This window comes from Talpa occidentalis, unplaced genomic scaffold, assembly GCF_014898055.3.
Source record: "Talpa occidentalis isolate TD23 unplaced genomic scaffold, MPIMG_talOcc4v2.1 talOcc4.7, whole genome shotgun sequence".
Taxonomy (NCBI): Eukaryota; Metazoa; Chordata; class Mammalia; order Eulipotyphla; family Talpidae; genus Talpa; species Talpa occidentalis.
The window spans coordinates 9,572,215-9,644,303 of NW_023605083.1; the positions used below are offsets into that span (position 1 = coordinate 9,572,215).

A 72,089-nucleotide genomic window follows, 5' to 3' on the forward strand; every position below is an offset into this window, starting at 1 on the left:
TACTGGCTTCATATGAGAAAGAAAGAAAAAGAGAGAAAGCAGAAGATGGAGAAACATAGTAATTTAAAGAACAATTCTAACTTGGCAAGTATACTATAATTTATTTCAGCTGCTTCTGACAATTTACGTGGTTTTCCCCAAACTGTTCTGAGTTATATAACAATGACCAGCAGATGGCAGTGTGTTCCCCGGGGCTGAGCACAGAACAAAACTTTGGGGAGAAATAAAAGCGTATAGGGGACATGAAATCTTTATTTCAAAGACTAAAAGCCAGCATGAAATAAAGAATTAAACCTTGTAGGTCTTACATGTCTTGATGAAAGGAAAGTAGAATTTTAACCACAGGGACATTGTTCATTTTGAAGCAAGGTGATAACTAAAATGTTTTAAATGTCAAGTTAGAGCCACACAAAAAGTGAGCTGTAATTGATGGCGACCATTTGGATTTTACTGCGTACTTTTAGAATGTTCTTTTATCAGATTTTTCCATGATCAATTCACAGATGTAAGCCAAGAGAAACACACTTGGGCACAGACACAATGCTTTTAGATTACTGATTAATAATGACTAAGTGACTTCCTGCGTTGTCCTTGGCTACATTATTTAAATGTCAACAGAGTACCTCAAAGTCCCTTACTTATTATCAGGTTGTCACCTTTTCTAAACATTTAATTACTTGAGTTGAATTTCATAGTCAGTTTAAAAATAAGAATGATGCCTACAGTTAGAGTACTTGAACTGCAAAGGAAATTGTATTTTTTAAATTTGTGTTTTTTAACATGCAATTTGCAGCAACATGGATGGCGCTGGAAGGGACCATGCTCAGCGAAATAAGCCAGAAAGAAAAAGAAAAATACCGGATGGTCTCACTCATAGCAGGAATCTAGAAAACTTAAATAAGGGACCAGGAAAATGAATAACTATAAGAAAGTGAAAATCAAAATCAACAAAAAACTATGAACCAGAGACACTATATGGGGGGGTGGGGGGCGGGGAGGGGAGGGATTGGGGTCAAAATAAGGGGGTTGCAATTGTATGGGGAATATAAAAATAAAATTTATTTTTAAAAATTGTGTTTTTTAATTGTATTTTTTAAAAAATCGAGGTAACACTAGCTTCCAACACTCCATGTAATATAGGGGTATAGGTTCCCACTAGCTTTTGAGAGTGACAGGCTTGCCCCTAAACTTTTAACAGGCCTGTGAAACATTTACTTGGATGAAGGCACGGAAGCTGGTCTAGCTCTTACTTTCTTGTGAGATCTTCCATTCCTTAGCCATTTAGATAAATAACTGCTTGAATGGGAATAAAAAGCATTTTGTTGCATTTCTGCATGGAATGAAAAGTCCCTCTGTCTTTAGTTCTTTGATTTCCCACATGAAGCCCAACTTGGATTTTACTAAAATAACAAAGAGCACCAGAAAAAACAGAAGGGCATATTTGCTTAAATTGCTGTTTGCACCAAAAGAAACTCCCTAATGGGGTTATCACTGGGTCAGGCTGCACTCACTTTTCACTGATGCTGAATCTAGGGGACAGTTGAATTCAGAAGGCTCAGTGAGTTTAGATTTTTGCCCACTATTTTAGTAAAGTTTTGCCTTTTTTGGCAAAACCATCTCTGAGCCCTTGTATGTGATTAGAAACTGAGACATATATAAGGATGGGATTTAAAGTACTGAAGGATGGAGGCTTCCCTGATGGTGCAAGGTGTTAAGTCTCAGCACTATGAAGCTATCTGAAGCCTCTGCTGCACTAGTTTGATCCCCAGCCAGGGAGCTACCCATATGGCACAGCAGACCTCTCCTGTCTCACCCACTGCTCCCCTCAGCAGTGTATTTCAGTCATTCCTCCTGTTCTGTTCCCTGCTCTGTCTCTGGTAAACCCTCTCAAATCGCACCCCCCTCAGCCCCCAACACACACACCTCTGTCCCTGTTCGCATATGCATAAGTAAATAAATCTTAAAAAAAAAAAGTGCTGAAGGATGGCCAACTACTAGGAAATGACCCGTAGATTTCACTGAACACTGCTTGACTTGGGAGGGAAAACAGTCTTAGAGGCATGGTCTCTGCTGCAGATAATTTGGTGTTGAATCTTGTAATACTCTGTGCTTCAGTTTCCTGCCCTCAACAGTGAGGAGGATAAAACAGGGTTGGTGTGAGAGACTGAGATATTTGGAAAGAGAATGTGGTAAGCACTACAGGCATTAATGATGAGGATGCTGAATTAGGCATTGTACTAGGTGCTGGGAAGGCAGAGGTTGATAACACACTGTCCTTGTCTTTGGGGAGCTTAGCATCTCCTAGAGGGTCAGGTAATTAAAAAAAGAGGGAAACACTACAGGTGTAATAGGAAGTTATTTAGAATTCAGGGAGAGGTGTCTGGGCAGAGTGGAGGGGATGGTGTGGGTAGGGGTGAGGGACGCCTCCAAGAAGGATCCTTGAGCTGAATCATGAAATATGACCTTGTGTTTGCAGGTAAGATAAGGGGGCAGCAAAAATAGATGACTGGATCAAGATGTGGTACATATACACCATGGAATATTACTCAGCATTCAAAAAAGATAAACACATGCAATTTGCAGCAACATGGATGGCACTGGAAGGGATCATGCTCAGCAAAATAAGCCAGAAAGAAAAAGAAAAATACCGGATGGTCTCACTCATAGCAGGAATCTAGAAAACCTTAATAGGGACCAGGAAAAAGAATAACTATAAGAAAGAAAAAACCAAAATCAACAAACAACTATGAACCAGAGACACACTATGGGGCGTGGGGGGCAGAAAAAGGAGGGATTGGGATCAAAATAAGGGGGTTGCAATTGTATGGGGAAATATAAAAATAGAAAAAAAAAAAAAAGAAATGGGGCCAGGAAGGGGTTTGTGAACATGTAACAGAAGGCAGGGTGGGGGTGTGGGCAGGACTTGTGACTAGAGGCACCAAAATGAGAACCAGCAGTGCCTTTATACAGCTCGCCCTGTCAGACTAGGATCTGAGCACAGACTGCGTGAGCAGCAGGGAGTGCTGAAGTCCTGCGGGTGCACAAGAGTCCAATATTACAAATGGACCTGTGGGCTGTGTTTAGAAATTAGATGGGTGTTGTTTGGCTTATTCAGTGTTTGGAAAAAAAAAGTGTCAGCATTTACATTTTAGGATCATTTACATGGAAAAGTCTGGATTTTCAGACTTCCTAGACTATTTAGAGGGTCTGGCAATTCTGTTGGAATTTGAGCGCAGCACCAGTGGATGACACAGCTTGTCCCAGCTCTCTCCCCTCTGGTTCAGTCATTAACCTTGCCTCCAGCGCATCTGAGTCTCTAATGGTTTAATAACACAGAAAGGAGGCATTCTGATTGTATTCTATAGGGCACACGGAGCACTGATGTGCTTTAAGTAGGAGATTCAATCGTGACTTAATTTGTAATTTGGTGTGGAGGATGGATTGAAAAGCAAGATATTAGATTGTTTTCCATTTTTTAATGGAAGTTTTATCATAGGAAGCGACGGGAGGGCAATGGAGTATCATTGGTTTTTACATTTAGATTTTATTAGAAGATAAATCCATTCTTTGAAAATTGTGCCCTTTAATCTTCTTAAAGAGGAGTGATCAATCTTCCAAGTCACTTCTGCGTTGTTTTTATTTTTAAAGGTGTGCAAGCTATGGTTTTAAGAGGAGAACTCGATCTAGTTTGGCAGCAACTCTGAGGATCAATAGATGGTCCCCTTGGAATTGAGAGTGAAGAAATAAAACCAGATCTTAACACATCTAGAAAGGGCTAAAGGAAATGCTTACATTTCAACAGGGGAGGGGCCTGGGAACGGAACAGTGGTTGCTGAGGGGCAGCAAAATACTTCTGGTGGAGTGGGCTTTGCTATCTATAATCTGCCCTCACCGGGAGGGAAGGAGGCATCATGGTCTGTGGTGGTGGAGTATGGGTGAGTTGGTGGTGGACGCACTGCGATGGTAATACCTGGTGGGGATCCCTCAATGTTAGCTCAGTTAAAAATAAATTAATAAATTTAAAAAATAAAGAAAAAGGGTCCTCCTTGGTGGCGCAAGGGGTTAAGACACAGCACTATGAAGCTATCTGCAGCCGCTGCAGCACGAGTTCAATCCCCAGCCAGGGAGGTGATCCACGTGGTGCAGCAGACCTCTCCTGTCTTGCCTGCTGCTCCCCTCAGCAGTGTATTTCTGCCTGTTCTGCTCCATACTCTGTCTCTGGTGAATCCTCTCACCCCCGCATCTCTGACCTGCACCCTAGCTCTTGTATGCATAAATAAATCAATCTTTAAAAAAAAAATTGGCTCTCACTCCTCTTAAAGATTGATTTACTTATGCATACAAGAGCTGGGGTACAGGCCAGAGATATGGAGGGTGAGAGGATTCACCAGAGACTGTGGGAAAAGAACAGGCAGATTGACAGAAGTACACTGCTGAGGGGAGCAGCGGGCGAGTCCGGAGAGGTCTGCTGTGCTATATGGGCTGCTCCCCTGTGGGCCGGGGGATCAAACTCATGCTGTAGTGGCTGAGGATAGCTTCACAGGCTGCGTCCCAGCCCCTGGTGCCACCAGGGAAGCTCTCTTTGCTTTTCCATTGCTACTGTACATTCCTGGAGGAAGGATGCAGATATAAGCAGATACCTGGGGAGGCAATCGCTGTGATAGCCACGTCCCTTGGAGGGAAACGAGTCTGGTGTCAGATGTGTGACCTTGGGCAAATTTCCATCCTTCAACAAGTTCATCACTCATTGTTCGGTCTATTTTATAAAGATCTATAATTCTCTGAATCTTATTATGTTTACCTATAAAATCAGCATAATAACTGCCCCAGAATTAAGTGGAATAAAACATGTAAACTTTTCTATTATATTACAAATTACCAATAACTACTGTTCTCCCTATCACAATCCTTTTTTAAAAAAGATTTATTTTATTTATTTATGCATGCAAGAGCTGGGGTGCAGGCCAGAGGTGCAGAGGTGGGGGGTGAGAGGATTCACCAGAGACAGAGTGGGGAGCAGAACAGTCAGATCCACTGAAATACACTGCTGAGGGGAGCAGCTGGCAAGTCAGGAGAGGTCTGCTGCACCATTTGGGTTAGCTCCCTGGCAGGGAATTGAACTTGTGCTGCAGTGGCTGCTGATAGCGTCATAATGCTGAAACTTAACCCCTTGCACCACCAGGGAGACTCTTCCTGTCACACTTGTAAGTGAAGTGGGATGTCAGACACTATGGCTCTCAGAGGGACGTGGCGCCAGGCATGAGCTCTGCCCATCCAGTGGCAGCCTGGCCAACAGACTGTAGGAGGCAGGTCTATAGTGCAGATGGTACCTCAAATATCTATGATTTGGTGAAAAAGAGGTGCTCTACCTGAAGTCTACAGTTATAGAATCAATATAGAATTAGAGAATGAATCCTCTCTCTTTCATTCTCTTATACCATATTCTTCATTTATTGTTTTGAGTCATGAATTTTAAGCAACATTCTTAAATTCCAAAGTTCAGCTTAGGGTGTTTACAGTAAAATAGTCACCAGGTTCTGATATTAGATAAGTGAAAAATGCATGCACTTCAGTATATACTTTGATAACTTTTCTGAATTGTGTTGTTCAAAACCAGGAAACTGAAACAGCAGAAGTTCCTCTTAGCTCACATGCGGGAAGTGACAGGCTATTATTTGTCAATAGCCGCCCATTACCAAATTGTGGGTTGGTCTGATTTCATATCATTTTTTCTCTCATCATGTCTCAGAACACATACGTGTTCTGCAGGATACCTGTATTAAGTCTATAAGTGTCTCAATGAAAAGAAAAAGATTATGGTTTGTTGGTGACTTATAAAAATTTTAAAAGGCCCCCAGAAGTCTGCTCAGTATGGTGGGTGAGGGATAGAAAGGGGTTCACGTAAGTGAGCTGACTCCTTGAAAGGTGAATTTAGTATTCTCCCCAACGAGCTAGTTCAGATGGATCATTCATTTATTTAAGTTGACTATAAATTGCTAGCTAATAGTACCTGCACATATTGTCACTAAAAATTCCTGGTGGTAGATAACAGTAGGAGGTCTGAGGCTGAGAGTTCTATAACTTGGTTGGAGGTTGGGTGAGTCAAACCAGGTCCTACCTCGAAGTAGAGCTCCAACTGTCCGCAGAGAAAGCAGTGATGAAACTGAACGGGCCGAAGTCACGACTGGAAAACAATAGTAAAGGGATTATTCTGTGTGCCTACGATTAGCTCAGCTGTCATAATTGTGGGTACAGATCACACAAAAGAATATAGTGCATCCCAGTCTCACTGGAACCATGCCAACCTGGGGGCCAGTCTCAAACCAGGCCAAAAGAATTCAGCTCAAGGTGACCAAGGTTGCATAAGTGCCTGGCTAGCATCCAAGGGAAACAAAGACTTCACAATGAGTTACTCAGGGAAGGAATTTAGAAAAGTCAGAAAGAGGTAAAGAGAGAGGTGCATTTAGGGATAAGCTAAAAAACGACTCCCCCCACCCCCATCCCATCATATTTATTAAGGTAATGTTGGTTTACAACACTGTATTTATTTTAGGGCTTATAGGTTCAAACATGCCCACCACCAAAGCCCCCCAAATCCTCTACCTTGCTCCATTGGGCCTCCTTCCTCACCACTTTTCCCTTTTGGCTGCCTTAGTTTTGCAGTCAGATGTTAAGGATTTGTTATTAGTTTGCTTTTATCTGACCCTGTGTTTTGTTTCCCTATATTCCACATATAAGCGATACCATTCAATATTAGTCTTTTTCCTTCTGACTCATTTCACTTAGCATAATCCTCTCCTGTTCCATCTATGTTACCACAAATGACAAGAGTTCATATTTTTTAAAAAAGATTTATTTATTTATGCATACATGAGCTGGGGTGTAGGCCAGAGGTGCAGGGGTGAGAGGATTCACCAGAGACAGAGTGGGGAGAGGATTCACCTGAGAACAGGTGGATTGACTGAAATACACTGCTGAGGGAGCAGCCTACAAGACAGGAGAGGTCTGCTGCGCCATGTGGGTAGCTCCCTGGCCGGGGATGGAACTTGTGCTGCAGTGACTGGCGATAGCTTTATAGTGCTGAGACTTAATCCCTTGTGCCATCAGGAAGGCCCTGTCTTTGTATTATTTTTCATTGAAGTAATGTTGTTTTATAATACTGTCTCTGATTCAGAGGTACAGACTCACAGCTCTTCGGGTGTATATTGCCATACTATATACCCACCACTATCTACAATCCTGATTTTTTTTGGTTTAAATGAATTTATTTTTTCTTACATAAGAATGTATGATAAAATCCACATGATAAAAAAAAAAAGTATGATAAAATCCACAGATCCTAATGAGCAATTCCAGAGCAAAGCAGAAAGAAAAGCTAAGAATTGCACATAAAGATCCTATTGGAAAGGAAAGAAGATTCGAAAGACAAGTAAAAAATGGGGAGAAAATTCAGATTTGTCTCAGTGAAGGATTTAATAAACTTCTTTCCCGAACCCTTCCTAGATAGACTCACATGATCCTAAGATAAATACATCTCATAAACTCTCTTATTTAATTCTCAAAGTAGCATGAGTGGACAGTCCTATCATGCCCATGAGCAAACCATGTTGTAGAGAAGATAAGCAGCGACCTTGAGGTCCATGAGGTCAACAAGGGGGCTGCTGTGAGAATCTGGTTGGGACCTAGTGCCTGTGATGCCAGAATTTATTCTTGTACTTACCATGTGCTCCAAAGCCAGTCCAGCTTTATATTTAGTGTCTTGGGTATTAATTTATTTTTACTTTTAAAAATTCTATTATTTTTTATTGCAGTGTAATGTTGATTTACAACATTATGTATGTTTGAAGAGTATATAGGTTCACAGGACTTCAGATATATGCTCCCACACCATGCCTACCACCAAAGCATCCTTCATCCTCCATCCATAGCCCATTGGGTCCTCTCCCTCCTTTACTACCCACTTCTACCTTCCCCTTCTGGCAACCTCACTTACCTTTTTCACTTTTAAAATTGTCCTGAACTGGATAATAAACTACATGGCCCCCTAGCTACAGGGTAGTCTTGAATGAATAAGACACAGGATTTGACTGTCAAGGAGTTTATAACATAGTGGAAGAAATCAACTTGCAATCAAACAAACAACTAATTCAAAGCACAGTGACAAGAGAGTAAATTTAGGGGACAGAGTGGGGTGATCACAAGCCAGAATGGCTTCAAACTCAGTCTTTGGAAAGAAGGAAATGAGAGTATATTTTTTCCCAAAATTTTCTGTGAGAATGCTCTAGAAATAAATCCTGAAAAAGAGACAATAATAGAACCTTATAGCTAAGTGGTATCAGCTAGAGGTGAATATATTCCAGCCATTCAATTCACACAGAAACTATATCCCAGCAAACTTTCTAGAGCTTTAAAGAAGTAAATTCCTTTTCCCAGGCAGCTCACTTGGCCATTTCACTTCATGATCACTTCAAGGGAAATCAAAAACACTGAAAAAAAAAAATCTCAATAACAGTATAGGAAAACTTCACAAAGAAGAATAATTCATAGTTCAATGATCATGAAGCCAGATTTCCAGGGTTTCAATTCTGATTGTGCCTGTTTGTAGTTAAGAGACTTTGAATAACGTTATGAAGGCTTTTATTTATTTATTTTTACAAATTTTTGTTTATATGAATCTTTTCCTTTGAATCTTTTCTTTTACTACTTCTGTATTGTATCTAGATAGGACTAGCCTGTACTTCTATTTTTCTTCTTTTTCTCACTCATCAGTAAATTCTTAACTTTGGGGTTTATTTTGATTTACTGCATTAGAGAAACTAAACAAAATATTCTAGCAACCACCACATTCCTTTAGTTTTTAGCCTTTTGAGGTATGTAGTTATCAATAAGGGGAAAATATGACAGAATTCTACCAGAGGCTGACAGCAGATGGCAGATTCTTAGAGTCTGCTTTGTGCTAGATTGCACCTATTCCAAATACCACTCTCCAAAGAAAGGGGAAAACCCTATACTCCCGAAGAACAAAAAATTTAGTACTAAAGACAATTTGCAGGCCTCTTGTTTCTTTGTGTCAGCTGACCTAATTTATCTTTCCTTTTCATGAAATTAATTTTAAGCATATACACTGTTCATACTCTTGAATTGAAGGATGCCTATGCACTCAGTGCAAGCTGGAAATATTGATTTCTTAATGTAATTCTTAAACACATATATCATGGTTTCAATTCCTGGCAGAAACTATTTTAATTCTTTAAATGAGTAAAAAATAAAAGTGCTGTTTGTGGTTAGAAATGGAAGTGCCCTAGTAATAGGCCCAGCTTGGTAAGGTTACAATATAGAAATTCTAGCAAAATATTATGCCTCACTTGATTACTTCACTCTAGCACAACAAAACCATGCCTTTGACATTTTCAGCATTTCCTTTCAGTATATCATTAATTAAGCACCTCCTATATACCAGGGACTAAGCTAAGTGCTGGGGATAAAAAGATAAATAAGAAAAAGAATTTGCTGGGAAGGACCAGCCGCTGCAGCATGAGTTAGATCCCCAGCCAGGGAGCAGCCCACATGGTGTAGCAGACCTCTCCTGCCTTACCACTGCTCCCCTCAGCAGTGTATTTCAGTTGATTTGCCTGTTCTGTTCCCCACTCTGTCTCTGGTGCATCCTCTTACCCCCCACACATCTGGCCTGTACCCCAGTTCTTGTATTCATAAATAAATAAATCTTTAAAAAATTAATTTCCAATTTTTCCCTAAGAGTCCCTCGGGTTAATCATGTTTTTACTCTCATTGGTCTTAGTCACCATGGGAAGTCCAAGCTTCTCATAGCAACACAGGATACAGACTCTCATCTCATTGCTGCATCCCTCCTCTGACTCCCTCTACCATCCCTTCCAAATCTGTAGTCCTTTTCAGTGTGGCTAGCGGAACACAGAGCTTGAACAACTTAATCTCTTCTGCCTTCAAACTCTTAAATTAGCTTCTCCTTCTTGTTCTGCTGGTACTCCCCTTGCATCCTGCTGACCAACAGCCTTTTAAAAGGTTCTTGCTTTGATAGCCTACATTTCCAGGTCCTGGAGGTGAGGATAGGAAAATAAGCATTCTTCTTATTTTTCATTATTGCTTCTCTTTCAGAAACCCATTTCCTCAAGGTCATATTAAACTGCTTTCATTTCCTCTCCTAGTTGCTACACTTTAAGCAGGATTTCAGCAACTTGCCCACTGCCTTTCCCTCCACCTTGCATGTACCCTCATCTCTTCATCTTTATCTCCATTGTGCTTCTCTGGCAAAACCCAAACCCTGTTTACATTCAACTCTGCCTACTCCACATCTGCTTTCGAGCAGCTGAACAGGGTGGGAAGGAAGCACAACTGCTTCACATGTATGGCCACAAATCCCAAGAGGGTTTCCAGCACTAGAGGACAATTCTCGCGAGAATTCCCTGGTCAGTTTCTCACCCACTTTTGTTGCTGTTGTTGAGGTAACGTTGGTTTACAACACTGTATATGATTCAGGGAAACAGGATGACACCATTTCAGATGTATGTTAACCACACACACTTACCACCAAAGCACACACAGTCCTTCATTGTAGAACCTTAGGCCTCATCGCCCCCTCTAGAAGCCTTGATTTTATAGTCATATTTCTAGGGTTGTTTTGGTTTAAGTTTATCATTTCCTTTGTTTAGTTTCGCTACATTCCACATGAATGAAATCATCCAGTATTTGTTTTTCTCCTTTGGACTTATTTCCAGTTCCATTCACATTGTTACAAATAGCAAGAATTCACCATTTTTTAACAGCTGAGTAGTATTCCATTATGCATATATATGTACATATATACCCTATCTTCTTAATCCACTCATGTGTCATTGAGTACCTAGGTTATTACCATGCTTGGGTGTTATAAATAGTGCTGCAATGAACGTAAGGCAAGGACCCACTATGATTTAATGCACTTTTGAAAACATATCTATACTTTTATATTACTTGTGCATTGTATTCAAAACTACATGAATAAAATATTATATACACTTGTGTATTACATATATATTTATATCAAGTAACAGATTATAATAGATACACTATAGCTATACCCACACACTTGTGTGCACAGACATGCACACAACTTCATAGATTAGTGAATTCCTTGGCAAACCCTGAACTACTATTTCAGTGCAAATTCTGAAGTGTGATTTTTTGATAATCCTTTTAAATGATTGCCCCAAACTTACTTTTTATGCTAAAAAAATACAATAAACATAAATAAGTCAAAGTGTAATTACATCAATTGTTTCCAATTGGCCTGGGAGTAACCCACATGGCACAGCAGACTTCTCCTGCCTTGCCCACTGCTCCCTCAGCAATGTATTTCAGTGGCTCTGCCTGTCTGCTCCCCACTCTCTCTGGTGAATCCTCTCACCCCCCTCAACTCTGGCTTACACTCCAGTTCTTGTATGCATAAATACATGAATCTTAAAAAAGGTCAAACTGTGAAATGAGAGCTTCATTTTAACACTATTATTCATTTTATAAATTCAGATATGTCCCTTGTTAGATTATAATATCTCCTCTTTAACCCTTAAATGCTATACGCATAGTATAAAATTGTATAAAGTATAAAACTGAACTATTACATAATACATTTCAAAGTAATTTATTATAATTCAAATCTTTAGATCTAGGACAGGTAGTTATTTGAAACAGTAGCTTATGAGAGAGTAAAAATGCCTTTTGAGTTAAGAAATAGTGAGCTTAGTTTGTATTTAATTAAGAAGTCCTTCAGTTTGTATAAAATCCAGGTTTAGTCATTAATTCTTTTACTTATTTGACAATTAAAGAGAAGCTGCTGTGTCAAGTGGTTAAAAAAGGATACAGTGGTTAAAAAAGAGAGATGAACCCTACCTTCTTGAAATAGACTATGTTAGTAATTGATGATACAACTTTTCACAAGAACTATAAATATGCTACCTTTTAGGAAATTGAAATAGGGTCAAACATTAACTTTGAGGTGGAGTATAGGGACTCAAAGGATCCTGTCCTATAAAGGAGTGCTTGAAACTTCTAAGTCCTGCTGACCTAAAGCACCCTGGCAGGGGCGGAATCTGCTTTTCTCTGTAGCCTAGTTAGAAATTGATTGTACAATTAGATGCTCACATGCTTGAAATTCCATACTTTTCCCTTCTTATGATATACCCCAGGAATGAGAGCAGAGCCAGGGACTTGCTGACCATGAGAAAGTGCTCCATTGTATATATGTACCACATCTTCTTGATCCAGTCATCTATTTTTGGGCATTTGGGTTGTTTCCAAAGCTTAGCTATTGTAAATAGTGCTGCTATAAACATAGGCGCGCAGGTGCTCTTTGGAATTAATGTTTCTGTGTCCTTTGGGTAAATACCTAGGAGTGGAATTGCTGGATCATATGAAAGCTCTATCTTTAGTAGGTTGAGGAATCTCCACACAGCTTTCCATAGTGGTTGGACCAGTTTGCACTCCCACCAGCAGTGCAGGAGAGTTCCTTTTTCTCTACGTCCTCACCAACATTTGCTGTTGCTAGTTTTTTTAATATGTGCCATTCTCACTGGTGTGAGATGGTATCTCATTGTAGTTTTGATTTGCATTTACAATGGAATATTACTCAGCAATCAAAAAAGATAAACACATGCAATTTGCAGCAACATGGATGGCACTGGAAGGGATCATGCTCAGCAAAATAAGCCAGAAAGAAAAAGAAAAATACCGGATGGTCTCACTCATAGCAGGAATCTAGAAAACCTAAATAAGGGACCAGGAAAAAGAATAACTATAAGAAAGAAAATATCAAAATCAACAAACAACTATGAACCAGAGACACTCTATGGGGGCTGAGGGGCGGGAAAAGGAGGGCTTGGGTCAAAATAAGGGGGTTGTAATTGTATGGGGAATATAAAAATAAAATTAAAAAAAAAAAGAAAGTGCTCCAGATGATGTGCTCCTGATATCTCCCAATGCCCGGCCCTATTATTTGTCCCCCAACAAATGGCTAAAATGTACAAATGATCATGGACATTTCTGTGCAAATTTCTGTGCTGGGTTTTTGGGTAAAGTACAAACAGCAGGATAGAGAGCCCATGGGTAATCCTTACAGGAATTTGGAATTATCACAATTTACCCATGAGGAAACTTACAGGAAGAAGTGTGGGAGGACTTACTCAGGGTCAATTTGCAAATACTCAGAAGATCTGTGATTCAAATTCAGGTCTTTCAAATTCCAGAGCTGGTATTATTTTATATACGTCAGTGCAGGTAGCAGAATATCTGCATGGAATGTGTGTGTATGTGGGGGAGATGGGAAAGGAATTGTGGCATAAAGTGTGGCTATATTATTATTATGCTAAAAATGCAAGGATTAAGGTGTTAGCAAATAAAACCATCTAGTGTTATCAAAACCTATAATTGCCTAGGGCCTCCCCGGTGGCACAGTGGTTGAGCGCTGGATTGCAAAGCTGCCCGCAGCCTCTGCAGTGCCGGTTGGATCCCTGGCCACCGGGTGAGGGTCCCACATGGCGCGATAGACCTCTCCTGCTGCCCACTGCTCCCCTCAGCAGTGTACTTCATCAGCCTGCCTGCTCTGCTCTCCCCTCTGGCTCTGGTGAATTCTCTCACCCTCCCGTGCTTCTGACTGTACCCAGTGCTTGTATAAATAAATAAATAAATCTAAAAAATAAAAATAAAAAAAAAACCAAAACCTATAATTGCCTAATCTGATATATTGCTAGGAACTCATAGCTATTTGAATGGTAAGCTTACTTTTTTTTTTTAAACCTCTCCTCTACACAGCTCCTGCCAGGAATTGGTTTACCAGGAAACTCAACATATATATGCACATGGGCCATTGCGGTAGATTGAATTTTGGATTTCAATTCTTCATTCTCCCATGACAGATTTAAATCATTCTCTCCTTTGCCTTGTTCTCATGTGAATGAAGCACTTCCTCCTACTCTGACTTTGGGCTTGGCCGTGTAACTTTCTTTGGTAACAGGATGTGGGCGATGCAAGCAGAGATCAGAAACATGTCTGATTGGTCCTGCTCTCCTGCTCCATGAACAGCACATGCCTGGGTAGCTGCTTCCCTATCAGCCTCATCCCAAAACTTAGACACTTGGAACAGACTTGAACTGAACTTGCAGCCAGGAACCAAGGCTAGCCAACCCAGAGCATGGATTAGCAAACCAGATCACGTATAGCCACAAGCGTGAGAATACATTTTGAGTGATGTAAGCTACTGAGTTTTAGGGATCATTTGTTACATAGCAATATTATGCCTCTAGGTGACTAATAAAATCATGATGTTCACATAAAATTACTGTACATGCATAAGAAGAAAAATATTCTTCCTGATCTTTAGTTTTTCTGAGTCATCCAAGATAGAAAGCCAGAAATGAAGGGCCACGGCTGAGACTTAAATGTGAACAGGGCCTGAGCACATGTGAGAACAGTTCCTGAGAGTTTATTTGCGTGACCAGGGAGAGCTTGAGGGTGAGGGGTGGAGAAGAGTTCTTCTCCAGCAAGACTCCTAAGCTTAGCCTTAGGAGCCAACCAAATGCTGCCTGTCAGTGGGTGGAAATAGGATAAGGAACAAAGGATTAAAGTCATTGTTGTCTTGGCTCTCTGCTCTGCAGCCTTACAAGTGAAATTAATAAATTGCTAAACATAGTTTTTATGTTACTAGCTGACTTCATAATAGTAACCACATTTCATTTCCCTAGAGAATGATATTTTAAGCCAAAAAGAGCTTAGGCCTCATTAGATAGTATTGGTGTATACTTTACTCATGAAGTGAGCTATAGATTAAAGTCACTGGAACAAAGTACTAAAAATGAAGGTGCCTGAGGCAATTTTAGTCTCTGTAGATCATTGCCCAGTGAAGGATTTACCACAGAAATATATTATTCAGAGTTTTGCAGGTGAGGATTTACTGTAATATTAATAAAAACACATATGAAGCTTACCATGAAATGGGCTCATGTGATGTGTTTGACACCCCTAAAGAATTTGGCACAAATACTAAAGCTGTTAGATGATGACAAAGACACTAATATGAGGTGGTTTACTTCAAGAGATACAACTATTTGATTTATATAGTAGAAAATGGCACTTTAGCTCAGTTAAAAAATCCACATGCCAGTCCCAATTGTAAGCCATTATGTGATAGATTTAAAGCATTTTCTGAGAGATTTCTATGCTTGGCTAACTTCCTTCTTTGATTTTTTTTTTTTTTTTTTTTTTTTTTTTTTTTTTTTTTAGTTCTTGAATGTCTTACCTGGAAAATCATAGTAGAACTGAGAGGATCCTTGGCCACTTGAGTTATGTGAAATTTTCGTAATTGTAAGATTGTAAGGTGAAGAATTTTTCCCCCCAAAGTACCTTTACTCTATGTAGGTGAGTTTTCTAACTTTTAAAGTCAAATGCTATGTGGCTATAAGTGGAGTCAGTGCTTCACCTTGATGTTGAAAGAAGGGGTGACAGAATGAATAATGTCCTTAGACAGAACAAACAGAGAATTCACCATCATCATAGTCCAAACTGTGAGACTGTCAAATAACAGAATGTTTGTTTAGTGAGGTAGCTAATGCTCCTTAGTCACCGACATAAAATTTCTCATCTGGAACTCAGAGGCATAATAGTATCTCCTGTATTACTTTCCTGTGGCTACTGTAACAAATGACCACAAAATTAGAGGCTAGAAATAACACTCTTTTATCAGGTTATAGGTATGAAGTCTGATGTGGGTCTCACTGGACTAAAAAATCAGGATATGGCCCAGGGCTGCGTCCTTCTGGAAACCCTAAGGGAGACAATCTATTTGTTGCCTTTTCTAGTCTCGAGGGGCTTACCACATTCTTTGGCCCATGATCTGCTTCCACATTCAAAGGCAGCATTGGCCATTAAGTTTTTCTCATATTACATCACTCTAACACTGACCCTTCTGCCTTGTTCTTCCACATTGAAGAGCTCCTGTGTTTACTTTGGACCCACTCTGATAAGTCATTATATTCTTCCTACTTTAAGGTCAGCAGCCTGAATTGCATCGGCTATCTTACTTCATTCTTGCATTGTAATATAACCTATCCACAGGTTTCAGAGTTTAAGATGTGGATATCTTTTGGAGACCATTATTCACATTCTTTGTGTGGTTGTTGTGAGGATTAAGTGAAATAATACGTATGTAAATCTGGCCCATAGCAACTACTCAATAAATGTTAGTTAATACTGTAATCTTATAAAAATAAAGTTTAAAGTGTGTTACCTTAGATTGAATGCTAACCAATCACAACTACTACCAGCCTTCATATTTATATACATACTTATGAGGATTGGATTTTGGAAATTCCTGAATCTTAAGCAGACCCTATTATTAGGCCTTTGGGCTCCAATATCTGCCTGGTGCATAAAGGGTGGAATCAGGCTCTGCGGAAATGTTATGATTTTCTGGCATGACTTTCGATGACAGGACAATCATAATAGATGTGAATAAAGGCACACTTTCCAGTGCCCCTCACACCAAAAAGTAAACTGGGTTTGTGTTTGATAACCATGGTAGACAGAATATGTTTTCAAGTCTTTGGTACAGCTCCACATATATTGTTTGGTGCAGGGTCCTGGCCAGTGGATAAAAAGGGTAGGGTCTACTCAAACTGAAAGGTATATTCATGACTAGGCTCCAGTCAAGAGTAGCCCCAGACAAAAATGGGCAAATGGAATATACAATAGAAAACTAAAGTACAAGTTCAGCCCTCAACCATAGATGTAACAGGCTAGATATGGAGGGAAAAAAAAAAAGGTTGTTGGAATCACCTTAGTACACTAACTACTCAGAGAAACAAGACTAATTCTAGATTGAATCATTGGATGAGTCTAAAGCTGTAAATAAATAGCTGCTTTGGTCTGGTTTGGCTCAGGGTGTGAGCAGGACTTTCTTCACTGGCTACAGGAAACAGCCGAGCTAACCTGGGGGATGGTGGTGAGCGACATGTCACTAGAATCATATAATATATTGCTTAACTTTAGCCATTCAATTAGCAAATAGTTATTGAAGCCTATGCTTGTATGTGTGTATATTGAAGGAGGCCTGAGCAAAAAGTGGTGACGAGTACAGGTTTCATTTACAGACAAAATTATATTTAAATTCTGCTTCTAAAGGATACAAGGATGATGACCTGGAGCAAGTTACAAGCTTCTGCGAACCTGACATTCTTCATCTGTAAAATCACAGTCGGTGGTGTGGGTTAAATGACATGACATATGAAAACACCCAAATGGCCTAGCACAAGGCAGAAGCGCGAAAAATGATAAATGTATACCCATATGGCAACTGAAGATAAAGTTCTTTTTTTAACTTTCCCAACTACTGTAACCAGGAGCCAAGGCCGCTGTCCTCAGGGAGAGAAGAACACTCTTTGTAGAGATATAGAGCAGCTCTGTGCAGTGAGCCTCCAACTTTGAGGGCTTCCTGCACTTTTCTCAAATATAACATTTATATTTATCCTGTTTGGAAGTCATTGAGCTTCCTGGATCTGTGACTTATATTTTTTTAATCAAATTTAGAAAAGTTAATAAGCCTGTATGCATATAGACATACATTTCTTTTTTTTGACAAATTGTCTCTTTTGCCTCCTGGAATTCAAATTACACATGCCAGACTTCTTGACTGTCCTTTAGATCACTGAAGCTTTTTTCTCGTTTGAGCTTACATTTGAGCAGTTTTTTATTAAGCAATCTTCAAGCTCACTACCCCTTTTTTCTGTTGTCTGGACCTACTGATAATGCCATCTAATTAATTTTCAAATCTCTCCTAGAATTTCTCCTCCTTAGCCTATGGAAAACATATTTCACATATTTATTGTGATTATTTTAACTTTTTTTTAATGGCCTAATAGTGTGGGTCTATTTCTATTATTGGAATTTTCTCTTGAATTTGGCATGCATTTGCCTCTTTTTTTAGACACTACTAATAATTTTTAATGGCATATGGAACATAATGAGAGTCACTGTATAGAAACTCTGGATTGTGCTATGTTCTTTTCTTTCATAAAGGGAATGAAAAATAAATATTTTCATACTACCCTAGTAAGTAGTGCAATCTCTATGGAAGACATTTTATCAATATCAAAATTTTAAATATTTTACATTTTGACCTAGATTCCTATTCTAGAAGTTTTTTTTTTCTGTGAATACATTTCCAAAATGCTATATGTGCATCATCAAGAGATATATTAATAACAATAAGCAAAAGTTGGAAACTAAATATTTCCTTTTAAAGATCTGACTAAGTTGGGCCTCCCCGGTGGCGCAGCTGTTGAGCGCTGGGTTGTGAAGCTGCCCGCAGCCTCTGCAGCGCCGGTTCGATCCCTGGCTACTCCCTGGCTACTCCCCGGCTGCTCCCCGGCCACCGGGCGAGGGTCCCGCATGGCGCGCAGACCTCTCCTGCCACCCACTGCTCCCCTCAGCAGTGTACTTCGGTCCTTCTGCCTGCTCTGCTCCCTGCTCTGGCTCTGGTGAATTCTCTCACCCTCCCGCGCTTCTGACTGTACCCAGTGTTGTATAAATAAATAAATAAATCTTAAAAAAAAAAATAAAGATCTGACTAAGTTAAGCTACATCCATGTAGAGATATAAAGCAATAGGTTTTCTAAGCAATAGATGAAAACAATGATTTGAATGTGTTAGTATGGAAAAATAGGAAGCATCTACTATTAAATGTTAAGAAACAAGTTGAGGGCCTCCCCTGGTGGCACAGGTGGTTGAGTGCAGCTCTGTGAAGCTGTCCGCAGCCTCTGCAGTGCCAGTTCGATCCCGGCTGGCCGGCGAGAGTCCCACATGGCGCAGCAGACCTCTCCTGTCTCGCCAGCTGCTCCTCTCAGCAGTGTATTTCAGTCAGTCTGCCTGTTCGTTCCCCACTCTGCCTCTGGTGAATTCTCTCACCCTCCCGCGCACCTGGCCTGTACCTCAGTTTTTCTATAAAATAAATAAAATAAATCTTAAAAAAAAAGTTGAAAATAGTATATGCTATAATTATATTTCATAATCCATTTTTAGAGGTGTGCGTAAATATATGGATATAGGAGATCCTGTTGACACTAGTAAAGCGGGGAGTGGAAATGGAGACATGGACAGTTTTATTTTTTACTTTCTTTAGTACAGTTGGAATGTTTAAGCATCTCTTGTACAAATACTAAATTATGCTCTGTGTCTACGGAAACAATCTGGAAATGGAAAATTGTTTTTGTAAAGAAACAGTAATAGGCAATTTAAGCTTTGTGGGCCACCCATAGTTTTTGCTTCTTTTCTCTCATCTTTTCTTACTTCTGCTGCCTCCTCATCTTTAGCCCTTTTAGAATGTAAAATCATCCTTATCTTAGGGTCATTGGAGGTAAGCTATAGGCTACAGCTTGCTACCCCTCACTCTAATTAGAGTTAAGTTTCCTTCTAGCAGACACTTAAATTAGAGGTAAGTTGTATTCAACTGGAGGAGGAGGGTTTGGTTGTACAATTTTCCAAATAAGACCACTTGTAGTTCGTCCTTAGTCCCACAGAAAAGTCCTTCAGTCCTGGAATATAGTCTGTATTTTCAACATGTGCCATTTCTGGAATTCCAATGGAAAACCTCAAATGTTTACCGAGTTCTTCTAACTTGGTTGGACTTCTTACTCTAAACTCTTTCTGTGTAGCAGGTAGCAGATTTGTTAATACAGACTTCTAGTTCTTTTCCTTCTGGCTTTCTGGGAGTCTCTTCTCTATACCCATGTAGTTGAAGACATAGCCAGGGAGGGGATATTTATAGGTAATTTCTGAGGTTTGTCTTTCTGTAATTTCATCTTTTCTGGGTGGGAAAACCTTAATTTGAGTCCTCAGACCAATAAGACTGCAGATTTTTTTTTTTTTTTGAGTTCTATATTTCAAACACTACAGAGATCAGAAAGAGTCTTGGGAAAAACTATACACACTGTCTGATTTCCAAATTTCAGGGGTCAAATCATCTCTGACTTCTGCCTGTTTTTGGTCACTCTCCGATGCCTTTAAATTATCTTTAAGGTATTTATGTGCAGTTTATAATTGTTTTCACAAGAAGCATTAGTCTGATGCAAGATGTTGTTCTGTCATTATGACTCGAAGTCTCTGAGGCCATAACATTGAAATTCCATTAAAAGCTTTCAAAGAAGAAATAAAAGCTATATCCTAAAAGGAGTGGTGGAAAGGTGGTGAGGGAATTTAGACAGTGTGTGACCTCATCTTATCTATGGATCTCTCTGGTTGGATCCGGATGACGGATTTGAAAGAAAAGAGAGAACTTGATGTAGGGAACATAGTTAGAAGAATACTGCAATAACTCAGGTGACAGATATGAAAGGTGAGAGGTTTTGAGAACAAAACATGATTTGAGCCACATTTAGGAAGTTCACTTGACTGAAATCAGAAACAGAATCGAGAGTAGGGATGAGGTCTTGCATGCTTTCCAGATTTTTATTTTTTTGCAGAGGAGCAAAAACAAACTAGCTCTAAGATAGGGCACATACAAGGATGAACAGATTTGGGGCAGAAGAGGCAAGGAATTTATCTTTGTCACTATACCCATGCAGGGTAGGCTTCCAAATCCTCCACTCATACTAGGTTTGCCATGGACTTTTTTAAAGAAAAAATTATATTAAAATGGTATCTTGATTAGTAAGATTTCAAAGTTATTATGTTCCCTTCTTGTAATGTTGGTTTTTTCAAATATATTCTTGGCATGTTGATATTGAGCAGGGTAGATTTCTAATATATATTTTTAGTATTTTTATTTCCCATAAAAATACTTACTTCATCTTACCTCTAGTAGGAAATGTTGATATGTGAAAATTTTCTAGTGTCTTTTGCTCATCAATAATTTAGCATATATATGGCCTCCCTGGTGGCGCAAGGGGTTAAGATGCAACCTATGAAGCAATCTGCAGCCACTGCAGCACAAGTTCGATCCCCAGCCAGGAAGATGCCCACATGGTTCAGCAGACCTCTCCTGACTCGCCCGCTGCTCCCCTCAGCAGTATATTTTGGTCAGTCTGCCTGTTCTGTTCCCCACTCTGTCTCTGGTGAATCCTCTCACTCCACACACCTCCGGCCTGTACCCCAGTTCTTGCATGCATAATAAATAAGTCTTTAAAAAATTAGCATACATAATATATATTTCATAAAGAATCTTATATAAATACTGAAAATTCTCCATGCTATGAATAGATTAATATTCTTTATTCTTTCAGTAAATCATTTCAGATGGTATCTAATTATGGCAACCCATTAGGCAACCCATTTTTGTTTGCTTAATTATTTCTGTCTAAAGAATGGGTTAATTCTTCATATCACTAAAAGAATTTATAATGTTACATAGAAAAGATACTTTTTGATTTATAGTTTAAGCTACTTTGCATCAAACTTTTCCCAATCTGTACATTCTCAAATTATGCTAAGCAGATGAGTATTTACAAACAGATATTTTATAGTGTTAGAAGTGTGAACATTGGATTTCTTCCTTACATGTGGGGGAGGCTAACTGAAGTCTGAATGAAGATGGCTGTTTCACAGAGAGTACTGTGAATTTTATTTAGAGCTAGAGATGACTTGAAAAATTAAATTGCCTCTTAGCTCTGAATGACTAGGAGATAGTTATAGAACCATTAACTAGAAAGACTGAATCACTTATACTATTTTTTAGTCTTTGATGAAAACAGAGCACTATGCTTAAATTCCTAGAATCATATTTTTGAGCTCAGTAATAACCTCACTTTCCAGCTATCATCGTGCTTCTTCCTTATTCATTTGCCATCTTCCTTTGTCCTTCCTTTCACTGCCCTTTTAGTCAACTTATTTGATTTTCTAAAATCTCCAACTCAATTCATTTCTCTCTATTCCTGCTGCCGCTCTCCTAGGCCAAGCAACCATTACCTGTCACAGTGTCTTCACTGCTCTTCTACATCCTAATTTGCCCCTAATATTTTGGTCATATTGTGGTCAGTGATGTTTTCTAAACTAAGAATAACTTCAATGCTTTCAGATATTCCTTACAGCAGAAAAAAAAAAATCCTTAATATGGCTTGCAATTTTCTCTTCAATCTCATCCTTGGATTTCAACTTCATTTCTTTCCATTCCACCCTCTCCCTTTGAAATCTAGTCATTTTGAATTTCTTTTCCTTCCATGATTTCACTGTGCTTTCATTTGTACAGACAAATAAATGCTTTGGAGATTGCTTCAAACACCCTTGTACCTCTCTACGTTTCCTGACTAATTCTGACTCACCTACTTCAGGTATCTTTTAGGAAGCACTTCATCCAGAAAGTCTTTCATTGACTTTTCCTTGACACTAGAGCACCCTAAATTTCCTCTGTCATAACACACATCAAATATTGTCATTAACTTACTGCTTAGTTAGCTGCCTTTCTTCTATACCTCAAGGTCCCCAGGAACTAGGACAGTGTCTTGCTGGTCCTAGTTGTCCAGTGGTTAATAGAGTCTCAATAAATATTTATATAAAAATTATCTTGTCTTTTCTAAAGGCTCTTAAAGAAGAAGACAAACTATTTATTATTCTTCTCGATTTAAAACTGTAAAGTCAGGAATTAGATGCTTAGGATTAGCTTGCATCCATTTGTGTTAGTCTCATACTCTTCTGAATCATCCCTAGTTTTTGAGGAAAAAGAAAAATGTCCTGACAGCCCACTGCCAGGTTGTCTTTTTTTTTTTTTTTAAAGATTTTTTTTTTTTATTTATACAAGAACTGGGGTACAGGTCAGAGGCGTGGGAGGGCGAGAGAATTCACCAGAGACAGAGTGGGGAACAGAACAGGCAGATTGACTGAAATACACTGCTGAGGGGAGCAGCAGGAGAGACAGGAGAGGTCTGCCACACCATGTGGGTTTCTCCCTGACTGGCCAGGAATCAAATTCGCACTGCGGATGCTGAGGACAGCTTCACAGCACTGCACTCAACCCACTTCACCACCAGGAGAGGCCCTGCCATTGTCTGTTTTAATCTTATCTAAAGGGCTTAGAAACGTGGGAAAGTTTGTTGAGTACATTGAAGCATGAAGAGTATTTTCCTCATTGAATAGCTAATCAACATCCTTCAAATGCTCTTTGAAGTCTATGAACAGGTTAAAAAGCCATGGCATGACAGAGTAGTTTGAGATCCACATCAAGAATAGGTCTTGTAGAGCTTCCCTTGGTAGCGCAGTGCTTGAGTGCTGAACTGCGAGGCTGCCCGGCTGCCGGCAGCCTCTGCAGCGCTGGTTCATTCCCCGGCCACCAGCAAGGGTCCCACAAAAAAAAAAATATATATATATATGTCTTGTAGGCTGCTGCCTGGCACCTGTAAAAAAGCCTGTGGTGAAGGGGAGCAAAAAAATTGCAGGTTCTGAAGTTCACCCTGCGCTACACCTGCTGTGTAAACGATGGAATTACAAATGTGCCAATTTTGAGTAGTTTCTTCAGGACAGAACCAATGTGAGCAGGAAGATGGGAATCTTGGTGGAGGTGCTGTGGCCATTCAGTGGAGCAAGAGCAAGATGGCTGTAATTTCTGAGGTGACTTTCTCAAAAGGTATTTAAAATATCTCACCAAAAATATATTTGAAGAGGTATAATCTATGTGATTGATTGCACATAGTTGCTAGTAGCAAAGAGAGTTATGAATTAGGTTACTTCCATATTAACCAAGATGAAGAGGAGGAGGCAGATGAGGATTTAAGTTTGTTTATCTGGAATATTTTGTGAGAATTCTTGACTAGGACTTGGGAACCAACAAAAAAAAAAAAAAGAAAAGGAAAAAGAAAACAAGGGCATGTCTTGCAATGCTATGTGCTAATTATACCTCAATAAAGTTGGGGGAATAAAGAATGTGTCTTCATGATGAGAAAATAATCCCACTCAGAATTCAATGCTAAGGGCAACTTTATGGATAGCAGTTAACTAAGAATAAGGTTTATTCATTCTAAAACCACAATGGTGCCCCACCAATTCCATTCATGCTGACTCAGGCAAGAAGACTAGAGCATTTGACATTAGTCACATAAAAGTGTCAACTCTACTTCTTGAAACAGGGACTAAGAGATGAGCCATTCAGAACAGAAATAGTGATAGTAATAGCAAGAGCAACAGAAATATGGCTGATGATGCTTGCATGACTAAAATGGAAAGCACATTTATAGCCCTGAATTTACAATTGTGAAGTACACAAAAACTCTCCAACTTTAGTATATCATCCTGTAACCAGGAAGAGTAAGGTAAAATTTTAGGGATTTTTTTTTTAAAAAAGATTTATTTATTTATGCATACAAGAGCTGGGGTACAGGCCAGAGATGAGGGGGGTGAGAGGATTCACCAGAGACAGAGCTGGGAGCAGAACAGGCAGATTGAAATACACACACTGCTGAGGGGAGCAGCGGGCGAGACAGGAGAGGGCTGCTGAGCCATGTGGGTTGCTCCCTGGCCGGCTGGGGACCGAACTCGTGCTGCAGAGGCTGCGGGTCTGCTTCATAGTGTGGTGCCCAACCTTTTTGCGCCACCAGGGAGGCCCAAAATTTTAGGGATTTTTAAGGATATTTTTTGTTTCATTCACAATCTTCCCATCATTCAAGAAAATTAAATGCTCAAACAATTAAGTTAAAGCAATGTGCTACAATTTTTCCAACTGATATACAAAATTCAGTCCTTAGGGAGGAAGGAGGAATAAAAGGTCTAAAAGTCTTGTGAAGGCGCTCCATAATTTATGTAAAGAAGTCATTTGTCCCACTTCTAAAAATATGTTTGTTTTCTCTAATACCTGGGCATAATCCTGCTCTACCCAGGAAAATACTAGCAATACCAGCATATGTAGTTCTTTCTTATGGAACATCCTCTAGACAGTGAAAAAGGTAGCTGCTTGGGAAAATGCAGTATTTAGGAAGTGGTGATTCCTTTTCTGGTGTTGTATATTCTTGTCTGAGCAAGCTTTGTCATGGTATAGCAATGGTGATGGCTGACAGGACAACTGGATCAGAGGCAATTATCCCTCTAACCCTGTCTGGAGGTGACAATCCAATCTTAATTTCCTTGAGTACAATCAAGTTTCTTCCAGAGTTCAAGACTAGTACAAAGGGAGTCCTGAGCAAGAAATGATTGTATTCTGCCAGCTTGTTAATTTAACCTGTGTTTGTTTTACTTTATTGTTTCTGCAGATTGCCTTTTACCACAGAGTCTGTTTATATTGTTAGAGAATGGCTGAAAGCATGTGAATGAATGGGAGAAGAATTATGCACCTGGATGTTCAAGTGAGCTTTTTATTTTATTATTTAAATTTTTTAAAAAAAGATCTAACTAGTTTTATTAAATAATTCAAACAAGTAGAAATGTGCTCCAAAAAATTAGTCAAAAGGGAAGACTCCTATAGGCAGAAAAATTAAAAATTTATTTGTTGTTTTAAAAATTATTTTTGGTAGATAAAATTTTAATAGATTTAAGGTATACAATGTGATATTTTAATATATGTATACATTACAAAAGATTATCACAATCAAATTAATATATCTATTACTTCCTATAGTTGCTTTTGTGTTTGTGTGGCGAACACACGAGATCGACACTCTTAAGCAAATTTCAAGTATTCAATGTATTATCATTAATTATAGTCACTATGCTGTATATGTGGTCTCCAGAACTTATTTATTTTTTAACTGAAAATTTATACCTTTTGATAAGTATCTCCTTTTTTTCTATCACCCCAGCCTTTGGAAACTATCATTTTAGACTGTTACTACGACTTTGACTTCAACCCCACGGGAGAGAGACATTGGCCTCCAACCTTTACCCTCTTTTCCTTTCTCATATAGCATCTCACTGAGCCATTTTTACTAATAGGAACATGTCAGATCCCAGAGGTGCTAAAGTACAAAGAAGGTTAAGGGACTTTGAATTAAGAGGATATATAAATTGCAATGGGACACTGAGGGTTTCCCAAGGGACTCCATTGAGAAGGTAATATTTTGCTACATTTGAAAGGAAAAGAAATTTGTCATTTCATATTCCAGCAAAAAATACAATGTGCAAAGACATGGAAACAGGAAACAAGGGAATGTTTTCTATTTAGGAAATAGCAAGGATTTGTACTAATGCAGCATAGAGGATGTGTATATGGTGTGTGTGTGTGTGTGTGTGTGTGTGTGAATGGGCTGAACTTGGTTGATTATATAGTTTAGGACAATTTTTCAATGAGTGGTAGACTGGAAAGTTGTCAACCTGCTGTTTAGAAAATGAGCATTCATTGCCTCTATAGCCAGTACAGTTTCCATACTCAAATTAGGATTTCAGGAATAACTTGGATTATTTGGCCTCTCCTCTGCCCCATACACAACTAAGCTTGCAGATTTGATATGAACCAGTGGCTAAAAAAAACCCCCTCTGTCAACTAGTTTATCTTGTTATTGACATGAACAATCAAATTCTATTGGATTAAACAAGCTGTAACATACTGTCAAAAGCCATTAGCAGTATAAGAGCCTCCAGCCTTAAAGAACTCTTTTTGTATATCTTAGAGTTTTCCTCATGAAAGGAAAAACTCAAACTAAAGGAAACAATGTGTTTCATTTATAAGCTTGTGTCCTCCAGGGTCTTCTCATCAGCTCTGTGGTTTGATTTTTTTTCTTTCATTTTTTTCTGGAAATCAGGAGCAGAGCTGTCTTCTTAATAATCTCACATGTATAATGATTTCTTGGCAGTGATAAAAACCTGGATATATCAAAGTTTGCACATTATCCAGATTTCAAAAGGAAAAAAATGAGGGGATATAATCAAAACCAAGGCAGGGGAACCTGATATGCCTTCTGCCTTTTGAGAGATTCCTTTTACCCACTTCCTGGAGTGCTGCTGTATTTTCGCTGGCCCAGTGGCACCATACATCTCCTGAATTCTCATGCTTGCCAATTCCCTGTAGATACTCAGGTAGAGAAGTTGGCTTCCCTGACAAGACACCAGTGACTCATGGGGCTATTAAAAATGGAAAACATTGGCAGAGCTACATAGAAACTTAAATGAGCTACAAATGGACCCTCATTAAATAATCCTAGAGCCGCTTTCAAATGATCACTTTCCTTTAAAGGCAAAAGCAATATCTGATATCTTCTCTTAATAACGTTATTAAAATGCCAAGAGAGTAGAGATTGCTTTTGCCTGCCTGATGCATTTTTGAATACACATACTGTCCCGACTGAAAACTTTATTAAGCCAGATACACACGATGAATATAAACCTACACCACATTTTCCCTTCTCTTTCGGACCGGATCATCTCAGTCACATGACAATCTTCAGCCAAAGTAGATAAAATGAAAACAGAAGGAAAAAATGGAATGAGTTTTAATGCTTCTTATGGGTTCATTTTCACAAAATGCTAGAGGACAATGTTATAAATAACATTTATGCAGCAGGCACCCTTGCTCCCCAGTTCCTCAGATAGATTTTATTTTTTTGTGGGGAACTATTGATAGCTCCAATCCTGAATGAAAACTCTTGTATTAGATGTTTAGCTAAATTCTGCAAACTCGATTTTGACCTTTGCTTAGAACATAAATGGTTGATCTCCAATGGCAAGCTCTGAGATTTTTGTTTGCACAGAGAATTGTTAAGAAACCTTAAACACTGCTTGTATATTTCTTGTGAGAAAATGCCTTAAAGCACTTTTTGAAGTACAGGGGAAGCAGAAGGATGACTAGCCACCTTATTCCAAGCTGTGTTGTGGAAGCAGCCCTAGACTGCTATGTGGGCTCTTTTTATCTTCCCTACCCTACTGGGCACCAGATTTTTAATTACAATGATAAGTTGGGATTGCCCTGACCTGGTTTCCCACCTCTGTATATCTAGTGGGATCTTCTAGCTCCAGATTTTACAAAAGAATAAAGGAATAGTTGAAATAATTGAAACTACAGTTTGGAAAGGAAACTATAGAGTTTAGAGTACATTATAAACAACTATGATTACTTATTTTTAGTTCTAAATAAAATTTGTAGATTTATGCTAATTTAAAACATTTTTCCTTTTCCAAATTTAAGCCAAGCATGTGTTGGCTAATTGTCCCTGGTTTGGTCTTTGAATTTTTTTCTTTTGTTGTCAAAGAGATTCCTCTTACTCTAATATATAGGACGCTTGCTGTCCCCAGCTGACTTTCACAAAAACAGTCATTTCTTTGTAAGTCATTGTTTGTTAGTAATAGCAAAAATTTTTGGTCATCAAATTACTTCATTTATGGTCTTTATTGAGTGTGTTCTTTAAAAAGTGACATTTCTCCACACTTCTGGCCACTATGTACCCCTCTGAATGAATTATCTTTCTGTTTGTCTGAACCTACTATTTTCTGTCACTCTTGAACACTGTCTGATCTCTATGTCATCCAGTCTGCTCCTTCTACATTCTCCTTAAACTGTGGAACCGAAGAGACTGTTAAATTTAACAGTCAGAAAGAAGAATAACTTTCAGACTTTTCACTGAAAAGTGAATCTTCCCTTGGGAAGAATGATGGATGCTATGACATTTCTTATGTAAACATTATTGAATTTCCCCATTGGCTGCAGAGTTTCAGGGATATTAGTCTTAAAAATCATTCTCAGTCATGTGATATTTCACAGTGACACAAATGGATTTAATGAAGCTCCTGAAATACTTCTGAAATGCTCTTAAAAAATGTGATAGCCATCTTCTGATACACTTTAGGAAGCAATGGCTCATGAAAGTGAGCAAACTTCAATAACCAATCAGCAAACAAACATTTACTGAACACCTGTATCACACTTCTGTTGGATTGTTTATATTCTATTAGCAAAGATGGATTATATACAAAGCATACTAAAGCTATTTCTGCTGTATGTGATATCACTGACATATGGTAACTCTCATGCAATTATAAAACACACTTTAGCAATGCTTATTGTATAGATTCTGTCAAGAAAACATGCCATATGAAGAGGAAACATCATAAACACTGATGGCATTACCTATATATTGAAGATAAATTATGAGCAAGTGTGTATGGATGTACTCATACTGACCAAGATGGTTTTATGTTTCCCTCAGGGAGATTAATATTTATTATACCTGGGCATCTTTCTGAATCTAGACTTTGCCCTTCCTCAGAGCATTTACATAAGAAAACTTGTAATTGTACATTCTTTCACAGACCCTTTGAGTTGTCAACTTTTAAAAAGTCTCTTGTCAGATATCTAACTAGGTTATGTCTTTCTTAGGCTGTGAAAGCCATCACTTTAAATGTATCCATCAAAGAAGGTAGCACCCCTAATGTCCCAGTCTCTGAGAAAGTTGGGAGTCTACAGGCACCGATGGCCTGACCATGGACAGAAAGATCTGAATATTCACTGTGCTCCACACACCCCATTGATCAACCCTTCCCCATGCCCCAGGTTCCTCCAGGACTTTTCCAATAGCCCATCTCAGCCCCTTGAGTCCTTTCAGTAGAGCTGACTTCAGTCTGAGTCTAGTCTCTTTCCCCTGGTATAACAGTCTTGGAAAAAGTTTTCCTTGCCTGTTTAACTTTGTTTGATTAAATTTTGCTTTGGTCACTCACAGGAAAAAGAAAAAAGGGGGCCTCCCCGGTGGCACAGTGGATTGAGTGCAGCGCTATGAAGCTGTCTGCAGCCCTCGCAGCATGGGTTTGATTCCCGGCCGGTCCGGGAGACACCCACATGGCACAGCAGACCTCTCCTGTCTCTCCTGCTGCTCCCCTCAGCAGTGTATTTCAGTCAGTCTGCCTGTTCTGCTCCCCACTCTGTCTCGGGTGAACCCTCTCGCCCTTCTGTACCTCTGACCTGTACCCCAGTTCTTGTATAAATAAAAATAAATCTTTAAAAAGACAAAAAGAAAAAAGGACCTTATTCTCTCTTTATTACAATTTCTAAAGGGTTTGAGTTTATGTATACATTCTGAGGTATTTCTCTTTTCAGTAAGAAACCACACACTGCTATTTTAATAGTGTTTAAAATAGTGCTATTGGGCCTCCCTGGTGGCGTAGGGGTTAAGTCTCAGTGCTATCATGCTATCACCACTGCAGCCTGAGTTCAATTCCTGGCTGCAGCCTGAGTCCAACCCCCAGCCAGGCAATTAACCCCCACATATGTGACAGCAGACCTCTCTTGTCTCTCCTGCTGCTCCCCTCAGCAGTATATTTCAGTTGATCCACCTATTCTGCTCCCCTCTCTGGTGAATCCTCACACCACACCTCTGGCTTACACCCCATTTCTTCTATGCATAAATAAATAACTCTTTAAAAAATAGCACTATTAAAATAGTTTAAAATAATTCTTATATTGATTTTCTAGCCTTCTTCTTGGTTTTATTTTTCTCCAGAGTATTTATCACTACCAGACATGCTATATATTTCACCCATGGATTTATTATTATTTGTCTTCTTTGCCTAGAATGAAGATCCATGAGGGCCTGTTTTTTATGTTTTGTTTGCTGCTCTTTCTTTAGCGTCTGGCTCATGGAATAATTGCTCAACTCTCTGTTAAAGAAAATAATGAATAAGCTACTAATATTTTTGTGATTGTTATTATTATTATTATCCCCTGTTTTCATCTAGGAACTGTAAAAGCTAGCCCAGGATTGAGCCAGAATGCCTCAGACTGCATCAAATGGGCTCTTCCCAGAAATACTTTATACAGCCTTATTCTGAGGTGCTGTCATTAGCTTATACTGAGGGAAAATATATGCATTGTTAGAATATTGTTGAGGATAGTATTCATCACTTCTGTAATGTCAATTAGTTAAATTTTCTATTTTTCTGATTGTGAATCTACTAACTGATGACCTTTCCTTCTTTAGGTTGGCTGCAAGAAAACATAGGATAAAAAGTGTGCTCCACCATGGGCAAAAGTGGCATTTATGTCACATATAGGTCTAATCCCTAGGTCTGCTTCTTTGGCAATTTTTATTTTCCCTTTGCTCTAATTTTGCTGATTATTTTAAATTTGTGTTATGCTGATATATTCTATTATCTTCAAAAGTCTATGTAAGCCCCCTTCTTTGAGGTATAAAAATTTGGTATAAATTTTCATAATATTTAGTAAGTCCTTGATTAATACAGTTACTCTTACTGAAATAGTAATAATATTTTAGTATTTAGAAATGTAATCATAGATATGACTTATTCAGTTCTTACAAAAGTCATGTGAAACAGACAGGTTAAGAATTATGTATTCATATTATAGCTAGGAAAATAGGCATGGAGTAATCAAGAAACTTATCCAAATTTAAATAGCTAACTAAACTATTTTAATTAGGAAGCCAGAAAGAATCCAGGTCTCTTAATTATTCCTCCAAGGTCTCTGGTTGATCTTCTTTCAGTTGATTCAAATTTTCTAATTAGGTAAACATTTCTCATGTACATCTGACTCAGAAGTATTCCCTTGGAAGATGTGTGGCAGGTGTATTGCCTGTAGAATGGAATCATATATACATCATATATATGACTTATTACATATGATTTATCATATTTATATATGATTTATATATAGCACATATATATGATTTATTTATCTTGGGGACAGACTTCAGAACCAAACTAAACTGCAGATATAATAAGGTCCTTATTTCTAAAGTTAGTGTTCAAATTACAGATCTATCTGTTAATAGCTATTACTAGAATCTTGGGAAAGATGCTTAACATCTGTGCCAGTTTCTCACCTATACAACAGAAATGACAGCAATAGGATTCCACTGTCTCTGAGTCATTTTGAAAATCCAAAGAGAATAACATTTAAAGCCCCTGGTACAGTGCTAAACACTGAGTAATCAATTTTTCATAGATTCTGAACCCAGGTTCCAGGAAAATGAGCTTGAAGATAACATGAGCAGATTCAGAAAGTATTTTTCTCTATCTGATAAGGATATCTATAAAATACTACATATAACATCATTCTTGGTAAAATACAATATTCTGCCTTTCAGAAAAAGTCCATGGATATCATTCTCACCATTTCTGTTCAACATTATAAACTGCATATTCTGGATATTGATTTCAGGCAAGGAAAATAAATAAAAAGTACTTATTTGGGAATGAAAAAGTAACTCTTGGTCCAAGTTCACATGTGGGACATTAACTCTCCTGCACTGCCAGGAACCCTGTATCCTCTGACATGGGGCTTCATCTGAGTTCAGAATCTGGGGAGCCAGAGTTCCTGTGGGTCTGGCTGAATGGGGTGAGAATCAGAGTCACAGTCTTCGCTGCCCTGGTGGGTGCAATGGAGATCAAATGCGCATCCAGCCCTCATATCAAGCAAGCCTAGAGAGATGGCTGTGGTAAGAGATGAGGAAATCTTGTGTGGCTGACATCCAGGGACAGGTGGGCACTAAGCAAATATAAATGGTGTCCGCTATAGACCAAATGTTTGCGTTTCTCCCAAATTTCTACCTAATATCCCCAATGTAATGGCATTTGGAGATGAGTAAGTCATGAAAGTAGAGTCCACGAGTATGGAATTTGTGCCCTTTGTGTAAGAGGCAGCTATAGCTATGGCTATGTGCTTCCAGGATGATTCTGACTGGTAATTAATCAGAGCAGGGTCCAAACAGCAAACTCTTTCCACCAGTTCATGTTGATGCTAATGAACAAATCTTCATCTAGAGCTCTCCTCTGGCCTGGCAGAGGCCTTGTCTGAAGGTCAGCAGGTCTGAAGGTTACCCCTGCCCAAAGAGGCTTCTTTTATTTTACTCCCCAGTAAGTATTTCACATTCCTTTCAGGGACTGCTTTCCAGGGAAACCAACCCCAACATTTCTCCCAAAACAAACACATATATTAATAGATATTAAAGTTATAAGGGCTACATGTTAAAACAGAAAGGAGTACATGCTGCCAGCAAGCAGAAGCTCCCCATGAAATTTCCCACGCAAATAAAGAGACAGTCATCAAAGGCTTTTCGCTATGCAAAGAGGTCAACTGCAGTCCCTTTCAAATATCAAGAATGTATTCAAAATTATTTTATGCCAAAAATTATTAATCTAAAAAAATTTAGAAAATATGATCACTCAGAACATTTAAATTTCCTCTACTATGATTTATATAATAACAAGAAGAGATGTCTCTTTGGGGCCTCCCTGGTGGCACAGTGGGTTAAGAGGCAACCTATAAAGCTATCCGTGGCCTCTGCAGCACGAGTTCGATCCCCGGCTAGCCAGGGAGCAACCCACATGGTGCAGCGGACCTCTCTTGACTCGCCCGCTGCTGCCCTCAGCAGTGTATTTCAGTCATTCTGCCTGTTCTCTGCTCCATTCTGTCTCTGGTGAATCCTCTCACACCCTACAACTCTGGCCTGTACCCCAGATCTTGTATGCATAAATAAATAATAAAAATCTTAAAAAAAGATGTCTCTTTTTTTGAGTACTGACTATGTGCGAGGTATTACAACTATGACTTTACATATTTATTTTTTCCTTTTTTTTGGTCAGTATGTATTCTCTCCCCTCCCCCCCAGTTTCATTGAGATAGAATTATCATGTTTAATCTTTACAATAATTATGTTATTGTCCCTCTTGATAGATGAGAAACAATCTAACAAGGTTTAAAAACTGAAAGACCCCACAGAGGCAGGATTCAGACACAGGTGGGAGCAGAAGGAGGCTGGGGTGTTCTGGCTCTTGGACAAAATAGCAGCTCACAGATGCTAGTCTGAATCTGTCACATGCTTTATTTCACCTAATCCTCCCAACAGCCCCTTAAGGCAAGTATTGTTATCTACACTTTAAGATAAAATAATTGAGGCCAGTGAGTGTGTGTGATTCAGGAAGGTCAAATCATATATAGACAGAAGATTCGGGAGTTAGAAACATGACAATCTGATTTCAGGTTATCGCTATGCTGTGAGGCACTAGCTGTCCATTTACACATGGTTTGTCCTTGACCTGCTTCAATCCGATTTACATAGATCCACAGAAGAGCATGGCCAGTTCCATCCAAGTTAAAGTCATCACAGGAAATTGGAGGGCTAAGTAGTGTCAGTTTTGCTGAAGGACATACAGTACATCTTAAGCTTTGGTGTCTACTTAGCGTTGACATGGCAGGAGCCTATTAATCAACATTATTTGCCTATGCAAACTGTCCCCTGTTTTTATAGAACTTGAAGTTGAATATGTGGTAAGCCCCAGAAAGCAGTTTATACTTTGATGTGTTTAGAGACCTTCCAGGTGTTCGAATGAAGAATGACTGACTGGTTTTAACTTTCTACTGAAATGTTTTATCAGAAAAGTCTCTGGGTCTGAGCCTTTCCTCTTTAGATATGAGAGAGAAGAGAGCAGATGAAATATCCGACTAGTAGCCATGCCCCCAACCACCACTTTCAGGTCTCTGAGCCATTCCACAAGCTGTTCCCTCCAACTGGAATTCCCTTAACTTCTACCGCTATCTGCCCAAATCCTTTTAATTTTTTAAGATCTGATTGAAAAATCACTTTTTCATGACTATATCCCTGCCCTTTTCCTCTGCACAAATACCAAAAATATTTGAGAGAATGTATGATTTGTGCATTCCCACTTTTTTATACCTCTTCTTTTTTATACCTATGCACATCCTAGATTGTTAGTTCTTTCAAGGCAAAGACTATACGTTTTGATTATCCTTGAATATGCTATGGCTAGCATAACTGTCTCTGTATGCTCAGGCTGTTAGATTTATATTTAAGAATCTAAGAAACTCCAAACTTATCTAACCAGATTCTACAATAGAATTTTCCAGTAGGCGTGTTAAGACCAATTCACTAATCCACAAATCAATGAGTACCCTTATCTGGGACAGTGTGAGAACAGGGGCTGTGTTTATTTTACTTCACCGCAGCAGGTCTGGTATGTAGTATGAGGTCTGACCTCTAGTAAGTGCTCTGCCAATGTTGTAACACCCTTGTTCTTACAAGTCTGCTAAGAGATACTCTGTACTCTGCACTTGTTTTAAAAATTGCATCCCCATGCCATAAAAGAGAGAAAGATCTTTGGTCAAAAAAGTGAGCCGGTGACCTTCTTCATCAGTGTACTCATAAATTTCTTCTGATTTAACTGAGCAACAATCAAGAGTCCTGTGATTCTCCCAGCATCTATGGGATCATATTACAACTAATGGTTAAATAGGGTTCTGATAAATCACATCTTTATGTGAGCACTGAAGAAGGGCAGGATGAGCTAATGGGCCAGGTGTACTGCCTCTACCTCCAAGGCCCCTCCTTTTCTGGCAGAGCTTCAACTACTGCATTTAAATCTAACATGATTTGGCCAGCCCTTCCACACCTGGGGAGACCTTTAATGCTTCTGACTATAAATACAGTCCTTCACACCCACACCCACCCACTCACTCACCAGCCTGTCTTTTCTCAGACTGAGCTTCATAATAGACCCGAAGCTGCATTTACAGTGACACTTTCATTCTCCCCTGAGGGTCCTCTATATACTTCAGTAAACTCAATGCCATGTAATTGTTGAACAAATAGACCATGAATCAGCCTGGGAGAGTGGATGATGATAGCTCGTTTAAAGTAAGAATGATGGGAGGACCTGAGAGAAAATAAGAGAGGTGGAAATTTGCCAGAAATCAACATAACCAAAAAGGAGGGGGTTTTGTCACTGTGTCCATTTAGAACATGTTTTAGCTCAAACAAAACACACAATCTTTCGCTCTATAAAGAAATTTTCTGCATGAATGTTTAGAGATGCATTATTCACGATAGTTAAAATGTCCATCAACTGATTAATGGATAAACAAAATGTGGTCTATCCATATACTAATGAAGTATCATTTGGACATAAAAGGCATTGTAGCCAATGGCAAATGTTGAAAACATGTTAAGAGAAAGAAGCACATTATATGATTCCATTTATATGAATCATCCAGAATAGGCAAATCTATAGAGACAGAAAGTAGATTAGTCCTAGGAGGACAGGGTGGTAGGGAATTGATAGCTAAAGATTGCAGGGTTTCTTTCTGTGGTGATGAAAATGTTGTAAATTTGGTTGTGATAGTGGCTGTACATATTTGTTAATATACTAAAATCCATTGAATCGCAATTTTTGAGTAAATTGTATGGTGTATTAGTTTGCTAGGGCTACTGTAATAATCACCACAGATTAGGTTGATTAAACAACAGAAATTAATTTTCTCACAGTTCTGAAGTCAAGAAATCCAAGATCACGGTGTTGGCAGGGTTGGCCCCTTCGAAAGGTTTCTAGAAGGAAGTCTCTAAACGATGCTGCTAGGCCAGGGACCACACTTTGAGAAGTACTGCCTTAGACAATGAATGAGAGCCTTGTCTCTCAATTTCAGCTTAAAAATGACTTCACCCTAATGTGAAAAAATTTTGTAAGATTCTGAGAAAGGAGTCTAACTGGCCATTTTGTAAGTGCCCAGCCCTCCAAACTATGCAGTGGGTGGAGTCTGTTTTAGAAAGACAAAGGAAAAGTAAGCTGAGCAGGTAAAAATCAATGTCTACCACACTCTTTAATTAGGAGAGAATGGAATTTAAAAATATTCTCCTTTTGAGTAATACAGAATCATCTGCTTATTTTCTTTATGATACTATATGTTGAGATTGTCAAGTGCAAAGATTTGAAAAAATAGTTATTAGTTATTAGACTTTGTGATTAGAATCATGGACTAGCAAATACAGACAGATCATGTTTAAGACACATGCAATGCTCTACATGGGTCATAACATTGAAGAGAAAAACAGGAAATGTGGAATAATGGTCACTCATTTGTCCTCGAAGTCAAGCCTTCTTTTATAATAGAGCAAAATTTATTGTCACCAACTAACCTCAGAACCATATTTCTCTAAAAATGTGGCCATGTTCACTGATGTTTTATTCTTATTTTTACTGAAAATGCTGACAATAATAATTGTTCTTATTAAATACAAACTTTTTATATAGGTGCTTTATACATATTAATTAATTTGAGCCTTCCAACAACCCTATAAGATATTATTATCTAGTAATATTATCCATTATAGAAATCAGGGTATAGAGTGTTTTATCACTTTCCTGAGTCATAATTTCCATTGCTGCCTTGCTCTAGGACCTGGGTTTTTTCCACTTTCAAAACTTCTTCAATTACTGCAGAGGACATTCAGAGCAAGAATCTGATTGAGGACCTGAGACTAATAAATCAAAGTGGTGTTCCTGGGAGTGCCCAGGGACTTATAGTTCCTAGAAAATCAAATTAAATATCTGGGTTTATTTTTGGAATGTCTGATATAGTGATTTTTGAAAAAGATAACACAACCTGTGTTTTGTTACTTTTGCCCAGTATCTTATATGAATTTTTTGTTAACTTGCCCCAATTTTGAGGACTAAATAGTTCTTAGGGATATGGGGGGGGGAATACACTATGTAAGAAAAGATAATATGACTAAAATTTTATAACCAAATCAACTTAGTTTTTAACTTTTGAGTATTCTGTTTATTATTTCATTTATGCTCATGTGTCAAAGTTGGCATCTTTTCTTTCATAACTCCTCATTTTAGATTAGATGAAAGCCCGCATTATTTTCTTAAGGCTGAGAAAATTCAGTAGCATTCTCCCTGCAAGACTCAACCACAGGCTGACTGAGGGTGATGTCAACTCCTAATTAACGAGACAGAAATAGTATTTACTGTTATGAAACTCAAATGTGTGCAGACCATATCCTGTCCTTTAAATGACACACCCTGATGTTATTCATGCTGATTTTAGGGAGACACAAGAAATAGTCACACATTAGCTGCCTTTTGCATGTGGGCATAAACATATAAATTCATCTTGTACTTGGCTTGATTCTTACACCTTCAAGTTCAGCCTTCTTGTTGCTCTGTCCCCAAAACACTGGGATCTGGTTTGACGCCTCTCATTATCTACAGCACCACAGCCTACCCATCAGCAGATCTATTTGAAATCAGAACATTTCTCACCACTTCTGCTGCTCCTATCCTTATCTAAATCACCATCATCATCTCTCCTTCAGATCATTGCAATGACCTTCTGACTGGATTCTCTGTTTCCACCATTGCTCTCCTGCATTAAATTTCCAAAGAGCAACCAGAATGATTCTAACAGTAACCCTACAGTATGTGTTTTAAAAAGAATCACTAGTGTGCACAAAACCTCCCATTGATTTCTCATTACTATGCAGGGTAAAAGCCACTGGGACTTGCAATACCCAGCAGAGTGGCTTCTCTTTATCTCGTTGAGCCAATCTTTCTGCTTCAGCCACACTGGCTTCCCCTGAGAGCGATGCAGCTTTACCTTCACCTCCTGTAGGTTGCTGCTCAAATGTTGACTCATCTCTGTAAAGTCTTCTTTGACTACCTTATTTAAAATTGACCCCTGCCTGCCTTCTTGAAAGAAAAAGACCTACCTTATTTCTTTTTCTTCAAATCATTTTGCATACTTTGTATTGCTTATGTACTTATGTTTAATGTCAGTTTCCTTCCTCTTTAAAGTAGTCTGCACAAGGGCAGTCATTTTATTTACTTATGTTTATTGTTGAATCTATAATGCCAAGATAGTGCTGGACATACAGTAGGCTCTCAATGAGTACTTGTGAAATTGAATGCTTTCCAGACAAAAGTCACTTCTGATTGCAAATGAGACACTGCAAGTGAATATTTATTTTGGAGCAAAACCAGATGTTAAACCTGCTTTCCTTTTTTCTTCTGATGACTAGCCATGAAATTTGACAGGATGCAATATAATATGACAAGTTCAGTATGGTATGCAGTGTTTCAGAGCAGGGGACAATTTATGGAGGAATTGTGCAAGTTCAAGTGCACACTTTTGCCCCATCTATGCAATGTATTTGTGAGGTGGATGGTTGGGTTCACGGTATTAATTAGGATTATGAAAGATAAAAAGTTGAATTTTATTCTGTTAACTTGTTTATTTAATTAAACATTAGTTTACAACACTGTATGTGATGCAGAGGCACAGGATCATACTTTCTCAGATGCATGTCATCACACCATATTCAACACCCACAGTCCTCCACGATAGTCCATTTTGCCCCTTCCTAATTGTGTTTCCCCACCTCTGTCCTCCCATCATGTAGCCTCAATTCCACAGTCAGATTTCTAGGGTTTGTTATTTTCTGACCCATTGTTTTGTTTCTCTATATTCCACATGTAAGTGAAATTATCTGGTACTGAGCTTTCTCCTCTCTTTTTTTTTTTTAATAGCTGAGTAGTATTCCTGTGTCTGTGTGTGTGTGTGTGTATGTGTGTGTATCACATTTTTCTAATGTGTCCTTGGGCACTTAGGTTGTTTCCGTAATGTAGATATTGTACACAGTGCTGCAGTGCATATATCCATTTGAATAAATAGGTTTTTTTTTTTTTATCACATTCTTTGGGTAGATACCAAGAAATAGAATTGCTGGAACATATGTAGATCTATTTTTAATATTTTGAGAAACCTCCATACTGTTTTACATAGAAGCTAGACCACTCTCCACTCCTATCAACTGTGTATTAAGGTTCCTTTTTCTTTACATCCTGGTCAACACTTGTTTCTGGTCTTTTCAATATGAGCCATTCTCACACAACCGGCACACCATTGTGGTTTTGATTTGCATTTCCCTGATGGGTGATCATGAACATTTCTTCATGTGGCTGTTGGTCATTTGTATGTCTTTGAAGAAGTGTCTAGCTCTTATGTCCATTTTTTGATTGGGTTACTTATTTTTGTTGAGTGGCATGAGTTTTTTTTAATAACTTGGATATCAGCTCTTTGTTATTTATGAGCTCTCAATTCTATTCAATTGGTCTGTATGTCTGTTTTTGTTCCAATACTATACTATTTTGATTGCTATAGATTTGTGGTGTAATTTGAAGTCTGAGAGTGTGGTACCACCTTTTTTTGTCAAGATTGTTTTGGCGATTCAGGGTCTGTTTGTGATTCCATTTGAATTTCAGTAGTGTTATTATATTTCTTTGAAGAATGCTACTGGAGTCTTGATAGGGATTGTTTGAATCATATATTGCTTTGTATAAGATGGCCATTTTAACAGTGTTAATATTTTCAATTATCCTTCCATTGTTTTGTGTCTCCTTCTACTTCTATTAATAATATCTTGTAGTTATCGTTGTAAGTTATCATTGTGCATTTGTTAAATTTATTCCCAGGTATTTCATTCCTTTTTATGCAGTTTTGAATGGGATTGTTTCTTGATTTTTTTTCTTCTAACTCATTGTTTGTATATAGAAACACAAATGATTTTTGTAAACTGATTTTGTATCCTGCCACTTACTACATTGATTGATTATTGCAGTTAGTTTTTTAATGGAGTCTTTATAGTTTTCTATGTATATTATGTCATCTGCAAATAATAATAGTTTTACTTCTTCTCTTCCAATTTGAATTCCTTTTATATAATTTATCTTGCCTGATTTGCTCTAGCAAAGTCTTACAATACTATGTTGAACAGTAGTGGTAAAAGAGAAATTTCTTGCTTTGTACCAGATCTTAGGAGAAATGTTTTCTGTTTCTCATCTGAGCATATGATGTTAGCTGTGTGTTTGTCATAGGTGGCCTTTATTATGATGAGGTATATTCCATCTATCTCCAGTTTTATCATAAATGGATGTTGAATCTTATCAAATGCTTTCCCTGCATCTTGATATGCACATATAATTTTATATCTTTTTTTTTTGATGTGATGAATTACATTGATTATTTTCAAATGTTGAACCATCCTTGCATCCCTGGAATAAATCCCACTTGGTCATGATGTATGATCCTCTTGATGTATTCTTGAATTAGGTTTGCTAACATTTTGTTGAGGATTTTTGCATCTATGTTCAACAGGGATATTGGTCTGTAATTTTTTTGTTATGCCTTTTGATATTAGAGTGTTGTTGGTATTATAGAATGTGTTTGGATGCAATCCTAATACTCTATTTTTTGGAAGAGGCTGAGAAAGATTGATATTATTATAGTTCATCTTTGAGGATTTTGTAGAACTCCTAGTGAAACCATGAGGACCTGGGCTTTTTTTTTTTTTTTTTGAGACTTAGTTACTATTTCAATTTCTTTTCTGATGATGGATTTGTTCAGGTTTTCTATTTCTTCCTGATTCAGTTTCAGAGGATTATATATTTCTAAGAATTTGTCCATTTCATCTAGGTTATTCAATTTTTTGTTGGCATACAGATATAGTAATATATTAAGACCCTCTGTATCTCTGAAATGTCTGTTGTAACTTCTCCTCTTTTCTTTTTGATTCTATTTATTAGTTTTCCTCCCTTTTCTTCTTAGTGAATCTAGCTAGAGGTTCATCTATTTTGTTGATTTTCCCAAAGAACCAGCTTTTGGTTTCATTGATCATTTGGACTATCTCTTTGATTTCTATTCAGTTTAAGAAAGTTTAAAATTTTATTTTATTTTTTTTTAATCTTAAATTTTATTTTTATATTCCCCCATACAATTGCAAACGCCCCATTCTGACCCCAATCCTTCCCCTCCCGCCCCCCACCCCCCAAAAAGTGTCTCTGGTTCATAGTTTTTTGTTGATTTTGATTTTCACTTTCTTATATTCATTTTCCTGGTCCCTTATTTAAGTTTTCTAGATTCCTGCTATGAGTGAGACCATCCGGTATTTTTCTTTTTCTTTTTGGCTTATTTCGCTGAGCATGATCCCTTCCAGCGCCATCCATGTTGCTGCAAATTGCATGTGTTTATCTTTTTTGAATGCTGAGTAATATTCCACGGTATATATGTACCACATCTTCTTGATCCAGTCATCTACTTTTGGGCATTTGGGTTGTTTCCAAAGCTTAGCTATTGTAAACAGTGCTGCTATAAACATAGGGGTGCAGGTGCTCTTTGGAATTGATGTTTCTGTGTCCTTTGGGTAAATACCTAGGAGTGGAATTGCTGGATCATATGGAAGCTCTATGTTTAGTAGGTCCAGAAATCTCCACACAGCTCTCCATAGTGGTTGGACCAGTTTGCACTCCCACCAACAGTGCAGAAGAGTTCCTTTTTCTCCACATCCTCGCCAACATTTGTTGTTGCTAGTTTTTTTAATATGTGCCATTCTCACTGGTGTGAGATGGTATCTCATGGTAGTTTTGATTTGCATTTCCCTGATTGCAAGTGATGTTGAACATTTTTTCATATGTCTGTTGGCCATTTGCATTTCCTCTTCAGAGAAGTTTCTTTTTAGCTCTTCTGCCCATTTTTTGACTGGATTATTTTCTTTGTTGTTGCTGAGTCTCATCAGCTCTTTGCAGATTTTTGTGATCAGTCCTTTATCATTAGTGTTGTGTGCAAAAATGTTCTCCCAGTTGGTGGGGTTTCTCTTTGTTTTTGTTATTGTCTCTTTTGCTGTGCAGAAGCTCTTTAATTTGATGTAGTCCCAGCTGTTTATCTTTGCCTTCACTATCACTGCTTTGGGTGATGTGTCTGTAAAGATGTCTTTGATGTGCAAATCCCGTAGTGTTTCGCCTATATTTCCTTCTATGTATTTTATGGTTTCAGGTCTTATGTCTAGTTCTTTAATCCATTTTGAGTTGATTTTTGTGTATGGTGTGAGGTAGTGGTCAAGCTTCATTCTTTTGCATGTAGCGACCCAGTTTTCCCAGCACCATTTATTGAACAAACAAGAAAGTTTAAAATTTTAAAGGACTGAGCCTATCCTTGCCTTTGGAAACTTTTCTCCTCCCACTAAACAAATCAACCGAACACTATTGATTTCTAGGTGGTGTTAAACTCTGAGCATCTAATCCAGATCAGGAGCCAAGAAAGGAGGAACCATTCCTGACAAGGCAGTGGAATGTGAATAAAGTAGAACTGTGATTTTTTTAAATAGAAGTCTGCATATTAACTTCATGGGAACACCTGGGTTTTGAAACCTCAATTCCCACCTCCCTAGATCCTGAGTTGCCAGCGAAGGCCAGTGACAACTGAGCACCAGTCTTCTTGATCTTGTAAGTTGACACAATCACTAAATAAACTCTTCCCTATTTTAAAAGAGCCATGAGCCTTTGTGCTTCATAGCCCCTAAAAAACATGCCAAGCAGCTTAAGAAATTATGCTGAATCAGAAACAATATAGGCTGCCAATTCATACATGTCAAAGGTTTCTTAGCACCACTCAAAGTTTGCTTTGACTACCAAAGCCTATGATGGTAGGTCTGAGTTTCCAGCAAGTCTGGAAAGAAGGATCTGGCAGAAAACTTTATTTTTTTTTCCTTGACAAATTTCCCCCCACATTTTCCTGACTCTCCTGACACCCATTATGTCATGCCCCATCATGTTAGGCTAAGCAACATCGCACAGTGTGGTGGAAAACAATTTTAAGAAAACTAGGGGATTAGGTGTCTGTGTTGAGCTTGTCCTAGAGCCTCAAATAAACAGCTCCTGGGTATGGTACACAATGGGTATGGTCCTGAGTGCTGACACCTGGGACTTCTGCAGTGGTTACTCTATATGGCTATTTGCCTAGTAGTGGAGTTAATAATTAAATCAAATTATTGTGATATTGATGAAACTCATAAAAGTTAGGAGTTAGAATTATAAAAAAGCAAAGTAGAAGACAGACAGAACCATGCACATGTATATGGCGAATGACAGCACCAATGAAAAGTCCCTAATATAAACAAATTTCAAAGGACTAGGATCCATGGATTTTAATATTTAATCTTAAGTTTTGCTAATTTAAATCGATCTCCATAGAGCAGAATTCTTGAAATGAAGGTAGTAATAATCCAAGTGTTCGGTTGTGAAGCTTTTTTCAGTGTCCTGTTTCATGGGCTCTCTGTTTGCTCAGTTCCATTATTCATTTTCTGTGCTCTGTGCCTGTATTTCCTTGCTGGGTTGTACTTGATACAGTACTTGTTATCAAGTAACCTTTGGGAACATACCTCCTGGAAGAGATTCTGAAACTTGGATTGCTTACATCTCTTATGGACACACGAATGACTTCTTTATGAGAAGTCATAAAGAGAAATTGAACTCTGGTAATGGGTCACATGTAGTGGTATCACTATCAAACTGTCATGGTTTGAGATGGTCAGTTGATAGCAAGATTTTGAGTGATCAAGCAGAGGTTACATCTGATTGCTATGAAACTATAGTGATTATAAGGATTATAGGGTGTGTTAATTGCATCTGGCTAGAAAGCATATGAAAAGACAACAGTAAGTTTAGACCCTTGAACTCCCAACTCAAAACAGAATGAAGAACCAGAAAACTATTATAATGATAGGAATATAGCTATACACAAGCTCAACAACATGGAATTCATATCACTAAGGCTGACCTAGCTATGCCATTGTAGCACAAAAGCCAATGATGAGCCTCTGATATATCACTATTGCTAGAGCGAATAACTAGCCACATAGAGAAGGCAGAGATATGTTCTTGTAGAATAAATATGCATTTTATGATTCAAATGTTCTTTTCATGCTTGTATCTTTTGCCAAGACCACCTTTCCTATTTGGGGCAAGGGTTTTCAGAAAGCACTTTCTTAATTCTCCCTTCCTTCCTGGAATAGACTCCTATTGAAGTAGAAAACTTTACCTCTGTACCTGAGAATTGCATTTTCAAAAGAGTTGATTAGAGTGCAAACACTGTATTATAAATAGGACCTTGGCATCTCTTGACTTAGATTCAGAATATTAAATATGAGAGAGAACAATGCAAGGCAAAAATATTAGAAACCGTTACCGAAAAAGAACCAATCAGAAAATAAGATAGACAAATTACAAAATTTCAGCAATAAAGACAGATGGATTATTAAAAAGAAAAATACTGGATGGTCTCACTCATAGTAGGAATCTAGAAAACCTAAATAAGGCACCAGGACAAAGAATAACTATAAGAAAGAAAAAATCAAAATCAACAAACAACTATAAACCAGCAACACTCTATGGGGTGGGGGCAGGGAAAGGAGGGATTGGGGTCAAAATAAGGGAGTGCAATTGTATGGGGAATATAAAATAAACAAACAAACAAACAAATAAATAAATAAATAAATAAATAAATCTTTTAAAAAAATGGTACCTTTATTTTATCAGGAAGGATGCTAAAATACTTGCTGCTCTCTTTAATTCTGGAGACAGCAGATTCTACAAGCACATCAGACACACACACACAAAAAAAACAATGCTCAAAAAGTTTTGGGTTAAAGCAAAAAAATAAGATAAAGATGGGATTAGTTTGGCCAAAGGAAGATAGAGACCTCTTTAGGGTGATATGCCTGAAACCATGCAGATTTTAAGGTTTATCTCACCCACTAAAGCTAAAGACATGTTTCTTGTGATCTTTCCAAAGCCTGCTGTACACTGGACACCATTTCTCCTGTCCAGATGCTCCTCCCCAGACCTTTTTACCACCACTGTGCACCTTTCCCCAGTCTCTGTAATCCTGGCTGCTAAAACTCCCTTGTCTCTGTCAGAGAACTGTTCTGGCCACACAAACTGCTTTACCAGTAAGGAAAGTGCCTGGATAATGCTAAGCGAAATAAGCAGGTAATAGATAAGGTGTCACTAATATGTGGAATATAAAGTAACTAAATTAATGGTCAGATAAAGGCAAGCTGAAAAACTGACCCTTGATAGCTGACTACAGAACTGAGACAACAAAGGAGGGAGGAGAAAAAGCAGGAAGGGAGGAAGGCATAATAATGGTCTTTGGTGGTGGAGTATGGAAGAGTTGGTGGTAACTATACTATGGTGGTAATAATTGATGAGGACACCCCAATGTTACCTCAGTTAAAAAATAAATAAAAATTTAAAAAATAAGAAATCATACTCTTACCATGATTGTAGTACAACTATATGAATATTGGCAGGGAGTTTACTATTTGTTAATCAATACAATAATCTAACCTAGGGGTGGGGGGAAGCAAATATTGTTTAAAAATGAACAATGATGTAAAAAATTAAAAAAAATTAATATAAAAACTAAATTAAAAAAAAGAAAAAATAATCTAACCTATACTAGTACCATTCATTGATTAAACAAATATTTTACAGACACTAAAAATAAGAAAAGAAAGTGCCTGGGAATATTCTTAACCACTGGTTAAGAGCCAAGGACTGGCTGATTTGAAAGTAGAAAGTCTGGCTCCTTTGTCTCCTGTGTGATTTATGCTCCAGAATTCCTCATAGGACCAGGCCAAGACTGGGACTTTGGCTGAAATCACACCCTTGCTTGGCTCATCCTCTTCCCTCTCTTGTCCCCACTCACTTCTCCCAACTTCTGGAAACACTTATAATAAATCACCCATATATGTCTCTTCATTTCAGTTCTGCTTCTACAGAAACTGGACTGAGACAAATAGTACAAATACTTGAGAGCTAAAAAAAAATTCATACCCAAACAAAAAATTGCCAAATTAAAAAATGTATTTCTATAACATATATACAAACACACAAAGAAAACTACCAAATGAATAAATTCCTATAAAATTTGGCAATACATCACGGAGTCCATTATAACTGAATTTAAAACATATAAAATATATTTAATCTACAAGCTGAATGCATCTTAATATATTAATATATTAGCTGAGGAATTCCATCTTCAAAGGCAAGCAGGCCAGAACCATGCCTGATTCTAGAAGTCGAGGAAGGACACTCCTTCCATTCCCACTTCAATTATAGCATAGATTTTGCTCAAGAGGTAGAGCTCCTCTGAGTGAGAGACCACAGATTTTCCTCGAAGAAAAATCCTTCTCCTCCCAAATAATATACTTAGTATGAGTTATTGTGGTTTGAAGTCTACTGAATAGGAAAATAAGTGTCCCATCCTACATGTATAGACCAAAGGCAGAGAGTAGAGATGCAAATATTCCTTGAGTAGTATTTAGAGTGACAGTTACATTAATGTTTAATTGTTTAATCAATCAATTTTGGTATGTAACCCATGTCAAATTGTTCCCATTTTTATTGGATTTGAGACTAAGGCTGTCAGGCAAACTGAAGGAAATTGGGTCTTAGAAGAAGCCGTGGTAAGAAGCAAGCCAAAAAGCAGTCACAGGGGGATTGTGGGGCATGACAAGCTTAAGACATTTATGTTCAAGCACAATTTAGCCTCTCTTCCGTTGGGTGGTGACAAAGGAACTGCATCTTGGAAATTAACACCAAGATGATTCAACATTACCTTTATGCTAGTTTAGTAGGGTGAGAAATCACTATAGCTTTCTCCCATTTCCTAATTTAGATCTTATTTTATTAGCATAATCATGTTAGGTTACTTTTTAGAGATCCTTTCAGCAGGATGCTCAGCCAGAAACTTAATTCAATATTAATAGTAATAATCACCCACTTAATGCCAGAACGGCTTTAGCATCCCATCTTGTATGAGCTTTCTTTGAGGAACAGCACTCAATTTGTGGTTGTTCAAATGTGGTCTACAAATTCTTTTCATTGCTCTTTTGACTGGAAAAGACTGAGAACCAATATTTGCTGCTGGTATTGCAAAATGTATGTGAATACTGATGGTCTGCTAGCTAGAATATGCTTCCCTTGCAAAGAACAGGAACACAGGGGACACACTGTATTGATTGTTGATGTGGGTTTTTTAAGATTATGAAAAACATTCTTTTCAGATTTTCTTGAAATAAAGCCATTCTCCAATCATTCCTTTTTACATCAGTAACTTGAGGGTACTATTTCCTTTGATATGTTTTCTTCTCTAAGGATCACAAAACGCTGGGACTTCTCACTTTTTGAAATAATGGTTTTCAGTTCTTCAGGGGAAGAGTGACAGGAGGCAGTTCCCAACACAAAACAGGAAGTCTGCCGAGTTTTGGTCAAGTTAGATTTTACTTTGCCTACAGAACTTGAAAGTAAGCTTAAAATCTAGACTTCATCAAGATGTGATTAAGCATTTAGCCTGACAGACTATTGCGCCACACTATATTTAAGAGATTGAACTAAGGGCTCCTATCTCTAAATATGAAGGAAAATTTCAAAACTGTAAATAAAGAAACTGTATTTTATCTGCACATCTGGGCTATAATGTTTAAACTGCAATCACTACTTCTGAGAAATGTGTATAACTATGGAGAAGCAGAATGAGCCCTGACCTCTTTTCTATGAAGAAATGTAGAGATAGTAATTTTCCCACAGTTGTATGGTTTCCGGGATGGGCACGGCCAGCAGAGAGAGTTCCAATTTTCTAACCTGGCTATAATTCATTTTCTTGAAAATGACTTTTAAAATGCCTTCCAGTCTAGTCATTTGACCTTCCCCATGCCATTCTTTCTGATCATCTTTATGAGTGCAAGTATGTTGGCAATGTGCGAAAAGGATGATTCAACTTCCTGAGGGCTTTGTAGGATCTTACATGACACAGCCAATTCCTCATCTTGAAATAGATAAGGTTTTACTAAAGGGCAGACTCTAGATTTACTAAATGCAATCCCAAGTGAATGGCACATCTCTCTCAACTTCCAGGGGAAGAAAGGGGACTCACTGGCTTTCATGTATCAAATTGTCTCAAGATTAATTTTCTAACAATAAAAATTTTACAAAATAGTATGGAATGGAAAAGTTGTGTGGAAAACACTCTAAAGAATCATTTGATACCTATAACTTAGAGAAGTTATAATCCTTGAATAAAATATTAATAAAAAATTTACAAAACAAAAGGGAAAGGAATTTTCTACTGTATGGATTGAAATATGCCATTTAAAAATCAAGCAAATGTTATGACAGAATAATATATATTTATTACTTTTAGCATATATTACAAGCAGTATTTCCAGAATATTGCTAGCAATATTTAATATTTCTAGCATAATAGATCTCAAACTTTAATTATGCAAAGGAATCACTATTGAACTTTTTTTTTAAGATTTATTTATTTATGCATACAAGAGCTGGGGTATAGGCCAGAGGTGCGAGGGTGAGAGGATTCATCAGAGACTGAGTGGGGAACAGAACAGGCGGATCTACTGAAATACACTGCTGAGGGAGCAGCGGGTGAGTCAGGAGAGGTCTGCTGCACCATGTGGGTGGCTCCCTGAATGGGGATCAAACTCATGCTGCAGTGGCTGCCTGTGGATAGCTTCATAGGTTGTGTCTTAACCCCTTGCGCCACCAGGAAAGGCCCACTATTGAACTATTGATTCAATAGTCCACAGTCACGCCCAAGATTCTGCATGTATACTAGCTTCCAGCTGATGCCAACGCTGCTGTCCAGCAGCAACACCTTAAGTAGGATGGAGAGTTTTCTGTTATGCAGAGCTTATTTTCGTGTTTTTTAAATCTAAAGTTGACCAGTGGGTCAAGGGTTCTTGACACAAAAAATTCTTGAATAGAGTAGGAAAGAAGCTTCATCTCCTTGTCTGTCAATCTTGGTGACTTTCCTGAAAGAGGAAGGGTTGAACTTTCACCTCCCCACTGCTCTTGTATTCTCCATTGGCCCTAGATTCAGTCTACTGATTTTCTTCACTAGTAGGATTAGCTCCCTCTCCAAATTTGGTCTCCATGATCACAGGAGCGCAATTCATTCTCACAAGTCTCATTCCACACTTTAATGCCTCATTATGTGAGAAACTGTTGTCACAGGGATCTATACTTCATTGACAGATTTTTAGAACAGTGGCCACTTTTGATTGTCCACATGTATATTATATGACTCATGATGCCCAGTGTGTGTTTGGAATCAGGTAATACTTGATATTATATCTTTAGAGTCTTCATCATTTAAGTCATTCAGATATATGTTGCCACAAACAGTAGACTGCTCAGTTCATTCATTCATTCATTTCTTTTTTTGTTGAGACAACAGTATTAAGTTAAAGTTAGAAATTGATAAGAAATAGCTCAAGCTCTTAAGGGATGATCCATTCTGGGAGTAAATTTTCAGCCAATGTAATTGAAAACCTTAAAAATTTTGATTTACTAGCATGATTTTATTCTCTCACTGAAGTCTGGTGGCATGCAGTTGCTCGTGTTGGTTCCACACACTGAAATGTCAGAAGAGAGGTCTTTGCAATTCTCTTGAAGTTTTCCTCAGTGACCTAGAAGCTGTTACAGCTACAACGCTAACCCATGCATTCATATTCCAGGCAGGAGCAAAGGAAACAAGGGTAGAGTTTATGACAGGAAAAAAAAATTATCAGAAATCTGCTCTTGACCTCTGCTCACATTTCATTGACCACACCTGTCACAAGAACAGAATTACTCTTAGCTTTGAAGTGACTCTGAAATGCCTGTATTTTCTGTTTGTTTTGTCTTAAACTGAGCATATTGCAATCTCCAGCAAAATCATGAGCGTTAGGGAGAAGAGAATATGGATATCAGGTAGGCATTCAGTTTTTTCTACTCAAGGAATTTAAAGTCCATGTGTTATATTATCAGTTCTGGCTGGTTTTGCTTCCAAGGTCTCTGTCCCATATTCCCCCAAAAAGGCTCATTTAAAGTGCCTTCAATTAGCAAATCAAGTGTCACTGCTGGCAAATTCTGACCTTCCTAAAACATCTGCTTGAATATTTACCAAAAGGATATGAGAATATTACAGGTGTTCACTTGAGGAGGTTCATTTCATTGTGTTTTGGAAGACGTAGGAAGTGTTTCCCTTGTAGAATTGCTGGCAGGATTAACTCCCTCTCCATTTCTGATCTACAAAATTAACAACAAAGCAGTTCTCATCTGTGGCAGTTTTTATCTCTGTGTGATTGAGCAGGGATTATTTTCACAAGCTTCATCTGTCTGTATGAAGGTCTGTGCATTGCACAAAAGAACAACTCAGATTTTGTTTTCATTTTACTGTGAATATTGCTTACCTTTCCTGTCCTGATCCAGACATAAAACAGCCTGGAACAACATAGATTTCAAGGGCATGTACTTGCTGATGTTTTAATCTGTAAGTCAGCAGGATAAATTTAAATAACTCTTTGTATTTTTTATTTTCCCCCCACCAAGTCTCAATATCAATATGTTATCACTTTTCCTTTTTGTGGTACTCACTAACTGACTTCAAGGTTAAAAATAGTTATTGGGAGTTTTTATTAGTTTGGACATGTTCTTGCTGTAGCATTCATTTGATAATCCAGCAAATGTGTGATTAAAACCAGAAGAAAGCAAGGTGGGAAAAAATGGCCTTGTTTGGGCCTCCCTGGTGGTGCAAAAGGTTAAGACGCAACCTATGAAGCTGTCTGCAGCCACCACAGCACGAGTTTGATCCCCAGCCAGAGAGCTACCCACATGGCGCAGCAGATCTCTCCTGACTTGCCCACTGCTCCCCTCAGCAGTGTATTTCAGTCAGTCTGCCTGTTCTGTTCCCCACTCTGTCTCTGGTGAATCCTCTCACCCCCCCACACTTCTGGCTGTACCCCAGTTCTTGTATGCATAAATAAATAAATCTTTTTCAAAAATGGCCTTGGTTGATAACTAAGCAAGTGTCAAATCATCAAATCACAACTTCTTTACTCACCTTGAAATTGGCTAAGCTTTCTCATCCCTTTTATGCATCCATCCATCCATCCGTCCATCCACCTGCCCATCCATCCATCCATCCACCTGCCCATCCATCCATCCATCCATCCATTCATTCATTTATTCATCTACTCAGTAGACATTTATTGGAAGGTAAACAACAACGAAAAAGATATAATATTATTGGAAAACCTACATTATCATAGGGAATATGATAAAAAATGTACAAAAGAAAGACACTTATTATAGTTTGGATTGGGGTGAGTATCAGAGATGATTGGTGCTCTGTAAACAGGGAAGGCTAAACAGTAATTGCTGCAGATTTGAACAGTTCAAAACAAAAGATTTGAATAGACAGAGATGGAGAGAATATTTGCATTCTAGTGAGAATAGCATCAGAAAACATTCTAAGCAAAAAAACAAAAAAAAACAAAAAAAAACAAGAGTAGGCTATATATAAGAAACTGTGGATTATATAATGTATCAGGAGCAAAGTCTGTATTAGGGGGAGCGATGAGAGATTATTTATATAATCTTTTGCTTTCTTAGGAGAATCTCCCCCATATTGCCAAGGTGTCTGGATGCACTTACTCTATCACCCCACAGGATCCACTGTCATCTGCATCACAACCACACACCTAGAGTATATGACTTGAAAGTCTAGTGTAGACAGTGTTTGTCAAATTGCATTTTGTATTTTGAAATTATTTTATTTACTTTTTTACTGATAATATTCATTTTGGTTTACCCACTTACTTATTCTCTCTCATGTTTTTCATTTTTCCCCTATATTGAGCTGTCGAGGGTTATTTCCTTCTGCTTGAACAATTCCATTAAGTATTTCCACAGTGGCCACAAAATTCTCCTTTTGTTTGTCTGAAAACATTTTTTATTTGTCTTCATTTTAGCAGGCTTTCTTCCTATAGAATTCTAAATTTGAAGTTATCTTTTCTTCAGCCCATTAGAGATGCTATTTCATTTTCTTCTGGCTTCCAACATTTCTATGGACAACTTTGAAAAGTCAGCTGCTGCTTTTTGTTACCTCTTTGAAGATAATGAGTCTTTTTCCTCTGAGTACTTTATAAGATTTTCTTTTTGTTTTTGGCTTTTAGTGGCTTTATTATGATGTGTAGGAGGATGTTTTTTGTTGTTACTCTGCTTCAGGTGAAAAGAGTTTCTTAAATTTCTGGTGTCTGCCATGAGATTTGCAAGATTTTTGGCCAGTTACTTCTTCTTTTCCCCTTTAAGGAAGTTTTGTTACACTTATGTAGAATCTCTCTCTGAGCCCCAGATACTTCTTAGGTACTTTTCTATATTTTTATCTTCTTCTTTTTTTTTTTTAAGATTTATTTATTTATTTATACAAGCACTGGGTACAGTCAGAAGCACGGGAGGGTGAGAGAATTCACCAGAGCCAGAGCGGGGAGCAGAGCAGGCAGAAGGACCGAAGTACACTGCTGAGGGGAGCAGCGGGCAGCAGGAGAGGTCTGCGCGCCATGTGGGACCCTCCTCCGGTGGCCGGGGAGCAGCCGGGGATCAAACCGGCGCTGCAGAGGCTGCGGGCAGCTTCGCAACCCAGCGCTCAACCACTGTGCTACCAGGGAGGCCCATATTTTTATCTTCTTCTCTTGGTGGGTACCAATTTGGATATCTTCTACTGAACTCTATTCAGTTATTAATTTTGCATTCTTCTATCAATGGTTTTAAACTCACTAGATTTGAATTTCTAATTATGGTTATAATTTATAAGTTCTATTATATAATTCAATTGTATTTAAAATATATATGGGGCCTCCCTGGTGGCGCAGCGGTTGAGTGCTGGGTTGCGAAGCTACCTGCAGCCTCTGCAGCACTGGTTCGGTCCCAGGCTGTTCCCCGGCCACCGGAGGAGGGTCCCACATGGCGCGCAGACCTCTCCTGCCGCCCGCTGCTCCCCTCAGCAGTGTACTTTGTCAGTCTGCCCGTTCTGCTCCCTGCTCTGGCTCTGGTGAGTTCTCTCACCTTCCCACGCTTCTGACTGTACCCAGTGCTTGTATAAATAAATAAATAAATAAATAAATCTTTAAAAAATATATATATATATGATGAAACTCTCTTTTTTTAAATCCCCTTTTCTTGAAAACATCATGATTGTTCTAAGATCTGTGGTTGATAACTTCAGTATCTGGATCATTTATTTCCATTGTCTATTTTTACTCTTGGTCTTTGGTCACTTGATTCTTCTGTAGGTTTACCTGTTAATTTTGGATTGGATATTGAATATTGTCAATGGAAAATTATAGGACATTTTAATTTCCTCCAAAGTGATTTTAATTTTCTTTTGGTAGATAGACATGGTACCTGCAAACTATCTGAACTCAGGAATTGAACTGATTTTAAACTTTATCTCAGGATTTGTGAAAACCAATATATTTACCAGACTCTACCTCCTTAATAAGATATGAACTCCATTTTTTATCTTCTTGTCACCAATGCACAGTTTAAAAACTGACAGATGTTTTATAGATAAATTGCACAGAGGTTTAGGCTCACTTTTCTTCAGATTATTGGTCCTTTATGCAATGACTGTACTTTCAGCCCTGAACTCTATTTTTCTTTTTTATCTCTCAGTCCAGTGAGGTGACCACCTACTTTAGAACATCACTTTCTTTGTCTTTGGTACTCAGTTATAAATTAGCAAATTCCCAAGAAAAAAAAAGTAACAGCAAATACAGGATCATTGCAGTGTATTTTTCTTCTCTTTGAATCATACATTCCTGGTTGCTTTGGTTGTTTTTTAATATCTTCAAACTTTTAGTTACATTTTGATTGTCAACTAATTGTAAACATAAGTGGATGCCTTTATGTCCACTCCATAGGGCTGGGAAGCAGGAAATCTACTATGTGTGCAGATACACAATCTTCTGGCAGTTAGACATTTTAATATGTAAGAAAATATCTTCCACCATTTAATAACATTTCTAATATATCTGGTGGTACATCCCATACAACCAGAAGGAAGTAAAGAAGAATTCCTTTCTGTAATTTTTTTCTACAACTTTCATTCTAAAAACTAATAATTACTGTGGGATATTATTTAAAACCAAAATGGGAACAAATAAACAAAATGCCATTATGATAAATAAGGAAGCAATTATTCAATTTCCCATATGCTTTTTCTTTTAAAATGGATTCCATTGGTTTTGGTGCATTTCTTTGATTATAAAGGGTAAGAATACTTACTTATGTGCAGAGTTAGGAATTTGCCAGAGTTCTTAAATGAAAATCCTGAGGCCTTGCCAATTTAGTTAGTACATTAAATTTGTAATTTATTTTCAAAGCGTGTTTTGCTATCAGTTGTTTTATTTTTAGTTTTTGCACAATTTTGGGAAGTTATTATTCCATGTTAGTATTTGATCCAAGATTAGTACTATAGCTCCAAACAGATAGGAACACAAATTCAGTTGAGCCTCATTTAAAAGGTAGTACTTTCTTAAAAGGGTTTTATTGTTTTTATAAATCATCCTGAAATGGAGATAATAATTGTTTAATTCAGTCTTGTCATTTGCTATAAACACCAGCTGCTATAATTGTAGGTATTCCCACATGGGGGATTTTTGCCAACTGTTAGAAAAGTATTTTTAAAGGAGCACAAAGCAATCTGGAAGTATGAAACCAAATGCTTATGAAAACACAGAAATTCTAATCCATCTGGAGTTCACAATTCGTATTTGTTTCAATACAATAACATTGGACTGTTAGGGTTTTTTTTATTATATCAAAAATATACTTAAAACCAGGAGTGCCAGGATAGTACAGTAGTGGTTTAGACTTTAGAAACATGAATTAATAGAGGAGAGAAGCAAAGACTCTTTTCAAATTTTACTATGTCAAGAGGATTCTCTACTATTATATTCTCTACTGATGAGTAACAACAGTATGACTTTATGACAAAGACATCAGTACAATTCCAATATATCTTGTTTTATATGGAATGCTAATTTAATAAATTTATGTCTCTTTTTAACAGATGTTAATATATTCTTATTTCCCTGCCTTCAAAAGTTCTCTTTTTGTGGAGATCTTTATTCTGTTAATGGTCCATCATCTACCCAGCTAATTGTTGATATGTTTTGTCTCACCTCCCCCAACATCTCAATCCCCATATCCTGTTAGTGCACCTCATACACCACCCTATCCCTGCTACTTTCTTAGCATAATCACTGCTCTCTCAGGATAACTGCAGATGCCTTTCACCTGGACTTTGCCTCCGGTCTTGACTTCCTATTATCAGTCCTCCACTCTGCACTCCAGCCAGCCTTTTATTCTTTTTTTTTAAAGATTTATTTATTTATGCATACAAGAACTGGGGTGTAAGCCAGAAGTGCAGGGGGTGAGATGATTCACCAGAGACAGAGTGGGGAGCAGAACAGGCAGATTGACTGAAATACACTGCTGAGGGGAGCAGCGGTTGAGACAGGAGAGATCTGCTGTGCCATGTGAGTTAGCTCTCTGGCCAGGGATCGAACTCATGCTGCAGTGGCTGGTGATAGCTTGATAGCACTATTTTCAACCCCTGCGCCTCCAGGGAGCCCCATCCAGCCAGCCTTTTAAATTCAGTCTGTTGCGTGTTTTTTGTTATTGTAAAATATTTTGTATGTTATGTCTATAGCAACTTGGTTTTGCCAAACAAAAATTGAAAAATATCTGAAAAATACGAGCATCCCCATGGAGGAAATGGAGTAAAGCCATGGAAACTAGGACTGTCTGAAACATTTTGAGGTATGCTGGGACCCTACTGTTATACCCTATATTAAAAAAAAAATTACTGTGAGGAGCGTGGTGTTGAGTGTTGTTTACAAAATTGCTTTCTGCTTGGGCTGGTCACTGGCTACTATGGACTGAATATTGTCCTCCTAAAATTTATATGTCAAAACCCTACCCACAATGCAATGGTATTAGAAGTTGGGTTCTTTGGGAGGTAATGAGGATTAGATGAGGTGAGGACGGTACAGCCCTCATAAATGGGATTAGTACACTTATAAGAATCACGAGACTGCTTTCTCTTTCTCTCTCTATCTACCATGTGAGGACACAACAAATCATTAGCAGTTATGAACCAGAAGAGGGTTCTTACTTGCTCTTACAAATGCCTGAAAAATGTGGAAGTGGTTTTGGAGATGGATCACAGGTAGAGTCCAAAGCGTTTTGAGTTAAAAAAAAGTCTACATTGCTAGAATGGACCATTACAGTGATTCTGGTGAAGCTCAAGAAGAACAACTATAGAGAGAACCTTAATCTTCTTAGAGAATATCTATGTAATCATGAACAGAATGGTGGAGGATATACGGATGGTAAAGGTCATTATGCAGAAGTCTCAGACGGAAATGAGAAAGAAGCTATCGGAAAATGGATCCTTGTTAAAAAGTGACAAGCACTATTGTTTTGTGGAAAGCAGAACTTGCAAGGGATGAAGTTGGATATTTAAAGATTTATTTATCTATCTATCTATCTATCTATCTATCTATCTATCTATCTATCTATCTATCTATCTATTTATTTATTTATACAAGCCCTGGGTACAGTCAGAAGTGCCGGAGGGTGAGAGAATTCACCAGAGCCAGAGCAGGGAACAGAACAGGCAGACCGACGAAGTACACTGCTGAGGGGAGCAGCGGGCGGCAGGAGAGGTCTGCCCGCCATGTGGGACCCTCCTCTGGTGGCCGGGGAGCAGCCAGGGATCGAACCGGCACTGCAGGTTGGTTGCTTCGCAACCCAGAGCTCAACCGCTGTGCCACCAGGGAGGCCCTGAAGTTGGATATTTAACTGAAGCAATTTCTAAGTGTTGAGGGCAAGTCCTGGCTCCTCCTGACTGCTTATGTAGTAAAATTTGAGAAGAAAGAAATGACTTGAATATGGAATTATTAAGTGAAAAGGAATGAGAACTTTCAGATTTGGAAAATTCTCAGCCTATCTATAATGCAAAGAATGAGAAAGCATGTTCAAATGGGAACACTAAAGGGATGGTCAAGCATCTTTTTAATATGGGATGGTATATGAACCTTGAATTTAGCCACCATATAAGGAAAAATGAAAGTTTGAACAGAAAAAGAAGAGATAAGGAAATAAGAAGGATATCAGACTTGTTGGATTTTTACAGGACAGGACCAGATTGAATCTTACCTTGAGTCTCACCAATATCTCATTTATTAGCAATATATGGTCCATTGATTATTGCAAGAACCAGAAAAGGGTGTGACTCAGGCCACACAAAAACACTAAAACTCCAATGTGAGGAAAAAGAACCCCATGGTTCTAGTTCTACCATATATATTTTAATTCTACCATATAAATCTGAGGGATTCTGCTCTCTAGACCTGTCTTCCCCTTCTGTAATATAAAGGTGTTAATAATTACCAAAATATATCAGGTAATCTCTAAGATTAACTTTAATTTTCTTTAAATACAAGAATCTGGGTATAAGGCTGAAATAAATGCAAACATTTTATCTTATATAAAAATGAAAGTTGGGGGAATTGTTAAAAGAACTGTGCTGTACCTGTGGTAGGTGGATGGTGAGCTAGAGGAACAAGAAGTACAAATTTCCCTGATTTAAACTTGTCATCCATAAAACTGTGATTTAGAGTAATTGTTATGGTTTCAAACTGTGTTGTGTGAAATCAGAGCATTAATGTAACTCCATGGGGTATCTGGGAGAGGGACAACTGAGCAAGTGGGTTTGATTGGAGGGGATGATAAAAAGAGAGGAGAATGTTGTAAATTCAATCAGCTAGAGTGAAAAAAGTTTGTTGACATTACATAAGCATGCATATGCATAAACATAATACTAATAGTCATCACTGAAATTTCATTTCTACAATGAGCTGGCTGCTCGCTGTCCAAAGACCCAAAGTTAGAACAGACAAATGTCTCTATGAAATATTTTGTTTGATTTCTTTTGATATTTTATAAAGAAAAAATTTCTAATCATAACTAAAAGAAAAGTGTAATAAACTCCTGGTATCCATTAATCTTTCTGAAGATAAAATAAAAGGACCTAAAGAGAGAGCAATACCTTCTAACCAATATTGACAATAGAGCAATCTCTCCCAGGTCCTCTCCAGGATGAACACTCTAAGTAAGATTTACAAATTTATTTTTTAACCTATATATATATATATAGCTCCCTTGGGGGGGGGGTCCATTTTATTGATCTAATCTACAACTTCTTAAACTAATGGAATATTAAGTACACAAATTGACATAGTCTCATAAATTCAGGATATAAAGCAAATTTATCTGTATTAGTCAGGATACACCCAGACACACACACACACACACACACACACACCCCTTATTTAAAAGGAGATTTATTGCCAGGAGTTGGCTAACATGACTATGGAAAACAAGGAGTCCTTGATCTGACATTTGCAAGCTGGAAACCCAGAAAGGCTACTGGTATAATCCAGTCCAGGTCTGAACTAGTATAAATCCCAGTCTAAGAGGATAAAAAACTGATGTCCTAGTTCAAGCAGGCAGCCAGGGGTTGAATTCTTCCTCCCTCTATTTTTTTTTTTTCTAATCAGGCCCTCAATGAATTGGATAATGCCCACTCCCATTGGAGAGGACAACTTATTTTACTGAGTCTACTGACTAAAATTTTAATCTCTTCCAGAAACAGTTTCACAGACACACCCAGAAATAATGTTTAGCCATCTATCTGGTCATCTCTTTACCCCATCAAGCTGACATAAAATAAACCATCACAGTGTTATCTTGATGGAAATATATCATGGCTTTCAAAATTCCTGAAAATATAACCTTTGAATGTCACAGTATGAGCTGACTCCAGCAAATCCTGGGCTCTTCTCCCACACACATTTCCCTCTGATCAGATTCAAATTCTTCTAGAACAAGTGTCTTGTGTTTTTTTACAGTTGAGGAAAATGAGGATGATACTTCATCTTTTATCTCCCTTCCAAGATAAATGTTCCCCCATACACACCCCATCATGTTTCCCAGACTTTATTCCCTTGAATTATACTTCAAGGTTTTGGCAAAATACCTTCGTGAAATAATATATTCCCCTCTTGAAAATGACCTTGCATATTAGCATATTAAATGGTTGGAGAAATCTTGCATTAAGAAAGATGCCTAACCCTTCTCAAACACATGGATTATGGAAGTCCTTTTTCTCCATCCCTATAACACACATTAACATCCTATGCAATACAACTTGAAAAATACAGCAGCAGGTAACCAAAAACAGATACAGGGCTTTGAACTAGTCCCTCTGTGTAATCCAGGCAAGATCACTTTATTTCTTGTCACATTTCTCTACATATGCCAAGGACAAGTGCTCTGTGTCATCATCAACACTGGTAATAATGGCATCATTAAACACTTGTTTAATCCTCTTCTTGTACCAGGCACTGTTACTAGGATTTACATGGTCTGACTCCTTTAATACTCATAGCAACTTTTTGAGACAAGAAATATTATTATTCCTATATACATATATATTGAGAGAATTGACACAAGATAGATTAATTAACTTACGCAAGATCATTAACCTAGCAAGTGTCAGAGTTTAAATTCAAACATAATTGAACAGCTACAAAGTTCATATTCTGAAACATTACCACAAACTACTCTACTGGTCAATTGCAGTGCAAACTGAATTTTAAAGCTCATTTAAGATTCTTCTTTCGGATTCTTTTTTTTTTTTTTTTTTTTTTTTTTATAGAGGCATGCTTTTATTTATTTGTTTGCTGGTTTGTTTGTTTGTTTTGTTTATACATGCACTGGGTACAGTCAGAAGTGCGGGAGGGTGAGAGAATTCACCAGAGCCAGAGCGGGGAGCAGAGCAGGCAGAAGGACCGAAGTACACTGCTGAGGGGAGCAGCGGGCGGCAGGAGAGGTCTGCACGCCATGTGGGACCCTCCTCTGGTGGCCGGGGAGCAGCCGGGGATCGAACCGGCGCCGCAGAGGCCGCGGGCAGCTTCGCAACCCAGCGCTCAACCGCTGCGCCACCGGGGAGGCCCTTCTTTCGGATTCTTTCATCAGATCTGCTTGTCCATATCTCAGGCTTTCGCCTCTTCACAGAGGAACTATACATGGATATGGGGAATGTTGTCAAAAGGCAAAGTACCTCCTTGTTGCTGCACATTTAAAATGTTCAATGGTACTTTAGGTTTACTATTTCATTTTAGATTAAATAATATACATTTAATAATAAAGATAGTCATAGTAGTCATCAACTGTTGAGTGATTACCATGACAGGCCACTAGAATGTCATTTCAATATATGAGCAGCCTTGTCTGCCTAGTTCCCTGCTAAATCTTGAGTATTTATATCATGCCTAGCAAATAGAAGACCAATAGAAGGCGCACAGTAAATATTTGTTGAAAAAGCTAATGAATGATATACATACATCATTTCCTCTAATCCTTAATATTTTCCCAAGGAAGATATTATTAACATCATTGCAGATGAGAAAAGACATTTGCTCAATGTTATGACTGGTAAATCATGCAGGATTTAAATCCAGTTCTGTCTCATTCCAATGCTTCTACTCTTAATGATTATATCATGCAGCTGTACATTTATGAAGCAAAATACAAATACAATGGGAAATAGTAAAACCACATCTTTTATCAGCAGGCTACAATGACAGCTGCTTAAGTGCAGCATTCAGGGAGTGTTGTATCAGAATTCTTTGAAGGGTAGATGGCTCTTGGACAAGTCTTATTGTAGTTCAACAGCAGCTTGCCCATTGACTCCACTTTGGAAAATGTTAGAGGATATGAAAATAGTTTTTGAATTCTATTAACTAAGCAAACATAAATGAGATCAGGTCATTTCTGATGTGCAAGAATTTAAAGGAATTATCTATACAGCTAATATGTTCCAGTAGCTCACTGAATTTTACAGATTCTTACTCACTAATAACATTTGCTGAGTCGTTCCCACTGCAGGTGAAACCATGGAGGCTCCACCGTACTGGTATGTTCTCATGCATTTTAGATGAGCTCAGTGGATACTTAAATAAAGTGGCTACTATTAAATTTTTCAAGACTCTTTCTCCACACCCATTCATTTCACCTGCATCTACTTAATGGATAATTAATAGACATATGCTGTTTTCACTGTGACAGGTTAATTATCTAAATGCAAGCATATTCAAACTCATGGCGAAAATAAATTTCCCTGATAACAATGTTCTAAACTCATTTTACTGGAAATAGTTGTAAGGGAGAGGTATACCAGGGGTGATTTCAAGGTGATGACAGATTGGAGAGAAAAAGAGATGAAAGAGGCCGGGGGTGTTAAAAATACAAAATGTTGATTACACCAATGTAGGTTGACTTGACAGAATAATGGAATCATGAATCACAGAGTTGGACGGGATCTCAGGGGACAATCTAAGCTATGCTCAATTCAGGCTAGTATTGTTATCCTTATTTCACAGGTGAAGCAAGAAGGTCCAGAAAGGTTACACCATCTGTCTAAGGCTGATAGCTAATATGTGGTGAAGAAGGTACTAGAAGTAGGTATTATATTTTCTCTTGAATTGCCCTGTCCCTTAAACTAAGTTGAAAGCCTTTAGTACTATATTATGAATGTTAAATATATGTTGAAAGTAAAAAAAAAAAAAAAAAGTCTTTCTGTAAAAACCTCCCAGGAGTCAATTACAGAGAGGTTCCCAAGTGGTTCTTTGGAAGGACTATTACCCTCAAGATGTAGAAATAATTTAATAGAAATATGGAAAGACAGGAAAAGTCAGTAAGGCTAGCCTAGGAAAAGATTACTTTGAGCTGGGACATATGAAAAAAGACATCTAAATTTTATTTTCTGAAAATGAATTATACCTCAATATATTAAGTACATTTTTGGCCAATCAGGAGAAATGGTGATTCTGTTAGTTTGGAGCAGGTACTACCTGCCACTTTAACAATAACAGCTATTGATACCTGGATTAGAATAATATTTTTAAAATTAGTTATTCTTTTAACAAGTGGGATTATTAATAATATGTTATTGGTAATTTACCTCAATTATAGAACTGATGGATGACAACATAGGAATATATAAACCTGAAATTACTATTCAAAGATTCACTTAAAATCGTAGGATTAACCAATCTACAAATTATCCAATGTAACCAGTGATACAAACCCTTAGTGTGAAACATATAAAAATTATCTACCAGGTTTGAGAGTTGAACCAAAAATTACTATTTTAAAACTCCAGTTCATTCTAAAGACTGTATTCCACTTTCAGCTTTTGGTGTGAAAGCAAAGTTGGCTACAAAATTTATTTTGCAGACTTTTGATGCCAAGACTATTTTAAAGTGTTGGGATCTAGTAAATAATTTCTTTTTTAAAAAGATTTATTTTTATTTATTTATGCATACATAGAAGAACTGGGGTGTAAGCCAGAAGTGCAGGGCTGAGAGGATTCTCCAAAGACAGAGTGGAGAGCAGAACAGGTGGATCTACTGAAATACACTGCTAAGGGGAACAGTGGGCCAGACAGGAGAGTCTGCTGTGTCATATGGGTTAGCTTCCTGGGCTGGGAGCAAACTTATGCCGCAGTAGATAGTGATAGCTTGATAGGGCTGAGACTTTAACCCCTGCACCACAAGGGAGGTCCCCAAGCAATAATTTCTAATTATACTGGAGATCTGGACCCTCTGAGTCTTAATCACTCATTTTCAACCAACTAAAAATCAATGGTTAACAACTGTACTTTTCCAAAACAATTTTAATTTTGGAATTGTAATATTGTAAAGGTATTTTTATTCTTTTTTTAATATTCAAGATGGTAAACCTAATTAGAAAAAAAAAGAGGAGGACGAGAAAGAGGCAGAGCTATTCAAGATTCTAAAGGTATTTTTATTCCAAGGAGTATTTTCATTTGTCGAAGCCAGACAAACACCCTATAAATCTTCACTTAAATACTCTGATTGGGTTCAAATATTGCAATCGTCATTTCTGAGAAGTGCAACTCTGTGCTGACATAGTTATTCTCTCAAATTCCGAGGAGAATCTGTTGGTTACATTGACAGTTTTGATCTGGGATTAATCTAGATTTCCTGGATGTAATTCCCATAAGAACAGATGAATGTCTATTTCACTTGACAGACATAATACTCAATTTTCTAACAGACATTCACGAGAAACAAATGTGAAACAAGAGAGCTCTGGCAGACAAAGGCAGCTGATGTAAAATCCTCCCCAGGCCATTTTAAGAACTGTGCTTTGGAGTCAGATTTTTAACTCTCCCTCTTCAGATTTGCTGTTCCTGCTTCTTCCTGAAGAGCAGTTCATAATTCTCCCCATGAAGAAAGAGATTATTATAAAGCAAAGCTGTTGGGAGCATATATGGAGCCACTGGCAAACACTTTTAAATAAACAGACGAAATGACCAAAAAATGAGGCTCTAGATGCTTAGGATGATCTTGGATAGGCCATAGTTCCCAAACAGTTTTTGAAGGTATTTTTTAGGTGATGATAATATTTAAATCAGTAGACTTTGAGTAAAGCAGATTACCCTCTAATATAGGTAGGCCTCATCCAATCAGGTGAAGGCCTGAGTAGAAAAAGACTGATCCTGGGCAGAAAAAGGAATTCTTCCAACAGACTGTCTTTGAACTTAAATTACAATTCTTCCCTGGGTCTCCAGCCTGCAGACTACCCTGAAGATTTTCAGCTAGTGTGCACATGCATACACACACACACACAAACACACACACACACACACCCTGCACCCAGGCATGCTAATTGGCTGTTTCTCTGGAGAGTCCTGATTAATAACAGTGTCTAATAGATTTTGTTGAATAAGTGAAAGAGTGAAAAACCTAAAGCTAAGTCACAAAAAATGAAAGCCACAAACACTTAATACATGGCTGCAACATGAACAGAGAAGCCAAAATAGAGGTTCTCAGCCTTGACTGCTACCCCAGGAGCATTAAAAATATCCCGATGCCTAGGTCCTAGCCCTAAGATTCTAATCCAATAGATATGGGTGGCACCCAGGCATCTGTGTATTTAAAGAGTTCCCAACCTCTGAAGTAATTCTAACTTATAGCCACATGTTAGAAACCCTGGGGAAGAAGAATGCTTATACTTCATACTACTCAAAAGGAATGTACTCTAGCCTAAAAGGAGATAGCCTTAATAAGTAGTAATTAATTGAAGAAACATAAAATTTGAAAAATGCTATTTTTTGTAAGGCAAACTAAATGTTCAACAAACTACTCATTTAAAAATATTTGCTAAGCAGATATTATGTGCTAGATCCTGATAGGGTCTGATTGACAGGAAGTTGAATAAAACCGGGTGTCTGGCTTTTAGATGTTTAAAGTCTAGAGGTATAGACAATGCAATAGAAGGAACAAAGTTTATCTTTTTTTTTTTAAAGATTTATTTATTTATGCATACAAGAACTGGGGTACAGGCCGAGGCGTGGGAGGGTGAGAGAATTCACCAGAGACAGAGTGGGGAGCAGAACAGGCAGACTGACTGAAATACACTGCTGAGGGGAGCAGCGGGCGGCAGGAGAGGTCTGCTCACCATGTGAGTTTCTCCCTGGCTGGCATGGGATTGAACTCGTGCTGCAGAGACTGCAGATAGCTTCACAGTGTGGTGCTTAACCCCTTGAGCCACCAGGGAGGCCCCAAAGTTTATCTTTTAAGAAAATATTCTCAGCTAAATATATGTGATTAAGAAAAAAATTCTTTCTATAACCTCTGAGGTAGATATTATTTCCTTTGTTCGTAAATGGTGAAATTGGGATAGAAACTCAGACAATCTGACTTCAGCATCTTGCTCTTAATCAATACATTACAATCCCCAAAACTATGAAATCCTTAAGAAAGCTCAGCACAGGAAGCTATTAGTGAGTTCCACAAAAATAGAGAAATAGCTTTTAGAATGTATCTTTATGCATTCCCATGATGTCTGGACACTGAATGAGTTATTTGGGAACCACAAAAAATCCTGTGATATCAGGCATCTTTAAGCTAAGCTGCAGAAGAATTTGAAGAACTCATTTCATTGTGTAAGAGTTGAATTGTTTTCTAGGCATGGTATAAATATTAGTAATATTAAAATTGTGAAAGACTTTAGGGATGGCTACCTAAATTTCCCATTTTGATATGGGGGGGGCGTCACCAAAGTGGTTATATGAGTTGATTGAGAACTGGAAGTTCACAACAGAGCTGAAAGAAGAACTCACATACTCTTGGTTTTATTCTCTCTATAGGCTCATGCTCACATGGTGAACTCCCTAGTGGTCATTTTGTATTCAATCACTCCACCTCCCTCATCAAAGTTGACTGCATTAAGAATTGACTCATTGGTTCAGTCTGATTCCTGAAAATGTGAAAGTAAGACCAGAAGGAAAGAAGATCCTTTCCCTTATTTGGGCCTGTATTTGAAAACTATAGGCTCTGAAACTATAGACTGGGTATTTTCCACAATAGGAAAGGTGATTTAGAGGGATATAGCTGCTATGAAAGATAACTATCTAATTCTAAGTAGCTTAATAGAATGGACTAGAACTTAGAAGGATAAAATTTTATTTTTCAGACACATCAGTCTATGGGTAGTTGGGGGTGAAGTGAGTTTAATAGCAGGAAGGAGAGGCATGTATAATAGCTATTCTAGCCTAAGCTCCTTTTAGCCTATGGCTTCCACCTTCCCCCAAAGTCTCAGTCTTCTTCATTCTGCCAGCAGATGGGGAAAGAGAGAAATTAGAGAATTGCCTACAATCTTCTTATGAGCCAGTCTTCAAAGTGAAGGCCAGAATTGAGTGTATCATGGATATATCTTAATGGGAAATGTAGTCTTTCTCTCTCCTCGGAAGAAAAGGAAAATGGATTTGATGAACAACCATTCAGTGTCTGCCACACAAAGGAAGCCAGTCCATAGAGAGCAAAAAGAATGAATGTCCATCTGAAGACAGAGGAAATAGAAATCTTTGTGGGTTTCCAGATTCTGGTGTCACTCCCCCTCTGAAGCTCCAATGCATTGCTGCAACCAGGTTGCCGAGACATCCTATATCAATACATTTCCTTTATTCTGCAACATCTAGCTGATGCTGGCATCTGTTGCCTCCAACCAAGACAACCCTAACAAATATTCACAATCAGGAGGGGAGTAACAGCTTGGAGGAAACACACATCTTCGAAAATCACCACCCCATCTCTCAGAATGTACTGTGAGTTGCATTTACTTATATCCACTTCCATAATGACATCAGCAGCCTGGAGATTAGTATTTACAATTGTGCTAAACCCCTTCATACAGATACTGCAGCTGAAGTCAGCATTAAAAAAGCAAACCAAGACAGTATGAGCAAGCTGCGCCGGAAAGAGTTGCTTATTATATCGCACACATTGATTTATAGGTTCAGTTTGCCTTTACCTAAATGTCTAGTTATTTAACAGCTGTTATGAATCAGCCGGATGGAGGATTAAGGAGGGGTGGGGGTATGGGGAAGTAGGTGAAAAAATGCTTTAATCTTATGCTACAATAGAGGAACAAGTTGAGTCAGGTCTCATCGAGTAATTTTGGTTCTCTAGTGCTTCTTAAAGGGGAGCATTGTTCTGCTGGAAGGTGAAACAATTTCACATGGACCATGGGTGTAAGTTCACGTGAACCCCATCATAGGCGGAGTTGCCAGAAAACAATATGTCGATATTACATTGCAAGTAACTGGCTCAGTCAAAATAGTTCCAGAAGTTTTGTACAACATGAAAATTTAACAGACCAGAATATAAAGCAGTATAGAGTTTACCAAACAGAAATCAAGACAGAATATGGTTGAAATAGTTCCTCACCTGATTGTGTTCAATCTTGACATCAGTCTTAGACAATAATCAGGAAGGATTTACCAAGTGGAATTATCTCTTTATAAGGATTTTTCCTACTCAGTTTATGAAGGCCAAAAAGAAAAAAAAAAAAAAAAGAACTTGCCAAAAATATCTGAAGCCCCCTTCTGAGCTGAGGCCTAAGGTAAAGCTTACACTGAGTGCTCTGCACGCTCATGGGCTGGGCGCTGAGGCCACTGACTCTCCACAACCTGACACTAAGGTCTGACTTGGCGGGGAAGATGCTTGCGGGTCCACTGGGGAGCCACTTCTGTGTCCTAACTTGCTCTTGCCTTGCTCAATTTGGTCTGTGCTCAGATGTTTGTCTTGCTCAAACTTCAGCCTAAGCGTTAAACTTGCTCACAGTACAATGTCTTGATTTTTCCAATGGGTTTTGCTTCTCTTTCAAGTCCCGTAAATACCTAGGCCTTGCTTTTTTACCTGAACTTTAAAAATGCTTTGCCTCTCTCCCCAAACACACACACTGGCGATAATTTTATTCTACATGGAAGCCAAAATATGGCTGCTCTCTGTCCCAATTCACATACCCACCTTTAGGTCTAAAACTTCCTTTCCACTCCCAGCCCCTGCCACATACTTGAAACTCTGAGACCGTCTTTTAGCCGCTTTATGGCAGGGTAAAAGTAGGGTTTTAGAGAAGAATACCACCACCGCTACTAGAATGGTCACCATTACCCACAGCTACCATACTTTGTAAGTCTACATACAGCTACCTGATGAAGGTATTTGCTAAAATGATCCTGTATGAATGATCTCAGGGAAAACATCAAGACCCAAGAAAGAAATAATTGTGTGATTTACCCAGAAGCATATCATCTCATGCTCAGGTCCACAGCTCTTTCTTTAGCCAAACTGTCTCAATATCCAGATGTAGAAAGAGAGGAAAGCTTTCAGTCTTAGGTACCTCAAGACCCCAAATCTGAGTGAAGAAGTATGTAAGTAGCAAGTCAGGACACAGAGAAGGCTCCCCACTGGGAGCTGGCCCAGCACCACAACTGAACTACACCTGCACTTCTAATTAGTTTGCTCTCTAGCCACAGGGTCTTTGCACAGGCTGTTGGAGCAAGAAACAAACATCCAAGCACAGACCAAGATGAGTGAGGCAAGAGCAAGTCAGGACACAGAAGAGGTCCAGGCCTTTGCACAGGAATGCTTTTTTACTCCTACTCACTTTACCTAGCTAACTGTCACTCTTTCTTTAAACCTCAGCATATTCTATCCCTTTTCTGACTTCCTGATTGTCTAATATTGCGGTTACAGTCTTCATAGCTCTCTCTCGCTCCCTGACATACCACTATGACTTGTAATTATTTGTTAGTCTTTTTGACTATAATTTATCTCTCTCATAGACTGTTGGCTCTATAAAGGCAGGGACTGTGATTTTACTCATTTAATCTTCCACTATAGCTCTATGCTGAGTACACAGTAGGAACTCAATATGTGTTTACGTTAGTGAATAAATAATTTTTGATACATGATACACAGTTCCTAGTCACTGAGTGCAGAAAGCAAAAATATTATAGAGAGAAAAACCAAAGCAAATCACATCTGTTCAAGATTTTTACAATGTGAATAAATAGGAAAAAAGGGCAAACGAAAGTTATTTCTCACCTGGTTGTTTAGAAACGTTACCCCAGTTAAAGGAAGGGTGGAGGCTGGAGTAAGTCGAGGATGATTTTCCAATGCAAGCCCTTGCTGACACAACCTGACACTAAGGTCTGACTTGGCGGGGAAGATGCTTTCCAATGCAAGCCCTTGCTGCCGCCGTCCTGCCGAAACCACAGGGATACAGGCTTCCCTCCAGTCTCTGGCATCTATGAAACTCATTAAAAGGCCTTTATTAGGCACCGAGATGTCTGTTCTCTTCCAAAAGCATCTGTTTTTTTTATTGGAGCTAGCTGGCCAGATTGTTATATGCCGTTCAAGTCCCTAAAAAGTGATTTGGAATTTAATTTCTGACAGTTAACTATATTCTAAGTACACAAGGGGAATGCTTCTTAACTTGGGATTCATGAAAAGCTTCATAGTCTATGAGGTCATAAAATTATATCCAAAATGTGGTTTATGTGTAAATATGTATTTTTTTTCTAGAAAGAGAATCCTAGAACTTTAAATCTGACCTCAATAGAGGTTAGAGATGTTAGCGCTATCCTTAGAGGACATACTGGAAATCCTGTAGTAAGTTCCTTTGTAAAAAAAAAAAGGGTAAATATATATTCTACCTAATCTACATCTGTAATAGTTATTATTAGTATATTATTTTGTGTAAAGTCATTAGAATATTTTTAACATAATATATCCTATTCATGGCTCCTTAGAACTTGTATATGCAAAGAAATAATATATAAACCTGAATTTGAAAAACTGATAGTCATCAGGAAATCTTGTTATTAATATTATTATTACTATAATTATTAGATGAAAGCTGATTTGAAAGTGAAAACTGGGCTTCCCCTGGTGGCGCAGCGGTTGAGCTCTGGGCTGCGAGGCTGCCCACAGCCTCTGCAGCACCAGTTTGTTCCCTGGCCGCCGTTGAGGGTCCCACAAAAAAAAAAAAAAAAAAAAAGAAATAAAGAAAGTGAAAACTGCAGGCAGCCTACTAAATTATTTTCTTATATCTATTACACAAGTTCTTTTGATTGATTAAAAAATAACTTTTGCGAGGGACTCACAGTGTTTTATAAGTGAGAATTTAAGATAGCTAGAATTTCAGATAGCTAAAATTTTGGAAATTTTTTGTTGTTGTTTGGTTCGTCTAGACCTAAAAATCACTGATCACAAAGATTTTTGGCAATGAAAAACATGGCATATCTCCCTAGACCAGCAATGTTTACTCCATGTTAAGTCACAATATATTCTCATATTAAAGCATATGCCAATGTATTAACAAAATTTGCATTAATTTTCATATAAGCCACAGGATTTCAAATAATGTTAATGTTCCAGTGAGTCATTTCTGTTTTATCCTCCTTACTCCAGAACATTGAAGTTTCTTTGGATACAATATTGGTTGCTAATGACAGTCAATGCAAATTATTTATTTATTTAATATTGTGTTTACTGAGGTAACTACTTTCCAAATGGTATATGTTTTCAGGGATTTAGGTTAACACATCCACAAATGTATGCTTTCATACAGTGTCTACCAAAAAAGCACCAAAAATCTTCCACATACTCTATTGAGTTCCCTCACTCCTTTGATCCCTTCTAACCCTCCTCTCCTGATAGCTGAAATTCTGAATGATTAGCTTTCAAGGGCTTGTTTTATTTGTTTTTATCCGTTCCTTTGCTTTGGCTTTAATGTTTCACACATGAGTGAAATCATCTGGTAGTTTCTTTCTCATTCTGTCTTACTTTGCTTAATAAAATCCCCTCCAGTTCCATTCATGTTGTTGCAAAGGTAAGGGTTTCATCTTTTTCATAGCTGCATAGTATTCCATCGTGTATAGCACCAATATCTTCTCATTTCACTTATTGTTCTTGGTCATTTAGGTTGTTTTCTTAGCTTGGATATTGTAAATAGTGCTGCAGTTAACATCCCTTGTCTTTTGGCTTAAAGTGTAAATAGCACAAACAATTTTGTCATGGTATTTTAGACATGCTATTTTAATGGAATTTTATAATAGTAGACATTTCTAGGTTCTTTGGAGTTCTTATACATATTGATTTCTTATTCTATACAATTAGGTACTGTTAATGAAAATGGGGTAAGGATTTAAATTTGTATTCTACATTCACATGCATTGATACCTATCCTCTCGTATTTCTCTCTTACTTAATTAAAAGAGGTATTCCTATCTGTCTCCAACACCTACCTTTGGATACATTGAGCCTTTGGATTCCTTTTCCACATAAAACAACTTTATACATCAATAATGGCAAAAAAAACAATAACTACAATCTATTGATAAAACAACCTTATCCATCAATAATGATAAAAAAATGAGTATAATCTATTGAGTATTTACTAAGTTATAGGTACTGTGCTAACCTCTAAGTTCTTCTACATATATGACTTCATTAAACTCTTACAACCACATTTTTGGTACATATAATTTTCTTTTATAATGAGGAACCTAAGAGAACTAATTTAAGTAATTTCTTCCAAATGATATAGCTACATCCAAGAAATTGGGTCTCAAATTCAGCTCTGACTTCAATTTCTTTTAGCCATTAATTTATAATTCTACAAATTTTGTAGTGTCTCACAGAGAAATTTTTTATAGAAATCAGTCAGCATAGTATTTTTACACATGATCTTCTTGATGGTACCCAAAGAGCAAGAAAGGGATTCTTCAATAAGGAGGCAATATTTGTACTGCACCTGGAATGAGGTTAACTTGCAGGAGGTGTAATAGAAGTAGATGTTAGAAAGCAGTATCAATGTGTAAAATGGCACAAAAAGAAAAGTAAGTATTTGGTGTGCCTGAAGTGAAAGTTAAGTGGTACCAAGTGTAGGAGAAGAGGCCCAAAAGATTTATAAGGTTAATTTAGCTGTCCTAAAGAGTTTTGGGTCTTATCTTAGAGGCCTGAACAATACTTTGGGAACCATTACAACCTTGATTAATTTTTTTTTTGAGGAAGATCATTCTGAAAGTAATTCAGAAATGGATACAGGAGGAACATCCTGGTGTCAGGGTGTGAGGGACAGCTTTTGCAAAAACTGAGATGACAAATGATAGTGAATATAATGAATGAAATGGAAGAGGAATAGCAATTTGTGGAAAATTAAAAGATATTCTGAAAGGAATACTAATATAG

General features: G+C 38.0%; 1 pseudogene; it reads left to right on the top strand.

Moving 5' to 3' along the window:
• The first annotated feature begins 2,451 nt into the window (after positions 1-2,451).
• LOC119230482 (60S ribosomal protein L22-like) lies at positions 2,452-23,784 on the top strand (annotated as a pseudogene).
• Positions 23,785-72,089: the final 48,305 nt, after the last annotated feature.